This window comes from Sorex araneus, chromosome 6 (genome assembly GCF_027595985.1).
Source record: "Sorex araneus isolate mSorAra2 chromosome 6, mSorAra2.pri, whole genome shotgun sequence".
NCBI classification, from domain to species: Eukaryota; Metazoa; Chordata; class Mammalia; order Eulipotyphla; family Soricidae; genus Sorex; species Sorex araneus.
The window spans coordinates 155515520-155587608 of NC_073307.1; the positions used below are offsets into that span (position 1 = coordinate 155515520).

At 39.9% G+C, this 72089-nt stretch overlaps 3 protein-coding genes, 1 non-coding gene and 2 pseudogenes across 4 annotated transcripts; 3 read left to right on the forward strand and 3 right to left on the reverse strand.

The window, feature by feature from the left end:
• Positions 1-4212: 4212 nt before the first annotated feature.
• LOC129406029 (glutaredoxin-3-like) lies at positions 4213-5931 on the forward strand (annotated as a pseudogene).
• A 9738-nt stretch (positions 5932-15669) lies between these two features.
• Positions 15670-16611, reverse strand: LOC101550544 (olfactory receptor 5B2-like). The gene has a single exon (XM_004620469.2). It carries the CDS (start codon positions 16606-16608, stop codon positions 15670-15672), a length of 939 nt encoding a protein of 312 aa, XP_004620526.2. The 5' UTR covers positions 16609-16611.
• Positions 16612-20934: 4323 nt separating this feature from the next.
• LOC129406319 (small nucleolar RNA SNORA68) lies at positions 20935-21067 on the reverse strand. Its single transcript, XR_008630928.1, has one exon. It is a non-coding gene; the product is annotated as a small nucleolar RNA SNORA68 (small nucleolar RNA).
• Positions 21068-32903: 11836 nt separating this feature from the next.
• Positions 32904-33851, forward strand: LOC101550806 (olfactory receptor 5B3-like). Its single transcript, XM_004620470.2, has one exon. The coding sequence runs from the start codon at positions 32907-32909 to the stop codon at positions 33849-33851; it is 945 nt and encodes a 314-aa protein (XP_004620527.2). The 5' UTR covers positions 32904-32906.
• A 10518-nt stretch (positions 33852-44369) lies between these two features.
• On the reverse strand, positions 44370-45317 carry LOC101551077 (olfactory receptor 5B2-like). Its single transcript, XM_004620471.2, has one exon. It carries the CDS (start codon positions 45312-45314, stop codon positions 44370-44372), a length of 945 nt encoding a protein of 314 aa, XP_004620528.2. The 5' UTR covers positions 45315-45317.
• Positions 45318-53178: 7861 nt separating this feature from the next.
• LOC101557305 (olfactory receptor 5B3-like) lies at positions 53179-54055 on the forward strand (annotated as a pseudogene).
• Positions 54056-72089: the final 18034 nt, after the last annotated feature.

The window sequence follows — 72089 nt, forward strand, 5'->3', positions numbered from 1 at the left end:
GTCAATTCAAAATACTGAGTTTGAATTTAGAATTACATCTGTGGGATAAAGCAAAAGTATTATATCAAGGCTTCTCTAAAATAGAGTTCCTGATGGTTCATGGTCTCTAAGAAATGAATGACAAACAATTAACATGAATAGAGCTCTGAATGTACTATCTGATTTTCTTGTATCTCTATAGGAATACTCAGATCATTAAGTTATCTCTTTGGCCCAAAATATGTGTTTTTAAAACTTTCCTTATTTGATATTTACAGAAACACTTATGTGAATTATTTGAGAGAGGTAATCACATTTTTCTTATTTTACAAATAAGTAAGGGATAGTGACTCTTGTAGTAACACCAGAGTGAAAACTGCTGTCAAAACAATAATAATAAATAATTATATATGCAATAGTAATATACATATAGCATTACTTTTGATCCTTTGTTGGCCGGTAAGCATTTTACATGGTAAAGCCACTTCAGAAAATAGTTTGAAATTTTCTTATTCAAATAAACACACATGCACCACATACCAAACACCCCTACTTGAATATATAATGAAAAAGGATGAAAATATGCACTCACGTTAAATTATTAAAATGAATTTACAGGGCCTGAGAGGCAGTACAGTGGTAGGGCATTTGTCTTGCACACAATCAACCTGGGTTTAATCCCTGGCATTCTATATGGTCACCTAAGCACTGCCAGGAGTGATTTCTGAGTCAACAGTCAGGAATAAGCCCTGAGCATGGCCAGGTGTGAGATCAAAAGAAAAAAAAAACTTCCATCAACTTTCTTTGTACTTAACAAACACTAAAACAAACACAAATGTTGCTCAACTATGGAGAAGGACATATCAACTCTAAAGTCCCATACGAGAGTCACTTCTCTGACTTAAATTGCTATTAGTTGCTTTTAGCTTTATGGTTTTACCTGATGGTATTTTTCTCACCATAGTTGAAGCCTAGAAGCAAATCCTTATGTTGGAATAAGTTCTTTATAAAAGAACAAGTGTTAATATTCAGATGACTAAGTCTGGTTGGCTCAGGCCTGTAGGCTCAGCGTGCAGACCTATCCCCCTAAAACGATATCAGATTGAGAACTACTGTGCTTTTGACTTTCATCGCACAGGGACTTGGAGAAAATTATAGCGACTTGAGCTCTCTGGGAATTTCCTAGTGAGCGCTTGTAAGAACTCATCTCACTTTCCCAGGAAAGTAGCAATTAAGTTGCCTTGGGGACCAATCTGACTACTCTATTATAAACACATAATTTGGTATTACTAACTGTTTTTTGCTTTTTAAAATTTCACAACAAATATAAAACTTAGATTGATAAATATCCATAATTTAGTATATTGTTATTAAGATGTCAAATTCATGATAAAATAAACATTATCAAGTTAAAAGCTCATTCAACCATTTTTTTGGGTAAATTCTCACACATGCTACTGGCAACCAATAAATTATTTTGACCAATAGTTTATGCCTTTGCGATAAAGGACTAGAACATGAACTCTTTAAAGTTGCAATTTTTCACTGGGCATGTGAATTCATTTATATTATTATCTACGTTAGAGTACCTTTTATATTATAGAGTAGTGTCCCTGTACAGAATTGAAGTTTCCACAGATGAGCAACATTTGTGCTTGTTTTTGTGTTTAGTAAATACAAATAAAAGAGGAAGCCAAGATGGTAGCCGTGTGGATGCAGGTACCAGGTGGAGTGGTGGATGGGTGGAGTGGTGGTGGCTCTTGGAACTCTGAACTCGGAACTGCAGGGCGTGATGGCACAGAAACTCTCCATAATTTCACGGGAATAAATCTCAGTGTTAATTCTTTCAAGAGGCACTTTTCCTGCCACCCAATGGAAAAGCTACTCCAGCCTTACCATCCCGATAAAATTACCAAATGCCCTGAACAAACACCATGACCTCTTAGTACCTGTATTGCAAACCATAATGTATCACTGTCACTGTCACTGTCACTGTCACTGTCATCCCACTGCTCATCGATTTGCTCGAGCGGGCACCAGTAATGTCTCTATGGTGAGACTTGTTACTTTTTTTGGCATATCAAATAGGCAACAGGTAGCTTGCCAGACTCTGCTGTGCAGGCAAGATACTCTCAGTAGCTTGCTAGTCTCTCCAAGAAGGATGGAGGAATCAAATCCGGGTGGACCGCATGCAAGGCAAACGCCCTACCCGCTGTGCTGTCACTTCAGCCATAAACCATAATGTACAAAAGGAAATGGAGAGAGAGAGAGAGAGCAAGAAGGAAAGCGCCTCCCATAGAGGGAGCCTGGGGCTGGGGGTGGGGGTTAGGGTATGGTGGTAGGGAAACAGGGAACACCAGTGGTGGGAAATATACACTGGTGAAGGGATGGGTCAAGCTGGACCATTGTATGACTGAAGCCCAATCATGACCAGCTTTGTAATAGTCTATCTCACGGATATCTAATTTTAAAAAAATTGTTTTAAGGAATGTGGAGTTCATATCCAATTCAATCAGCTTAATCAATGGCTGAATAAATAGCAGTACTCCAACATTTAAAGAGTAAATAAAAATAAATAATTAAAAAAGGCGCTTTTCAAGGCCAACTGGAACTGCGTGGCGCCCCCGGTTTCTGCCATGAGCAACTAGCTTGGATGGCTGAGCAGCTCCAGAAACTTGCACCCTGCGGGATGCCCACTTTGGGCCCAGAAGCCTCACCAAGACTAAAAACCCTCTGCCTCTGCTCCACGGTTCAGGGCACTTGCAGTGCCCCCAAGTACATCTCAGAAAGAGTGCCCCTTGCAGCATAACATGGAGGAAAATCTCCCTGAGGACCAGCTGGCTGGAGACCAGACCCAAGAACTGGGGTGTGTGCCCACTAGTCTGGTTCTGTTGAATCGTTGGCTGCTGCCTGCCCAGAGTGCCCCAAGCGGTACTCTGTAGCTGCCCTGGCCTCGGTCCTGGTCCCACTGCTGCCATCACTGCTTGGGCCCAGAAGGCATCACGCTGCCAGTGGGTCAACCTGTACCAGACAGGTGAGAGCATCAGCAGCCTGGTGGTGTCCTCTGGCTCCCAGACACCCCAAAATCACCACTATACCTCTGTCTGGACTCCAACTACTCAGGGGCAAAGTTTCCAAGAAATTAAACCACCTAAGTTTAGGTGTGTGCCCACAAACCACCTCCTGCTCTACCATAAAGCTCACTGAGTCAGCCTTTCTCCAAAGATTCATAAAACAAATCTTGAAAGAAATATAAAATATGCAGCACATCTTCTTGGATCTATGCATGGGTGAATAATCTGGGGCACATGGGGGTGGACAACAGGTTAGACCAGTGCCCACCCACCCAAACAGAGCCCCCCTCAGCACTTTGTCCCACTATCCAAAATCACTGCCACGTTCCTGGGTGGAACCCACCATCTAGAGACAGACCTCACAGAGAAATTAACCTGCTGAAAATGCAGCTATGTGGGTTTTGTGACTGAAATCCCCAGGCTTTCTTAGAGTTGGGATGGGCTACCTCCCCCCCACTTCCCTAAGCTCCCAGAAGCCCTAGAAGTCAAGCCCACAAACCAACTCCGGGCCACCATCTAAGCTCTTCCACTAACCTTGCTTCAGGGACCCATGAATAAATCTCAAAAGAAATCTAAAGCCACACATAATCTTGAACCCGCCCATGGCTGAATAATCATGGGCACATCAGAGCGGCTACCTCCCCCCACCTCCCTGTACTTCTGGAAGGCCCAGCAGTCACGTCCACACTCCAAAGCTGCCATCCAGTTGAAAAAGCTGTGCCTTCCCTATAAAAATACTGAACTTCCTGGGGCTGGAGAGATAGCACAGAGGGTAAGGCGTTTGCCTTGCACACGGCCGACCCGGGTTCGAATCCCAGCATCCCATATGGTCCTCTGAGCACCGCCAGGGGTAATTTCTGAGTGCATGAGCCAGGAATGACCCCTGTGCATTGCCGGATGTGACCCAAAAAGCAAAAAAAAAAAAAAAAAAAATACTGAACTTCCTGAACAGACACAATCACCTCTTGGCACCAGTATTGCAAACCATAATGCCTAAAAGGAGAAAGAGAGATAAAATAGAAAAAAGAAAAGAGAAAAAAGAAAAGCCTGCAGAGGGGGTACTTTAGGGGGATGGTGGGAGATAAACTGACATGAGTATGGGATTCAAATTAAAAGAAATTTTAAATTAAAAATAAATAAATAGGCCGGCGGTGGCATCATGGCGGTGGGGGCAGCAGAGGCGGCGGCTGTGCTGGAGGCCGGGACCGCGGGGCGCTTCAAGGAGCTGCTGAGCCTCAAGGCGGGGTCCCTCCTGGTTGTCCACTTCTGGGCACCATGGGCCCCGCAGTGCACCCAGATGAACGCCGTGATGGCCGAGCTGGCCAAGGAGCACACCCAGGTGTCCTTCGTTGAGGCTGGAGGCTGAAGCTGTACCTGAAGACTCTGAGAAATACGGGATTAGTTCTGTCCCCACCTTCCTGTTCTTTAAGAATTCGCAGAAAATCGACCAGCTGGATGGTGCCACGACCAGCTGCATGGTCCCCTTTTCCAGCTGCCTTCTGGAGTTTTGTCAGAAACCTTTTGTCACAGAAACCTAGCTGATCTTTGACCCGCAGATCTAAGGTGCTAGCCAGGCTTGACTTGACATTGTAGATTCCAGGCTCTGGCCCAGCCTAGTCTTTGGGATGTAAATTTCAGGTGCTGTCTAGTTTGTAATTGACAATGTAGATTTCTTGCTGCAGCCCAGCCTGGTCTTTGGGATGTAAATCCGAGTGCTTTCAGCCCAAAGAGGGCTTCGGTTTTGGTTTTGTATCTTCTTTCCGGGGGGCCTAGATTAAGGGCCTACAGATACAAGAGAATTATGTTGCCTCAATGTTCTTCCTGTAAGATCTTTTGGTGCCTTTGGTGACGTCAATGTATTGCGCCCTTTGGAAGGGCCATGATCAATAAAAGGGGTTCGGAGAGAAGGTGAGGGGCGGAAAGGGTATAGAGGAGGGAGAGTGTATAGAGGGAAGATTGGAATAAACTGCAAGTGAGACCAACCATCATGGCTCCGTTCCTTCCTTCGCCTGCCACATCTTCGCCATCAACCTCCCCGGGGTGGGGGAAGCGGCCGGAGGCTACCGAACTCGGGTGGCGGGAGAGACAGCTGCTGCCCTAGGCCCTGCTTGGCTCGGTGCGGTGACGCGTCCCCCTACCCTCGCCCACGCCTTTTCTTTTTATTTTTATACACCCCGGAGTTGGCGAAAAAGGTGGAGCGGCACGCGGCCAGCGGCTCCTTCCCGCCGGGCAGTGAGCAGCGCCCCCAGGAGGACCTGAGCCTGCGCCTGAAGAAGCTGACGCACGCGGCCCCCTGCATGCTGTTCATGAAGGGGACGCCCCAGGAGCCCCACTGTGGCTTCAGCAGGCAGATGGTGGAGATACTCAACAGGCACAACATCCAGTTCAGCAGCTTCGACATCTTCTCGGACGAGGAAGTGCGGCAGGGCCTGAAGGCCTCCTCCAACTGGCCCACCTACCCGCAGCTCTAAGTCTCGGGGGAGCTCGTCAGGGCGGGGTGGGGGGGGGGGCTGGACATCATCAAGGAACTGGAAGCGTCTTCGGAACTCGATACCATCTGCCCCAAAGTGCCCAAGTTGGAGGAGAGGCTCAAGGTGCTGACGAATAAGGCCGCCGTGATGCTCTTCATGAAGGGGAACAAGCAGGAGGCCAGATGTGGATTCAGCAGACAGATCCTGGAGATCCTCAACGGCGACTACGAGACCTTCGACATCCTGGAGGATGAGGAGGTGCGGCAGGGGCTGAAGGCATACTCCAACTTGCCCACGTACCCCCAGCTCTATGTCAAGGGGGAGCTCGTCGCGGGGGGCTGGACTTCGTGAAGGAGCTGACGGAGAACAGAGAGCTGCTGCCCGTCCTGAAGGGGGACGGCGCGTGAGGCCCCAGGGCCCGGCACAGGCCCCGGCACTGGAGAGGGAAGCGCCGCTCGCCGTCCACTCTGCCCGCCCCGGGCTGCTGCCCGCCCGTCTCGCCTCCCCACCCGCTCTAGGACGCAATAAACACCTGCAGCTCGCAAAAAAAAATAAAAAATAAATTAAAAATAAATAAATAAAAATAAATAAACAAATAAATAAATACAAATAAAGTTAATGTGACTTTTAATTTTATATATATAAACACATATGTATTCAAATTGGAGGGTTTGTAATATTATACACATATGTTTACTTGAACAAGAAAATTTTAACCTATTTTCTGAAGTGGCTTTGTAAACATTTAAAATGTTTACAGCTAATTAAGGGCAAAAAGCAGCACAACAAGAGATGTGATCAACATAACTAAGGTTTTTGGGGAAAGTTGAAAGGGAGGAATGCTGGGGTCTTTACAGGGAGGGAGGAGTGGTATTAGAATTATGTACATGGGAAACTATTATTAGCAGTATTGGCAATCACAACCCTCAATAAATTTTTAAGTTTAAAAAATATTAATTTGAATTCTAAATAAAAATATCTACCAGCAACAAGACTAAATTCTTTAATAATAATTCTTTAATAGAACTTGGTACATAAATTTCTTTATATTTTAATTTAATTTGATTTTATGATTATATTTACTCTTAAGCATCTCAAAGAGTTGGCTTTTGTTTTTTTTTGTTTGTTTGTTTTTTAGGATGGCATTGTTTTGTTTGTTTGATTTTTGATTTTGGTTTCTTTTTTTTTTTTTTTTTGGTTTGGGGACTTGGGGGCAAATCTTTTCTTTTCAAACTGCCACTTACCACCACACTTTGGTTCTCAAAATGTTTGTCCAGAAGATTATATTGCTCTATATTTTTATTTGCACTGTTTTTTGAGCACTAACTCCCCAGAAGACATATACTTTAGTGACATTAGGCAAGTAACACAATGACATTCTGTGCATCTAAGTTGCTTCGCTTAAAACTTCCCACTTACTTTTGTAATAAATAAGATAATAATAATATCATGTAATTCTTTTGTTTCTCTTTTTATTTTATTGAATCATTGTGAGATGGTTACAAGCTTTCATGTTTGGGTTACAATCTCACAATGATCAAACACCCACCCCTCCACCAGTGCACATTTCCCACCACCAATATACTGGGTATACCCCCTTTTCCCACCCTCCCCCTGCCTCATGGCAGACAATATTCCCCATACTCTCTCTCTACTTTGGGGCATTATGGCTTGCAACACAGACACTGAGAATTCATCATGTTTGTTCTATTATCTACTTTTGGCAATATCATGTAATTCTTACGGCTTCACTGATAAGATTAACAATTACCAAAAGTAAAAATTATTAAACAGTATGCAGCATTTATCTGATGTGCTTTATGGTTGACATTAATATTTATAGTTTTATAAATCAAGACATACAAATAGATGAATTATGACTATTGTGCTTGTACAATCTGTTTCCCCACATGTTCCAATCTCAGTAACACTAAGCAGAAACAATGCAATAGCTCTAGATGGTGGAATTCTGAAGAAGCTGATAATGCTGGTAGAAGAAACACTAGCCTTCAGTTGTTTCCTTTGTTGCAATAGTAGTTGAGGTTTAATGTTATTGTGGTGATAGCTATAAAAGCTGACCCTTCATCAAAGTCTGTCTTTAAGTCACAATTTTATAGAGTTTTTTATTTTGGAGGTGTCACCCCTGGCACAGCTTGGGGGCTAATCCCAGCTCGTTCAGGTGTTATTCACACAAGTACTCAGGGAACCATGTGGTGCCAGGGATTGAACCAGTATTGATTACCTAAAACAAGCACTTTAACCCTTATACTATTCCTCTGGATCCTTAAGTCACTCTCTAGAAACTGCATTCTATTCACCAATTCATTTAAATCCAGGAGAATATTAATCAATATAGAAAAAGCATTTGAGGAATATGTTCTCATTCTCTCATTCTGAATGAGAATGAATAATTCTCATTGAATGAATAATTCTCATTCTAAAATGTGCCCATCAGAATAGACATAGAGGGATGTGCTTCAACATAAGATCACAGATTCCAAATCCATAGTTACCTTTACCCTCAATAGTGAAAAATGTGAGATCTTCCTCTAAAGTATATAATAAGGCAAAAATGTCCACTCTTGCCATTACATTTCAGCATATTAGCCTGAAGACTTAAAGACTTCTTAAGTCTTTTTTTGGATGTGTTCATTCTTTTCCTCTTTGCCGCTACTGCAAAAGTCTTATGCTTATTCTTCCAATCTCACATAACTATTCTAGCTCTGTTAAGACATTTTCTCCTTCACTTCAGGGCACTTCAGTAATGAGTGAACACTCAATTCCTTTTTCTTACTCCTAAAAAAAATAATGTACACATTCTCTGAGTCTCACAGAGTGATATCAATTTCAATCAACCGCACAGCTCTTTTTCTTTGGATATTTATTGGATTACAATACTTTGCATTTTGAACTGTAAATGTTGGATATATTCTACATTTCTCTCCCTTCTCTCTCCCTTCTCTCCCAATAGCAGAGAGTCTCTTGTCCGCAGGCCTGGCTGTCTTCCCCGGGGGCCGTCGGAGGGGATGGGCTCCAGCTTCCCTCCCCACCCCGAGCAGAGCTCCTGGCGGCTGAAGACCACCAGAACCTAGCTACAGCCATGCTTGGAGGCCCCTCTCCACACGTTCGGACAGGCCTCACACATGAAGGTACCGGCAGAGGAACCCAGGTGTGTGTAATCCCATCAAGGGTCAGCACCCAGAGACTTAAAAGCAAGCTCCCAGCAGCTTGTGGGCTGTGATATCTTGTAACCTACTTCTCCCTCTGGGAGAAACTGGCAATCTTCTGAGAGTTTCCTGCCCACATGGGACAGCCTTGCAAGCTTCCCATGGTGTATTCATATGCAAAATCCAGTAACAAGCTGGATCCCATTCCCCTGACCCTGAAAGAGCCTCCAATGCAACATCATTGAGAGGGCCATGCCAAGAGAGATAAGATCTCAGGGAAAGGACAAATGGAGAGGTTACTGAGCCTGCTCGAGAAATCGACGATTAACGGGGATTTTGTGATTCGTGATTCTCTCCCTTCACCCTAGTTCAGTACTGTGTGAAATTGTGTTAAACTCCGCATAGTGCCATCTCCCATCACAAACTCCCTGGACCACAAGTTGCATAGAGCATTTTCTTAGAACAATTTAGTGAAAAACATCAAGAACTGTGGATGAATTCTCCATTCCTTTTTCCTAAGAGAGAATTCACAGGTGAAGGCTATCTCTGTGAAAGCTGACTATGCTTTGGCATTGATGTAGAAAAAATAAAATAGGCTTTTTTTCATGTTAAATGGGTGTTTTCATCTTTGTACAGTTTCTTAACTAGACTGGGGGGGGAGCTGTCATAAAGGGATTTGATGCATATGGTATTGCTAACTTCCAGTATTTGTGGGGTTTAAATACTTCATTTCTGTAATTCTGTCATCACACTGATGTCTATTTAACAAAATAGAATAAAAACATGATTATCTAATTAATTCAGAAAGTACTGGGAATAAGTTGACTTCAGTACATAGTTCTGCATACAAGAGCCTATAACCTACCACCCTGTGCTAACAATAAGAAAACACTAGGGCCAGAGCGATAGCACAGCGGGTAGGGCGTTTGCCTTGCACACGGCCGACCCGGGTTCGATCCCCGGCATCCCATATGGTCCCCCAAGCACCACCAGGAGTAATTCCTGAGTGCAGAGCCAGGAGTAACCCCTGAGCATCGCTGGGTGTGACCCAAAAAGCAAAAAAAAAAAAAAAAAAAAACACTAGACAAAAAATAAACAACAACAACAATTCTTCTGGGATTTAAGACAAAACAGAATACAAAACAAAATGAAGGCCCAAAAAGAAAGACAGATATGTGAATGGAGACACTTATTAGAAGAAATACAAAAGGAACAAACACCAGAATAGGAAATCGTAAACTACACTATTACAGGCTCAACCATCAGCTGAGTGTTAAGGACCTGGGGGTCCAGGGATAATGGGTTTTTCTCTGGATTTACCTCAAGAGCTTAGCCTGGATCTCAATGTATCACTGTTACTGTATCACTGTCATCCCATTGCTCTTCAATTTGCTTGAGTGGGCAACAGTAATGTCTCCATTATGAGATTTATTGTTACTGTTTTTGGCATGTCGAATACGCCACAGGGAGTTTTCCAGGCTCTGCCCTGTAGGAGGGATACTCTCAGTAGCTTGCCAGGCTCTCCAGGGGGACGGAGGAATTGAACCCTGGTCAGCTGTGTGCAAGGCAAAACGCCCTACCTGCTCTGTTATCTGTTATCGCTCCAGCCCCTCTCAATGTATATTACAGTGTTAGGGGCGGCAGATCTCTGCCTGGGGGAGGCTCGGAGAGATAAAAGAACAAAACCAAGACAACTCTTTCTGCAAATGCATGGGGTTTATTTAAGCCAATATAGCTATATTGGGACCTTCAATTGTGCCTCAATAGCGTGGCATAACTGAAGGCCCCGAACTCAAAAAGCTAGCTGTTTTTATACCCTTTTGGGGGAGAAATGAAAATCTCACATATCAAAGGGAATCACATCTATATATCAAAGGGGATCACACATAGGTCACTTGATTTGCATATCTAAACATTTGTTGACTGTTAACTATTTCCCTGCAAATGTTCCTAGGGCAGTTTGTTGGCCCATTTGGTGACAGAGTCCTGCCCAGCGGCAGGTCCTGAAGACATCTTTCAAAGCAGTCAAGTAGTTACAAAGGGCAACTTCAGCGGCTAACCCTTAACCTGCCCTTCAGTTCTTGACTCTTAACTTGCCCTCCTCTTCAACAGAAAAAAAAATACCCCCTGTAGGATAACATAGCCTCAGTAGTTTAGGTTTATTGGGTTACTCCCGTTACAGTGCTCCTATTCCTCTTTGTTTATTTGTAGCTTCTTTCTTGGTGTTCTGTTGACTTGTAAATAATGTTTTTCTCTTCTCCTTGAGTCCTTTGCATAGTTTATTCAGAGCAAGTCCTTTTTTTTTTTTTTAATTTATTTATTTTTAATTAGAGAATCACCGTGAGGGTACAGTTACAGATTTATACACTTTTGTGCTTATACTTCCCTCATACAAAGTTTGGGAACCCATCCCTTCACCAGTGCCCATTCTCCACCACCCGTAAACCCAGTGTCCCTCCCACCCTCCCCAAACCCATCTCCCCCCCACCCCACCCTGCCACTGTGGCAAGGCATTCCCTTCTGTTTTCTCTCTCTAATTAGCTGTTGTGGTTTGCAATAAAGGTGTTGAGTGGCCGCTGTGCTCAGTCTCTAGCCCTCATTCAGCCCGCAACTCCCTTCCCCCACATGGCCTTCAACTACAATGTAGTTGGTGATCGCTTCTCTGAGTTGACCTTTCCCCGGAACGTGAGGCCAGCCTCGAAGCCATGGAGTCAACCTCCTGGTACTTATTTCTACAGTTCTTGGGTGTTAGTCTCCCACTCTGTTATTCTATATACCATAGATGAGTGCAATCTTTCTATGTCTGTCTCTCTCTTTCTGACTCATTTCACTCAGCATGAAACTTTTCATGCCCATCCACTTGACTACAAAATTCTTGACCTCCTTTTTTCTAACAGCTGCATAGTATTCCATTGTATAGATGTACCAAAGTTTCCTCAACCAGTCATCCGTTCTGGGGCATTCGGGTTTTTTCCAGATTCTGGCTATTGTAAACAGTGCTGCGATGAACATACATGTGCAGATGTTGTTTCGATTGTACTTTTTTGCCTCTCTGGGATATATTCCCAGCAGTGGTATTGCTGGGTCAAATGGGAATTCAATATCTAATTTTTTGAGAGTCGTCCAAATTGTTTTCCAGAAGGGCTGAACCAGTCGGCATTCCCACCAGCAGTGAAGAAGGGTCCCTTTCTCCCCACATCCTCTCCAACAGCGGTCAGAGCAAGTCCTTTTTGTATGGACACAGGAAGACTTAACAAATGTTATGCTTTTGTAACCTGGGAGTCACTTGACTCTACATGATATTTTCCTCCAGGGCATCTGTTCTCTTGACCTAAGCCTCAGCCGCCCTTACTTCCTAGCACCCCCAAAGCACGGTCCCGACGTGGGACAGGAAGGACCCAGGGCAAGCGGTGAGTTGTGTGCTACCCTGGCATCGAGATGGGCCTGGCCAAAGTGCCTAATGCTTAACTATAAGTTAAGAGCTTGATCATGGACAAATACTGTCATGATCCAAACAGTGATACTAGATTTGGACCCTGCTAGGGTGAGGAATGATTAATCTGGCCTGAGTGCTGTGGTCTGAGCCTGTGGCAAGATGTTGCCAGGAGAGCTGCCTTGCAAGCCTCAATGTATCCCTTGCTATGTCCATACAAAAATAACTAGTATTAAGATGTTAATAAGTTCCTGGACTAAGGAAAAGAAAAAAAACCTTAAGAGTGAGGAAGGGCTTTGGAGTGCCCTGCCCTCAGGAAGGGCTTTCTTATGTTGATTTGGCTACCTGGCTGGTTGTAGCCTAGAGGGCAAGGTGGGAGAGACAAGTGGGAGGAGAGAGAGAAGCCAGAGAGAAGCAGCAGTTGAGCAGTAGATCCAGAGAGAGGCCGGAGCTGGGAGTGCGGGAGATGAGAAAGTTTGAAGATTGAATAAACGGTAACTAATCAGCAACCAGCTTGGTCCTCGTTCTTCCTTCGCCTGTCCTTGACCACCGGCCGTCCCGATCCAGTCCACACACTGCGGTTCCAGAGCACCGAACGCGGGTGGTGAGACAGAGCCGCCCGGAGAGCCCGCGAGTGCACGCGCCCCCTCGGCGTTCTTTAGTTTTTTACAACCCCCCTTGGTTTTTTGTCAGAAGAAGGTGGGGAGGAATCATTTGAAATATGCTATGGCACTTTATTCTTCTCAATAAAACATATTCATGAGAAGCTAGTTAACCAGAGCCCAATCTTTTGATGCTCAGAACTCACCTTCTGGTCATCGAAACCCTACAGATCTGGTGAGAGGTCATTGTCGTCCCGTTGTTCATTGATTTGCTCAAGCGGGCACCAGTAATGTCTCTCATTGAGAGACTTATTGTTACTATTTTTGGCATATCCAATACGCCATGGGTAGCTTTCCAGGCTCTGCAGTGCGGGCGAGATACTCTTGGTAGCTTGCTGGGCTTTCCGAGAGGGGCGGAGGAATCGAACACGGGTTGGCTGCATGAAAGGCGAATGCCCTACCGCTGTGCTATCGCTAATACTCAATTTGATTTAACCCAACTCCAGCCAACACCTACCAACCTTTCCCTCATGTGAGGGTATTAGTGGATGTAGCAATATTTGTGAAGCCCACAGTACAGGGGGATAAGCTCCAGGAAAGACAGAAATCTAATGAGGGGACTATACTCTGCTTCTACTCCTTTACATTCTGGAACAACTGACTATCCACCTGCGAAGAAAAAGTTATCTAGAGATAAACTTTACAGCACTCATAAAAATGCACTCAAAGTGGAACATAGACCTAAGTATAAAAATATAAAAATGTAAAATGCCTGGGAGAGAACATATAAAGATTCTAGATGGCCTTGGGAATGATGACTATAGATATAAAAATAAGGCCAATATTTATTTTTAAAAATCTGTAATGACTTCATCTTGAAATTTTACTCTTACTAAAGTAATGTCAATATTTGAGATCGCTCAAAGAACCAAGGGGATGCTTGTATGCCAAAAAGTAAGTTCAGCCTTTGGCATTGTATGGCTCCCCCTGAGCATAGCAAGGATGAAAGCGTGAGCACTTTCCTCTATGTTCCTAACCTCCAAAAATGAGAGAAAGAGAGAGAGAATGAGAAAAAATATACAAGGCACTAGTTGAAATCTACAAGAAGAAGATGCCCAATCCCATCAGAAAATGGGGTGATGAAATAAACAGAAACTTTCTCAAAGAAGATATCCGAATGGCCAAAAGACACATGAAAAAATGTTCTTCATCACGAATCATCAGGGAGATGCAGATCAAAACAACAATGAGATATCATCTCATACCACAGAGAGGGGCCCACATCCAAAAGAACAAAAGCAACTGGTGTTGGAGCGGATATAGGGAGAAAATGACTCTCCGTCACTGCTGGTGGGAATGTTGACTGGTTCAGCCCTTTGGAAAACAATTTTTTGATGATTCTCAAAAAATTTGAAATTGAGCTTCCATTTGACCCCGTTATACCACTCTTGGGAATATATTCTGGAGAGGCAAAAGAGTATAGTCGAAATGACATCTGCACTTGTATGTTCATTGCTGCACTGTTTACAATAACCAAAATCTGGAAAAAACCCAAGTGCCCAAGAACAGATGACTGGTTAAAGAAACTTTGGTACATCTACACAATGGAATATTATGCAGCTGTTAGAAAAGATGAAGTCATGAAATTTGCATACAAATGGATCAACATGGAAAGTATCATATTAAGTGAAATGAGTCAGAAAGAGAGGGAGAGACATAGAATGATTGCACTCATCTGTGGAATATAAAGTAACATAATAAGAGACTAACACCCAAGATGAGTGGAGATAAGGACTAGGAGGTTTACTCCATGGCTTGGAAGCTGGCCTCAAATGCTGGGGGAAAAGGTAGCTCAGATAGAGAAGGAAACACCAAGGGGATTTGGAGGACCAGCTTGGGTTGGGAGATGCAAACCGAATGTAAACTATAGATGGAACACAATGGTCACTCAATGCCACTAGTGCAAACTACAATACCCAAAAGGAAAGAGAGAGCAAAAGGGAATGCCCTGCCACAGAGGTGGGGTGGATGGGGGGGGTGAGCTGGGAAGGATACTGGGATCATTTAAGATACAATATTTCTGTATGTTTCAATAAAATAAACCATAGCACATCCTTTTGCTTAAAAGTATATGAATTTTTTTCTCCTATTTAAAATCTTCAGCAGTTAGTCAACAAAGGAAATTGTTACATTTAGGTACAAATTTATTTTGATATATTGGCTTCAAATTGATTTTAACTTTATTTTAACTTTATTTTGATATGTTGGCTTCAACTTTATTATTTTAAACTAACCATATTCCATTTTCCTTTGATAAATTTTCTGATTCAATGTGCTGCCTTTGTACATTAACTTATTTTTTTTTTACCATGCAGGTTTTCATGATCATGTGGTAAAGAAAGCAAAAGTGGGATAAACAAATAATCAAGTATTGTAAGTTTGCCAAGCAGGTTCTAAAATTTCTAGTGTTTCCCCTTAGCCATTTTCATATAGACATTTAATTTCTGAATATACTTTTCATTTAGAAGACAATAGATTTTTTAAGATAAAAGGAGCAATTAGAATGCAAATCTTAATACACTTCAGAAGTTTAAATACAGTGTTGGGCTAATGAAATGATGGTCTGGGAAAGACTGAAGGGAATCAAACCAGGTTTTGTGTATACTACCATATCAAAGGACTGGAGCGATAGCACAGCAGGTAGGGCATTTGCTTTGCACACGGCCGACCCGGGTTCTATTCCTCTACCCCTCTCAGAGAGCCTGGCAAGCTACCTAGAGTATCTCGCCCACACGGCAGAGTCTGGCAAGCTACCCATGGCGTATTTGATATGCCAAAAACAGTAACAAGTCTTACAATGGAGACGTTACTGGTGCCCGATTGAGCAAATCGATGAGCAACAGGATGACAGTGATACAGTGATATAGTCATGCCATATCAAAATCACAGTCCCATGGAAAACTTGGTCTTCTCAACCATCTTCTTGAAGGCACCTTTTACCTCTTTGTTTCTCAGACTGTAGACCACAGGGTTCAGCATGGGGATGACCATAGTATAAAACACAGAGGCGACTTTGTCTGTGTCCATGGAATGACTGGAGCTGGGCTGTAAGTACATGAAGATGACCGTCCCGTAGAAAATAGAGACAGCTGCAAGGTGGGAAGCACAGGTCGACAAAGCCTTTTGATGTCCCTGAGTCGAGTGCATCTTCAAGATGGTGACAAATATGAAAAAGTAGGAAACGAATATCACCAGAAGAGCAAAAAAGACATTAAAGGTTGACATAAAAACAAGAAGGATTTCACTGAGGTGTTTATCAGAGCAAGAGAGCGCCAAGACAGCTGGGACGTCACAGAAAAAGTGATGAATTACGTTAGATTTGCAGTAAGAGAGACTGAATATGTCCCCGACGTGGAAACATGAATTCAGGAAACCGCAAATGTAGGAGCCTATGGCCAGGCGTGCACACGCGCTTGTTGTCATGGTGGTGGTGTAATGCAGTGGTTTGCACACGGCCGCGTAGCGGTCATAGGCCATGGATGCCAAGAGGTAATTTTCTACAGTTGCAAAGGCTACAAAGAAGAACATCTGAGCAGCGCATGCGTTGTAGGAGATGAGCTTGTCTCCTACAAGCAATCCAGACATGACCTTGGTAGTGACAGCTGAGGAGTAACCGAAGTCGGCCAGGGAAAGGCTACTAAGGAAGAAGTACATAGGTGTGTGGAGACGAGAGTCCAAGAAAATCAACATGATCATGCCCAGATTTCCAACTGCAGTGAAGAGGTAAATGAAAACGAACATTATAAAGAGGGGGATCTGTAGTTCTGGGGCATCAGTTAGCCCTAGCAGGATGAACTGTGTCACTTCTGTCCTGTTGGCCATCAATGCTATTTAGGAATCATGAGATATCCTAAAGCAATGCAAACATAAAGGAAAATATGACAAAAGAGATATCATGGTGAAATTAAAGTGCATATAAACACTTGGCAATACTTTCTTTAACAATTTCTGCTTTATGATCATCCTTATCTAACAGTGATACACATAAACATGTATACTATGTTCAAATTTATTTTAATTTTAGTATTAAGTGCATTTAGGATTGGAAAATTGTATAACTTTGTGATATTCTATAATTACATCGGTTGTATGAAGAGGTTTCAAAACTTTTGTGTGATCTTAGCTATATCATTAACTGCATATTTAAATTTGCTAGTAATAATAAAGTTGAGATTTGAGGGAAAGGTTAGCTGCAATTTAATCTTGCTCATTCATTTCCCTTATTGTTGAGAGACTTATCATTTTGCAGATCTTTTGTCACCTTGGACTGGAGACCAGCTGATAGCAAGCAAGATGAAATTAGCAACTCTTCAATAGAGGATCAATTCTTACTTTTTTATTAGATTTATTCAGGAAGAAGCTAAATTTTTATAAGCATCACTAAACTCCCTATGAATAAAAGTTTTTGTACTCGAGCCTCAATTTATTTCTAGAAAGATGCCTGAAATATCCTTTTCTGTGCTCAAATAATTCATTGCATATATTTATATATTTCCTGCTGCTTCTGCATGAATAATACCTTGCACTCATACTTTAAACTGAATATAGTGACTTACCTTGCTCCTTGAAGAGAAGTGATAGTCAATCCTGAAGAATGAATGGTAAGTTAGAAATTGAGGTATTAAATATTTGCATAGATAATTGTAGAAAAGCTACACTTGAGGGAGTGGTCAAAATGTTCCAAATTCTCTTGGATAGGAAAAACCAAGAAAAACACAAAGGTTAGATGCCTGGACTTAAGTGCTAAAATCCACCATTAATTCTTACTATGCCCTTGGAAGAGTTGCTTACCTCTTCCTAATTTGCAAACTAAACATAGAAAGGTATTTGTCTCACATAATTTATATGTTTGTTTCCTAATTAGCCATGAAATTATTTTGAGAAACAATTTTAAAGTCTCTCCATATCATTTTTATCTGTGACTGCATTCCCTGGACATGGTTGCAGTCTCAGAGTATTTGCCCAGGTATGGAGGATGCTTGTTTCAGCATTTAAAAGACTACATGAGCGTTCAATCTTATATAAAGTCCTGCTAAAGTAGCGTCATTATAGAAGGTGGTAGATATTTCGTAAGCCAATGCAAGGGAACCAAGTATAAACTCCAGGGGTATGATTCTCTCAGGAGATGCCATTCCCCGGGAGATCATCCGCTGCAACTTATCCCACTTTCTAATATTGTTCCTTAATTTCCTATGGGGGTCATGTGACTATCACTGGGTTAGCATGAATATCTGAGCATTATTTTTATTTATAAATGTATAATTTACTAACAGCAAAACCCATACTTTTGTGAATTTAGCCACTTCTTTGTGTAATACAGGCAATTACTGACAAAGCTATAAACCACTGCCATCACATAAATAAAACCCACGGATTCTTTGCAGCCAACTCCTTCTCACACCTGTTGACCTACTACCCTTGGATATCACTTAATGAGTGCGTGTATATAATGTTTTTTCACAAGTGTCTCTAACTGGAATTATAGAATTTGTAGTCCTTGAGTGTTGCTTCTTTCACTTAGCATAATGCATTGAAGATCCAGCAACACTGGTGATGAGAGAGTCAAGTCTCTCAATAGTACTCTCAAAACCCACAGCTTTTTTTGGGTTTTGAGAGTACTATTCCATTTTCTAGATATTACAGATTGCTTGTCTATTCCTCAGTTCACGGGGCCATTGTGTGGGTTCCAATGTTTGGTGCCTACAAAAAGACTCTCGTTGATGGAGAGAGATATAAGCGTATGTGTGTGTGTGTGTGTGTGTGTATGTGTTTATGTGTGTATAAAATTTCCTATATAATATATATATATCCCATAGTAAATTTAAAGCAAGTAAGTCTTAAGTTCATTTTTAGAAACCGTAATTATTACTTTTCTCCCCTCCCACATTTTATGTGAAGTTTGTGAAGTTTCTTACTATTTCCAAGTGAGGTTTCCTTGCCTTTTCTAGAAAGCCATTGAATTTTATGCAAAACTGATTTTGTTGCCATGAAATGTTATTTATGGAAAGTTTTGTGTCACTCCTGCTACTTTGAGTATAGAGTATTATATAGCTTATAGAATATTCAGTATAGGATATAGAGTACATTTAAGTATAGAGTATTCTAAGGCTGTATAGAATCTTCTTGGTTGGAGGTCTTTTTCTTTGTCTTTTTTGTTCCCTTTTTACTTTATTTATTTATTTATTTATTGTTTTTTAATGAATCACCATGAGGTACAGTTACAGACTTACAAACTTCCGTGCTTACATTTCATATGTTTCAGTCATACAATGATTGAGTACCCATCCCTCCACTAGTGCCGTTCTCCACCAACAATGTTCCCAGTATCCTTCCCACTCCCCCTCTACTTCCTCCCCACCCACCCACCCCCGCCCATGGCAGGTGCATTCCCTTTTACTCTCTCTCTCTCCTTTAGGGTGTTGTGGTTCAATGCAAGTATTGAATGGCCATCATGTTTGGTCTATAGTCTACTTTTGGCACGCATCTTGGAGGTCTTTTTCATTCAACATCTTGGCTATATAATACCATTACCTTCTCACTTAAAGGGTTCGATTTGATGGCTCTGCTGTGAGACTTTTTTTAAAAAAACCTTTTTTATTGCATCACTGCGAAATAGATGATTACAAAACTCTTCATGATTGACTTCAGTCATACAATATTCCAACACCCATCCCTCCACCAGTGTACATTTTCAGCACCAGTGTCCCCAAGTCCCTCCCCTCATCCCCCACCTCACACCCACTGCCTGTCTCTATGGAAAGCACTTCCCCCCAGCCTCTCTCTCTTTCTCTCTAGCGTAGGAGTACTTCTAGTTATTCAGCCACTGATTAAGTTGATTTAATTGAGCATGACCTCTACTGCTGTGAGACTTATAGAGTTAGTATGTTATTCTTCATCAGATATTCTTTCTTTCTTCTTTCTTTCTTTCCTCTTTCTTCCTTCTCATTAACTAAGAACATAAGCTCTTGGTACAATACTAATAAATTGCCCTAATTTGGATAGTGATTATCTCCATGTCGGTGGTTACCATTACGAGGTCCCAGGATGAATTTGAAGAGTAGTAGGTGCACCTTTAATTTGCCTTTTCTCATACAAAGGATTACTTCAAATTCTCTGTGCCCTTCAGTATTTTTTATTATATACTATTTATTTCACATGAGAATTTTGAAACTTTCAATCTATCTTGCTTACTTCGCCCTCTGATTCATAGTTGAAAGAACTTCCTCTGAAACTCATTCTGGTTCATTTCATATTCACTCCATAACTGAATCAAATAGCTAAAGAACTGAAAGCCATGATCCAGGGGCTTAATTCTAGCCTGTAGCTCTGTTCTTAGTAAGCTCCATGTTTTTATTTTTTAATTATTAATTTGAATTTGTAGCCTTTGGCAGGATACCATTCTCTAGTAAACACTTTTCTCTGCACTCATCTTCCTGTGTTACTAGTTTCTAAGGGCATTTGTGTTTACAAATTTATGATATACATGATAAAAATAACCTATAACTTTTTTAAAGTATGTGCTACACTCTCTTAACTGTTCCCTGGTTATATACTCACAGATGTTAAAATGGTACCTGGGAATTGGCTATCATTTCACAAGTGATATGTCAATTACTACTCAATAAAAATTTAAAACTTGAAAAATAAAACAGAATTTTAATGTTTTCTACTTCCTAAAATTACATGTATAATATGAAGTAAATTCAAAAGTATAGAGGGTATATTTTGAAATGCATACTCTGAGTGACTTTGCCACCTTTTATAGATATCATTAAAGGGTGAGATTGTGGGGCTGGAGTGATAGCATAGCGGGTAGGGTGTTTGCCTTGCACACGGCCGACCCGGGTTCGAATCCCAGCATCCCATATGGTTTCCTGAGCACCGCCAGGAGTAATTCCTGAGTGTAGAACCAGGAGTAACCCCTGTGCATCGCCAGATGTGACCCAAAAAGCAAAAATAAATAAATAAATAAATAAATAAATAAATAAATAAATAAAGGGTGAGATTGTGGATCAAAGAATATTGAAGTAGAGTGAAGACAGCAATGGCCTCATGAGAAGCTTTATGTAATCTAAGGAAATTCCCTTTTGTCTGTTCAATATTTGTATTATTATTTTTTAAATTTTTTATAATATTTATTCACACCAGCCATGTAGAACCTCCAAATTCACCCTGAGGGGCACCACCCAGCCCCCAAAAGGCGACGAGATGCACTTGCTCTCGGCACCACTGTTTAAGCTGCGGCTACAAGAAGCAGCAGCTCTTGGGTTATTTGTATTATTTTTATGCTTATTTCATACATTTGGATAAAAAGATTTTTATTAAAACATTGTGTCATAAAGAAGTAATCAATAAATGATAGGCTATTGATTTATCATGTCTAAATTCTTTATTTTCCTTTCATACTGCATTTTATTGGCTGGAGCGATAGCAGGTAGGGCATTTGCCTTGCACGCAGTCGACCTGGGTTCGATTCCTCTGTCCCTCTGGAAGAGCTCAGCAAGCTACAAGAGTATCCCGCCTGCATGACAGAGCCTGGCTAGCTACCCGTGGTATATTAGATATGCCAAAAACAGTAACAACAAGCCTCACAATGGAAATGTTACTGGTGCCCGCTTGAGCAAATCGATGAACAATGGGATGACAGTGCTACAGTGCTACTACATTTATTGGCTGGAGAGATAATGGGTAGGGCATTTGCCTTGCACAAAGCCGACTTGGGTTCGATTCCTCCATTTCTCTCGAAGAGCCCAGCAAGCTACGAGAGTATCCCACCTGCACGGCAGAGCCTGGCAAGCTACCCATGGGGTGTTCAACATGCCAAAAACAGTAACAACGAGTCTCACAATGGAGATGTTACTGGTGCTCGCTCAAGCAAATCGATGAATAATGGGAGGACAGTGCTACAGTGCAGTGCAATTTTATTGAGGTAGCATAATTTACAAAACTATTAATGATGGTTTCATGTATGCTTTGTTCTAATATACAGTGACATCCAAAGTGCGTGCTTTCATCCATCAGTGCCCCAAAGGCCCCTCCCTTCTATCCCACCTTACCCCATAAACTCAATTCTGTGGATTCAGTTCTGCTGCCCTTGTCATTAGTTGCTCCACTACTGTGTCTTTATGTCTCACTATCAGAGAAAGCATCTCTCTGCATCTGTCCCTTTCCTTCTGACTGACTTCACTCTGCATGATACTCTCTTGTTCAATTAGTAGAGTGGTAAATTGCATGATTTCATTCTTTTTTAGAACTGCACGGTATTCTTTTATGCAGATTCATGACAACCTCTTGATTCATTCATTTAGATTTGGATGTTTAGGTTGTTTTCCATATATTGACTGTTATATAGGCCCTGAGATAAACATAAGTGTCTATATATCCTTTTGAATATAGAATATTTTGTGTTTTGGTTATAAATGCCAAAAAGTGGCATTGCTGTGTCACATAGGAGTCCTGTTCTTATTTTTTCAAGAAATCTCCATGTTGCTATAGAGATTGAAACAGTTCTCATGAGCAGCAGAATGAATGAGGGTTCTTTTATCACCACATCCCGGTCAACAGTTTTTTTCCAGATATCTTTAAATATGCCATTCTTACTGGTGTGAGATTATATCTTATTGTTATTTTGCTCTTCATTTTCCTAATAATAATAAGTTGTGATGAGCACTTCTCATATGCCTACTATCAATCTCTATATCTTCCTTGGGGAAGCATCTGCTTATATATCCTCATTTTGGGTGAAGTTATTGGAATTTTTTGGTTTTGAATTTTCTGAGTGCTTTATAAATCTTATATATTAGCCTTTTATATGATGTAGTATGTGCAAATATTTTCTCCCACTCAGTAACATGTCTTTTCATTTTAGCGTGACTTTCCTTAACCCTGCAAAAACTTTTTAACTTGATGTAGCTCTGTTTGTTATTTTTGCTTTGGCTTTCTTTGTTTTTCTGGTCAGGTCACTAAAGAACTCACTAAATGGTCAGTTCATCGTTTTCCAGAAAACTCTGCCTATGTTTTCTTCAATATATTTTATGGATTCCGGTCTAATATTTCAGTGTTTAATCGGCTTTGCGTTAGGAATTGTTGATATAAATTTACCTTGGAATGGGTCTGATTGAGACAGGAGAAAATAGAGAACAGAATCAAATTATTATTTGCTCAAGTATCATCTGTCTTTTGTTTTAACCCTTCCTCTTTAGTTACATAGCATGCTGTCTTGTTAAAGATCACTGAACTCCCGAAGAAAAAAATCATGTTTTATAATAGAGCTCTGTACTATTTAAGAAAAATGTTGGTAACATTCTTTTGGGAGCTTAGTAACTCAGCATCAGCTTTGCCATCGCCTTTTCATGTAAGTATCCTGAAAATGTATATGGAATATTTAAATTTTTTTGAAAAAGTGCTTAAAATCATAAATTAATATTCATCAGCCCAAAACTCTTTGAGGAAGAAAGTATAAAGAAGTTCTTTTCTAAGCACTAGCCAAAGATGTCCATCAAATTACAACTAACCTTGGGGCTGGAGCAATAGCAGAGCGAATATAGAGTGGACAGGGTGCTTTCCTTGCAAGTGTCAACCCAAGTTTGAGCCTCGGCACCCCATGTGGTCTTCCAAGTCCCACCAGGAGTGATCCTTCAGCGTAGAGTTAGGAGGAAGCCCTGATCACTGCAGGGTATGCTACACACACACACACACACACACACACACACACACACACACACACACACACACACACACACACAATCTACCACTTACCACTAACCCGAACTAGAGCGATAGAGCAGCAGGTAGGGCTTTTGCCTTGCATGCAGCCGACCTGGGTTCAATTCCTCCATCCCTCTTGGAGAGCCTGGCAAGCTACCAAGAGTATCCCTCCTGCATGACAGAGCCTGGCAAGCTACCCGTGGCGTATTCGATATGCCAAAAACAGTAACAACAAGTCTCACAATGGAGACATTACTGGTGCCCGCTCAAACAAATCAATGAACAATGGGATGACAGTGCTACAGTGCTACCACTAACCTTTGCTAAATGTTCTTTATTTAAGAGATTGACATATTATCACAAACACATGGACATAACTGCAGACTTGTGGCTGCAAATAGCAAATTAAAAATATTTGAAACAAGTTATTAAAAAATTATAAAAGCTGCATTCAATGTTATTTTGTATGTTGGAGGTTTTCCCGTGTCGATGGGTTGCAGACACAGAGACAACCCTTAGTTTGAAAGGATGTCAGCATATGTTTTAATTACTATGGATCAGAGTAGTAAACAAATTACCAGAAGGACTCAGTACATAGTCTCTCCCTTATAAACTATGTCAAATAATCCCTTTGGGATTTTAGAAAATAAAGAAAGGAAACTAGGGGGATTTGAAAGGCATGGATCTCCAGAGTATCAGTTTCCCGAAGATTAATGGCAGGTCCCTTAGTTCACCTTCTAAGGAAGAAGCAAGTAACTATGAAAGCGTTATCTGGTTGTTGGGTGAGCACAATATTTGTTGTCTCTCGACAAATGTTCTACTAGATTAGGTATTGTTTGTTCATCTATTCAATTAACTTTTCTCCAGTGAAGTTAAATAGTTTTATTTAGAAAATATTAGAAAGAAGAGAGGGAACAGAGAGCCCCATGAAACAAAACAAAGGAATTGTACACCCCAATTTAGGATTCAGACAACTCCAAAATAAAATGTGTCTCATTTATTTATTAATTTTTTGGTGCATTTTAGTGTTCAGTTCTGAGTATGAACAAATTTACATAATCATGTGTTCTTGACACCATCAAAATTATTTATTTATTTTAATTGTGGAATTTATTTATTTATGATTTTTATACATTTTATTTTCATAAAGTAGTTCTCAATGGTTCATTACAGATAATATTCAAACACTCACCCAACCAGTAAGCATCTTCCCACCATAATAAGAGAATACAAGCAAGAATGTTAAAACCAAGCACATGTGTGCTGCTTTAGGTACATCGGTGGGTTAGAGTATAAGAGCTCCAGGAAAAACTGCGTCAGCTCTCTTCTGGGAGCTTTCTCTTATAGTCACTGGATCTTGACTGCTGATGAGATTACATGGCACCAGGGGCAGTTTGTGGGTTTGACTGCCAAGCTACCTGATGGGGGGATCTGGGTGGAGGAGGCCCAGTCCCAATCCAAGCAGGCTTGGAAAACTCAGCCACGGGTTCCTGCATACCTGAGTTCCTCTGTCGGTTCCTTCATGGGTGAAGCTCAGCCGAGTGTGTGGAGAGGGGCCTTGAGCATGGCTGTGACTGGGTTCTGGAGGTTTTCAGCTGCTGGGGCTCTGCTTGGGGCAGGGAGGGAAACTCAACCTTTCCTCTCCTAGTGGGCCCCGGTGAAGACAGCCTGGTGCGGAGGCGGGAGATTCTGTGTCGCTTTCTTCTGGGAGCTTTGTTTTATAGTCTCTAGATCTTGGAGGTTGGTGAGATTACATGGCACCAGGGGCAGTTTGTGGGGGTGACTGCCAATCTCCTGGAAAATGAGGAATCTGGGTGGAGGAGACCCAGTCCCAATTCGAGCAGGCTTGGAGATCTCAGCCATGGGTCCCGCTTACTGGCTTCCTCTGTCAGTTCCTTCATGCATGAGGCTTGTCCGAGCGTGTGGAAAGTCGCCTTGAGAATGGCTGTGGCTGGTTCTGGAGGTTTTCGGCTGCTGGAGAGAGAAAGTCAGCTGAGGCAGGAGATTCTGCCCATCAAAAAATTTTTAAATGTCACTTATCCCTCAGTTGCCCCATGTTCTTTATAGTGAAACACAACTGCCACTCTAAGGCCTTAGAAATACATTTTATCACTATGAAAGTCTTAGTAATAAAAATCTTATTAGTAAAATCATATAATATTTACTCTTATAAATCTAATTTATTTCATTTAACATAATTCACATATGAATCTCATCCATTTACAGCATATATCATTAGTTTTCACCTCTGTATTCTTAAGTCACTGACTCTGTCATTGTCATCCCGTTGTTCATCGATTTGCTCGTCTGGGCGCCAGTAACATCTCCATTGGTCATAGCCCTGAGATTTTTTTTTTTTTTTTTTGCTTTTTAGGTCACACCCAGCGATGCTCAGGGGTTACTCCTGGCTTTGCACTCAGGAATTACTCCTGGCGGTGCTTGAGGGACCATATGGGATGCCCGGGATCTAACCCGGGTCGGCCGCGTGCAAGGCAAATGCCCTACCCGCTGTGCCATCACTCCGGCCCCCAGCCCTGAGATTTAAGCAGCCTCTCTTTACTCGTCCTTCCCAACTGTGACTCATTGGAGGCTCTTTCAGGGTCAGGGGAATGAGATCCTTCATTGTTTTGGTTCCACGCAGGAAGAAACCGACAGAGGAAGCCAAGAATGCGGGAACCATGGCTGAGATCTCTAAGCCTGCTTGGATTGGGACTGGGCCTACTCCTATTTTTGGTATATCGAATATGCTACGGGGAGCTTGTCAGGTTCTCTGAGAGAGAGAACTGGATAATAAGAGGTCATGCAGCCAAGTCTCTGGATCTTGGCCATTGATGGGATTACACGGAGCTGGGGGCAGTTTGTGGGTGACTAGTTACTGAAAAATGGGAGGATCTGGGAGGAGGAGGCCCAGTCCCAATCCGAGTAGGCTTGGAAATCTTAGCCCCGGGTCCCACACACCTGGGTTTCTCTGCCAGTTCGTTCATGCATGAGGCTCATCTGAAAGAGTGGAGAGGGGCCTTGAGCATGGGCACCACGAGGCATCCAGTGTGGTAACACAACCCATCCCGGAGAAGCCAGTGGGAGCCCCAAGGAGAGTTCTCTTTTCTTTGTGAAGGACAGGGTGCCCTGGAATGGGTTCGCCCCAAGAGAGGCCTTGAAAAGCATTGAGGTAAAAAAAATTCTTAAGTAATATTCCATAATGTCAAAATGTGATTATTTTAAAATAAGATAGCTCTATATATAGTTGATTATGGTGAAGGGACCAGAGACAGAATACAGCAGGCAGGGAGAGCATTTGCCTTGCCTTGGTTCAATCCCTGGCACCACACATGGTAAGGGATGATCCCTGAGCACAGAGGCAAGAGTAAGCCCTGAGCACTCTCAAAAATGATGGAGTTATATTTGTAGGACAGGCCTTAAATTTAATTACTTAATGTTCCTATGAAGGACATTAAGGGACAAAATTTGGGGCCAGAGAGATAGAGCAGAAAGTAGAGCAATTACCATGCACGCAGCCCACCAGGATTCAATCTTGAGCATCCCATACAATCCCCAGTGCACGACCAGGAATAAATTTCTTAATAGAAGTAATAATTTCTGACAAGGAGCAGAGCCAGGAGTAATCCCTGAGCATTGTCAGATGTAGACCAAAAACCAAAAAAAGGAAGATGAAGAAGAAAATTTGGACATATATAGGCAGAAAGGAAGACTGTAATATGATAATAGAGACTAAAAGAATTTAACAGAAGTCAAAAAATGTGCAAAATTATGGGGACAATAGCATAAAATTAACATTGAAAATATTTCTTTCACACAATCCCAAGAAATCAAAAGAATCAAAATGTTAAGACCTTTATCTCAGATGTCTAACCCCAAGAAATATGTGACAATTTATTTTGTTGAAAATCCACCAAGGTTTTTGCTACCTTTCTTATGGTAATTCTAGGAAATTAATGCAGGTAACGCTAAGAATGTACCACAATGTACCCCTAACACATATAAATATGTACAGTATTGCATACTAATAACTAAAAAAAAAACCTGAAAATTTAAAAGTTCTCAGATGTTCTATTGCTAAAAGAAAGAATCCAAACTCGAATGGCTACCATACACTGGGATTCTATCAACATAACATTCAGGGAAAGCAGAACTATATGGATAAAAACAATTAGGTGATTGTCAGAGGTAGTGGGTAGAAAAAGCAGTTAGGGTTCTTTTTCAGATGACAGAATTTCCAGTCAGATGATTAGGAAAGTGGTTAGTTAGCCACATAAATTCAACTGAAATCATAAATATACACTAAATACTTTGCAGATTATTATTTGTAAATTATATTTTGATTATAAAATAAAAATAAAAAGGGGCCAAAGAGTTAGTACAACAGCAGGGCTAGAGTGATAGCACAGCGGGTAGGGCATTTGCCTTGCATGCGGCTGACCTGGGTTCGATTCCTAGCATCCCATATGGTCCCCCAAGCACCACCAGGAGTAATTCCTGAGTGCATGAGCCAGGAGTAACCCCTGTGACCCAAAAACAAACAAACAAAAAATGAGTTAGTACAGCAGGTAAAGCATTTGTCTTGCACGCAACTAACCTGGGTTCTATACATGGCACCAAATGTAGTCCCTCAGATACCTCCAGGAGTAAAAGACAAGCATAGATGAGCGGGGCACAAAACCAAAATCTAAAATAGGGTGGAAAAGAAAAAGAAATAACAAGCAACATAAAAACATGTGCACCCTCAACATAGCTAGCCAATTCCCCAGGCAATTTAATTGCTTCCTCTCAAAGAACTTGGATGTCCCCATGAGACATACCCAGGGACTTCTGTAACATCCAATTCCCATGTGTTTACTTCTCTTAATATGATGTCATTTGAGAGGGAATACACTGTGTGCTGAGACCCTCTGGTCATAAATTATTCATCTGACAACTAATTGCCATTATTTGATGAATGATCTTCCCCTGACCCCCACTCACCCGAACCAAAAAACTAGGGTTGGTGCAGGACCTACAGTCATAGCCATGGAAAACACCTCAAAATGAAGATGATAGTGCTTGCTGCAAATTACAAACCCTGGTAAGGTATTTTTTAGACATTCCCTTAGTTTTTATTTACAGGCATAATTTTGTGAATTATGTGGGAGATGCCATTTTATTCTTAATTTTACAAAGAAGGAGAAGACAGGTGACCTCAGTCAAAAGCGTAGGAGAATTACTAGAGAATTCAGGACTTACGTCCAGATTTCTAACTGAATATATTGGGTTCCTTTTTATATTTTTCTCTTGCCTTAACAGACCTTGGAATCTTTGAGCAGTATCTGATAGTGAATATTTCAAAGATCATATATGCAATATTTGTGGCTGAGTGCTTCCAGAATGACTGTTTTGAATTGACTAATCCTTTATTTTTAACTGCATGAAGGTAAGTTTCTACATTCCATGTATATTTTTAGTGAGGAGTTTAATTCATGCAAAATCCAGGAGGTCGTGGTTCCTAGTACGAGTTATTTGAGCACAGAAATTAATATCTTGAACATTACTTCCTAGAACAGTGAGTTCAAACAGAAAGATAAATGTCAAAACTTTCATTAATAGACTGTTTAGTGACATGTATAGAAAGGAGTCATGATGTTTTCCTTTAAACAAAAATGACTAGGAAACGTTCTTATTAAATAAATTTAATTTCCATTATGTTTGCTATAATCAGTACTCTCTTTGGAGGGTAAAGTAACAATAGAAGAGAGAAGAATACTCTTTCTTTAAACTATAAAGTTGTAATAATCTCATACTCTGTAGTAATCTTTTCTCCATAATCTCATCCTTATCACTACTAGCATATTAACAAAATGCTGCTGGTGAGGTGACTAAAGTTACAAGCTCTTATTCACAACTGGATTTGAATCTTGGATATCAATCTTCTTCATACTAGGTTTGCTTTGAAGACACAGCTTCTCATAGTCTAAGTCCAGAATAGTAACTTAAAACCCCAGCTACCTGCGATTGAACTATCTGATATTAGTGATGCATCAAAAGGTCTTTAGGAGATTTTAAAAAAAAAACAGGATGCATCAAAAGGCCATTTTTGGGAATATAAAAATAGCATCACTGTATCACTGTATCACTGTCATCCCGTTGCTCATCAATTTGCTTGAATGGGCACCAGTAACATATCCATTATGAGACTTGCTGTTACTGGTTTTGGCATACCAGATATGCCATGGGAGCTTACCAGGCTCTGCCATGCGGGCCAGATAAACTCGGTAGCTTGCCGGGCTCTCTGAGAGGGGTGGAGGTATCGAACCCAGGTTGGCTGCAAGTAGGAAATAAATACTTAAGAACAGCAGAAGCAAAGATTAGTAAGAATTTTTTTGAGTAAGATGCTATTTTTTCAATGTAAATTTATAAAAAGTATTTTGCAGTATTGTTAATTTTTGTGATTTTTATGTGCAGTTGCCACACTTTGCCACACCAAAGTGCCCAAGATCCCCCACTATTGTCTTTATGTTACTTTTAAACCAGCTTCCTTTCTTTCTTTTTTTTTTATATTTGTTTATTTTATTGGATCACCCTATGGAAAGTTACAAAGCTTTCAGGCTTATGTCTCAGTTATACAATGCTCGAACACCCGTCCCTTCACCAGTGCACATACTCCACCACCAAAAACCCCAGTATTCCTCCCAACCCCCACCCTCCCACCCCCGCCTGCGTAGCTGATAAATTTTACTTCGCTTTCTCTTTACCTTGATTACATATCATATTTCAACACAAAACTCACTATTGTTGTTTGAGTTTCCCCCAAAAAAAACAGATCTGCTGGAAAGGAAGCATTTGATAACTAGTTTTCCATTACTGAGAATGAAGAGATATGAACCGCTACAGCGGCCACACGGTTTGAGATTTCTGTATTTTAGTATTTTAGTAACTAAGTCCAGGGAGATTTATGTTAGAAATTGCATAATTTCCCTTCCTGGGGCAGCATGGGGCTATGGCCTAGTTCACAGTCTAGAGACATCTCTGCGAGCAGCTGCTGGTACCAAAAGTAGTCTAGCTGGCCTCCGGATCGTGGTCGATCAGCCACAGAGCGGCCACACAAATGTGTGGTCACCCAGGTCGCATCTCGGCAGAGAGAGCACCGGTATCGTCCTGTCCCAAGATCACGCATGCGTCCAACTTCCTTTCTTTCTTTTATTTTATTTTATTTTTTACTTTTTTATTAATGAATCACCGTGAGGGTACAGATACAGATTTACACATTTTCGTGTTTGTGTTTCAGTCATGCACAGCTTGCATACCCATCCCTCCACCAGTGCCCGTTCTCCACTGGTGATCCCAGCATCCCTCTCACTCCCCATCCCATTCCCCCACCTCTGTGGCAGGGCATTCCCTTCTGTTCTCTCTCTCTCTCTCTCTCTCTCTCTCTCTCTCTCTCTCTCTCTCTCCTTTTGGGTGTTGTGGTTTGTGATGGAGGTATTGGGTGGCCATTGTGTTCAATCCATAGTTCTTCCTTTCTTTCTAAACCCTTCCTTCTTTGTTTCAGAAATCTAAATTTTTAGACTTCTAACATCATCAGCACATATGAAAAATGAACCTACAACCATATCAAGTGTAACTTCATAGCTGTTGAATCCATGCCCCTTTTTGTTATAAATAGAATTTTGAAGGTGTAGATGATCAGGAAAGATCCTTCATTTCAATGATGTATCACTTTATGGATGGCTTCTGCGTTGTTCTGTTGTCAAGTAGCACTGTAGCACTGCCATCCCGTTGTTGATCGATTTGCTCTAGCGAGTACCAGTAATGTCTCCATTGTGAGACTTGTTGTTACTGTTTTTGGCATATTGAATATGCCACGGGTAGCTTGCCAGGCTCTGCTGTGAGGGCGGGATTTTTCTTTTCTATGTCCTTTTAAATTTTAATTTATTTTTGGTTTGAGGGCTACATCTGGCAATGCACAGGGCTTACTCCTGTCTCTACACTCTGGAATCACTCTTAGCAGTGCTCAGGGGACCACATGGGATGCCGGGGATTGAAGCTGTGTGGGAAGCATGCACAAGGCACACACCCTCCTTACTTTACCCTATCTCTGGCCCCTCCATGTCATGTTGCAATTTATTTTGTTTTATTTTTCATTTAGGAAGAAGGAGTTGAGCTATACCTCTGGGTGCTCAGGGTTTACTCCTAGTTCAGTGCTCAGAGTTATTCTTATGCAGTACAGAGATTAAAACCCCAGGCTCTTATGAAGTACAGGGATAAAATCCAGATTTCTCATGCAGAGTATGCTCCAACTTACTGAGCCATCTAGCCCTGTAACTTTATTTTAAATGACAGTGTTTTTTCTTTCTTTTTTTTTTCTTTTTGGGTCACACCCGGCAATGCACAGGGGTCATTCCTGGCTCATGCACTCAGGAATTGCCCCTGGCGGTGCTCAGGGGACCATATGGGATGCTGGGATTCGAACCCGGGTCGGCCGCGTGCAAGGCAAACGCCCTACCCGCTGTGCTATCGCTCCAGCCCCAGACAGTGTTTTTTCTTAGCAAAAGATTTTTTTTCACAGCCAGGAAGACAATATACTAGCTATTTTCCTCATTATAAGCTGCTAAAAATTTTCTTCCTAAAGCATCTTCCTGTACTATTATTTATTCCTGAATAATATTAAATGTTAAAGCTATTTTCATCAAAAGGGATTTAGAGTTGTTTTTCTTGTTATGCCTTAAATTTATGAATGATTTTTATACTTTTTGTTTGTTTGGGAGCCACACCTGGCAATGCTCAGAGGTTCCTTCTGGCTCTGCCTTCACAAATTATTCTTGGTGGTGCTCAGGGGAATAAACGGATGTTGGGGTTCAAATCCAGGTTGGCCACATGAAAAACAAGTGCCTTACCCCCTGTATTATCTCTCTGAACCCCTACCTGTCCATCAAAACAAGTCTTTTGTTTTGTTTTTGGGCTATATTTGGTGATGCTCAGGGCGTCTCCCGGCTCTGTGACCCTGCCAAGGGTCACTCCTGGCAGGGCTCTGAGAAATACATATAGTGCTGGGGATCAAACCCAGGTTGTCCACATGCAAGGCAAGAGCCCTACCCAGTGTACAATGACTCCAGCTCTGAAAGGAGTATTTTGCTTCTCATGATGACAGAACGTGGTTTTTAGTTGTATATTTTCCTTTTTGGGCCACTCTGGAGTGTTCAGGGAACCATTCAGAGACGAGATCAAACCTAAGATTCCCACATCCAAGTGTGTGCTCTCTGAATCATCTCCCCAGCCCATGGGTTTTAAATATGAATAACATTGAAATAAGATGCACTGTTCTCATACTCTCTGTCAATTCCACTCAAGTCACTTTTTACTTATTAACCTGTTCATTTATTTCTCATTGCTTCAGGACATCTTGTGATTCCCACCTGACGTATATGGAGAATAACACAGAAGTGACAGCATTCATCCTGCTAGGACTCTCTGATACCCCCGAACTCCAGGTTCCCCTATTTATCATATTCACTCTCATTTATCTCATCAGTATGGTAGGAAACCTGGGAATGATCGCTTTGATTCTCATTGACTCTCATCTTCACACTCCCATGTACTTTTTCCTCAGTAACCTGTCTCTGGCGGACTTTTGTTATTCCACAGCCATCACTCCTAAGGTCATGTCTGGATTGCTTAGAGGCAACAAGCTCATCTCCTACAATGCATGTGCTGCACAGATGTACTTTTTTGTAGCATTTGCCACTGGGGAAAATTATCTCTTGGCATCAATGGCCTATGACCACTATGCAGCAGTGTGCAAACCACTGCATTACACCACCACCATGATGCCAGGTGTGTGCGCATCTCTGGCCCTCAGCTCCCACTTCTGTGGTTTCCTAAATGCCTCGATCCACATCAGGGACACATTCAGTATCTCTTTCTGTAAGTCCAATCTAGTCCATCACTTTTTCTGTGATGTTCCAGCTGTCATGATTCTCTCTTGCTCCGATAGACATGTTAGTGAGATGGTTCTTGTTTTTGTGGCAAGTTTCAACATCTTTTTTGCTGTATTTGTTATCTTGATTTCTTATCTCTTCATATATATCACCATCCTGAAGATGCACTCAGCTAAGGGATACCAGAAGGCTTTATCCACCTGTGCTTCTCATCTCATTACAGTCTCCATTTTCTATGGAACTGTCATTTTCATGTATGTACAGCCCAGTTCTAGCCATTCCATGGACACAGACAAAATTGCATCCGTGTTCTACACCATAGTCATTCCCATGCTGAACCCCCTGGTCTATAGCTTAAGAAACAAGGAGGTCAAAAGTGCATTTAAGAGGGTAGTTGAAAAGGCAAAATTATCATTAGGCTTCACTTCTTAAATTTTATGACCTAAACTGACCTAGTTTCAGTATACTCAGATCTTCAAAATGCAGTGACACATTTTAAGAACTACTTGCTGCTAAATTTCTTCTTCAAAAAAGTATATTGTCTAGAAAAAGGAAAACAGTATATCCAAATATGTAGATTTTCAGAGACTGATCAAGGGTAATAAGAATTATGAAAATTGTGGCATCCTGTTTTTAATAAATCTTATTATATTTTATTTAATCACAGGTTCATATTTGCTTGGCTGTATAGCAATGATAGCATATATGTAAAATAGCTCACATATTCGTAAATGGAAACATATAAAAATGCTCTTATACTTGTGGACAAATACAAATATGATAGAGGAAAATTTTTAAGGAGATGGCTAAACTGTGACTAATTTCTAATTTTAAAAATTTGTATGTTATGTGTATGTCTGCCACTTTTTATTTAAGATGTTTCAAAGTCAAAAATGAAAAGAAATGTAAATGGGTATTTTAAATAAAGAAGTATGTTTTCTTTTTGGCAATTCCTTTCAGAGTTAAGTGTTCATAACATTTTAAATTTATATGACCCAAAATGATCTTCAGAGTTAGTTTTTCCTCTCTCCAATAAATTATCTATGAGAAATCATATGTTCACAGAGTAATTATGTAGAGCAGAATGACTAGAGTACAAGGAAAGATTAATAAAAATAAGAATATATCCCTTTTTTCTGTATATATAACAATCTTCTCTTACATTTTATAAAAAGTACAATAAACAATAAGAAAGCTTTCCCTCAGGAAGTTCAAAACAGTCTAATGACACTCATTTATTAATTTTTTTCATTTTAGAGAAGCAATCTCATGTCTTATCTCTTTTCTATTCACTCCATTTCATTTATAATGAGTTCCTTGCTATTCTGCCAACTCCAATATGCTTTCTACTCGCTGTTGTCAATGCTCAGAAAGCTTCATCTCTTCTTTCAAGCCTCTGTAGCCACATCATAGCCATCCCACCGTCTGATGAACACTGTTCACTTCAGTGTTCACTGTTAACCCTGTGTTCTGAGCACAGCTCTCAAGGGGAATGACTTCATCATTTTGTTAACAAAAATGCATTTAATCCTCAACATGTAAATTCTAAACTGTCTGACTGACTCATACCAATTACTCAATAAGCATTTGTTAAGTGAATCAATAAATGAATGAAGTTTTGGGTCCAGAACATGCTGTCACTGTCACTGTCATTCCTTTGCTCATCGATTTGCTCGAGCGGGCACCAGTAACGTCTCCATTGTGAGACTTGTTACTGTTTTGGGCATATTGAAAACACTAAGGGAAGCTTGCCAGGCTCTGAGTGCAGGCAAGATTCTCTCTGTAGCTTGCCAGGCTCCCCAAGAGGGATGGAGGAATCGAACTCGAGTTAGCCACGTACAAGGCAAACACAGTACCGCTTTGCTATTGCTCCAGCAATCCAGAATGTAATGCAGTTGAAATCACTTATAATGATAATTTATTTCACAAAGAAAACAACTCTAGAAAATCTCCTGAAATGTGGCTCTTTGTCTTTTCTCACTCACTATTACATATTCCAGTTTTCGGGGGGAGAGGAGGAGCAGCCATTTTTTTTTTTATTAAATTACTGTGCGTTTTGGTTATATAATGTTCCAACACCCGTCTCTTCACCAGTTTACATTTCCCACCACCAATGTCCAGGGTAATTTTTTTTCTTTTTTGGGTCACACCTGGCGATGCACAGGGGTCACTCCTGGCTCTGCACTCAGGAATTACCCCTGGCCGTGCTCAGGGGACCATATGGGATGCTGGGATTTGAACCCGGGTCGGCCGCGTGCAAGGCAAACGCCCTACCCGCTGTGCTATCTCTCCAGCCCCTGTCCAGGGTAATTTTTAAGCCATATTATCACCTGAATTGAATCAGAGCCTCCCTATATTTTCATATTAGAAACTTATTAATAAAAATTTGAATTAGTAAATCAACAAAGTCAAAATATGAGACAGCAAATCAGAAGTTTCCTACCTGACTAAATCTGTAAAATTCCTCCATAAGTCATGTTTTTTCATTCTGCAATGACACTACACAGACAGGCCCTGCATACTACTCTTCCAGTCATTTTCCCTATTCCTAGCACAGATTTGTCTTGTTTAGGGCCTCACCTGGCAGTGCTCAGGGCTTATTTGGGGCTCTGCAGTCAGAAATCACTCCTGGAAGGGACCATAGGCCAAGGATCAAACCCAGGTAGGCCATGTGCCAGGCAATCACCCTACCCACTATACTATCACTCCAACCCCTTTTTGTGTATGATTTTTAAAAAATTTTAGAGGAGACTTACTCATTGATTGATCTAAATATTTCTACTGCCAGAGGGTTCAGGCTGTGCTCAGGGCAGACACGCAGCTGCCATGGGTGCTCCCTTCCCACAGCCCCACACATATACCTTGTCACTCTGTATAAGTAAGGGGCCTGTCACTGTCATCACTGTCATCTTATTGCTCATCGGTTTACTCGAGTGGGCACCAGTAATGTCTCCATTCATCCCAGCCCTGAGATTTTAGCAGCCTCTCCTAACTCGTCTTTCCCAACGATCAGAGGCTCTTTCAGGGTCAGGGGAATGAGACCTGTTATTGTTACTGTTTTTGGCGAATCAAATATGCCACGGGGACCTTGCCAGGCCCTACCATGAGGGCAGGGTACTCTCGGTAGCTTGCCAGGTTCTTTGAGAGGCATACATACATATATATGTATACATATATATGTATATAGATATATTTCCCTCTATAATTTTATGGAAAATGGGTAGAGAATGTCTCATGATGTGTCCAAGAATATGTTCACTCATGCCTGAGTATCAGTCAGAGTGTGTGGAAAGCGGCCTGGAGCGTGGCAGTGGTTGGGTAGAAGAGGTCAGCTGCCAGGGCTGGGTCCCTTGGGGCGGGAGGGCTCTCACCCACCCGCACTCTGGGGTGCCCCAAGTGGAAACAGCCTCTGGCGTGGAGTCCGGTGTCATAGTTATGGGAGCCTCAATTTATGCTCCCTTCCGGGAGAAGCAACTGTGAGTTCTGGTTGCCGATGAGGAGATTATCTGGTGCCAGCAGGAGGTGGCTTATGGGTATGACCCCTGGGTTGCCGAAGACTGGGAAAGCAGGCAGAGGATCTCTGCTCCCAGGTCCCGTTAAGTCCAGAGTCCAAGATCACAAAGTTCCGAGTTACCTGGGTTCCGTGGGACTTTGCTCATACTTGAGGCTTGGCCTGAGCATGTGGAAAGCGTCCTTGAACATGGTGGTGGTTGGGTAGTGGAGGTCGGCCATCATAATATAATATATTATGATATGCTAAGAGCTGCCAGGGTGACATCAGTTGGTGTGTGGAGGCCTCCAGGGCTACACAGAGCAATGTTCAGGTGCATCACTGGTGCAGAGAATCGGGTCCACTGCTCCCAGCACCCGACGGCAAATTCTTTATTCATTCATCTGGCTTTGGAGATTTGGGTTGATTCTGTATCCTGACTGTTGTACTCAGCACTGTAATGAACATAGACGTGCATATATCTTTTTGAAATAATGATTTCGTGGTTTTGGGAGAAACATCAAGAAAGAGGTTTACAGGATCTTAAAGAAGCTCTATTCTTAGTTCTTTTAAGAAGTCTCCATACTGTTTTCTGAAGAGATTGGGCCAGATGACGTTTCCACCAACAATGAGAGAGGTTTGCATTTCCAACCTCTATACTAGTTGTTTCCAAGTCTTTGTTTTGATATACGTTTTGCTTCATTGTTTGTTTTTTATTTACATTTTGCTGATTACCGGTGATAATGAACATTTTTTTCATATCCCTATCAGCAGACATATGTTCTCTTCAGGAAAGTGTCTGTTTATTTTCTCACCTCATTGTATGTGTGTGTGTGTGTGTGTGTGTGTGTGTGCGCGTGCGCGCGTGCTCGCACATGTTTGGGGTCACGTTGACTGTGCTTAGAGCTGACTCTTAGCTCTGTGCTCTGGGTTCACTGCTGATGGGAGTCAAGGTTCTGATTCAGGGGCAGCGCATTCCTGGGATTAACCCTATTTGATCATGATATACGATCCTTTGGTAAATTACTGGATTCAGCTTGCTAAGGTTTTGTTGAGGATCTTTGCAATAGTGTTTACTGAAGATACTGGCCTGAAATACTTTTTAGTAATATCTCTGCCTTCTGAAAAATTATTGGGGTAACAACTTCATAGAAGTTGTTAGTGAGCAGTTCTGGTGGGTTTTTTTTTTTTTTTGACAGCTTGGAAGGCCTTGGGGAAGACAGGTAAGAGTTTCCTTTGAAGTCCAGGTAGGAAACACTAATGAACCCGTTTGTCCCTGAGATTTTGTTCCTGGGAAGATTTTTAATTACTGATTCCATTTTTTTTACTCTTTATTGGTTTTTTCCTATTTTCTGCTTCATTCTGAGTCAATCTTGAGACATTGTATGATTCAAGAACTATGTCCATTTCTTTTAAATTCTCTAGCTTTGTAGCATAACATTGTTCACAGGAGGGCCCCAGAGTGATAGTACAGTGGGTTGGTTGTATTCCTTGCATGCAATCAACCTAGGTTCAGTCCCTGACATTCCATATGGTGTCCCATGAATCTCTAGGAATAATTCCGATTACAAAGCCAAGAATAACCCCTTAGCATCACTAGGTATGGTCCCAAAAGGAGCAAAAAAATTGTTCATAGTAAGTACTTATTATTTTTATATCTGGGATATATTTTGTGATTTTACCCATCACATATCTGACCCAATTTATTTGATTTTCCTCTATTTCTTCTAAGTTTAGTTAAGGATCTATCAATTATGTTTACTGATAAAAATAAGCACTTGGTTTTCATTTATCCTCTGAATTTTTTTGGTATCATTGATTTGTGCTCTATTATTATTTATTTCCTTTTACTTTGGCATTCTGTTATAGTTCTTATTTTTTCATGCTGTAAATTTAGATTGTTTATTTGGGCTTTTTCTCATTTCCTGCTGTAAGCTGTATTGTTCTGAACTATTGTCATAGTAATTTTGATGTGTTCTATGAGTTCTGAGAGTTTGTATTTTCAGTCTCATTCATTTGAAGAATCGTATTTCTTTTTTATTTCCTCTTTGACCCATTTCTTTTTTTTCCTCTCTTTTAAAAAAAGTATGCTGTTCAATCTCCAGATGTTAGAGTTTTTCCCGGATTTCCATTTAAAGTTAATGTATACCTTTATGGCATTTGGCCTGAAAAAATATTGATGTGTTTTCTATTTTTGTGACCTTATGGACTCTGGAATGTGCCCCAGCATGTGGTCTCTCCTGCGGAATGTTGCATGTGCAATGAAAAATAATGCAAATTTAGCATTCACTAGGTTTAGGGTCCTGTATGAGTCTAATAACTCAGGTTCTTCTAATTCCTTAAGTATCTATTTCCTTACTGATATTTTGACTTTCCTGTTCAATAATGAAAGTGAAGTTTAATAGTTTTGCATGACTATTGGGTTGCTACTAATTTATAACTTCATGACTATTTGCCATTACAGCTAAACATTACTACCCCTTCATTCATGCATGTCCATTGATGAGAAATAATTCGTTTTAATCTAGTGATGCTTCAACAAGTATATAAAGCCTATGCCTCTCTCTTTAATCTCTGGTTTCTTTTCTTTTGGGGACACACCCAGTTGTGCTCAGACTTTTCTCATGGCTCTATGCTCAGGCATCACTCCTGGAAGTGCTTGAGGGACCATATGCGATGCCAAGGGTTGAATCTAGTTTTGCTGCTTGCAAAACCAGTACTTTACCTTACCCATTATAGCTGCTTCTAGTCCCCATACCTATCTGTTAATACTTTTTCAGCTTGAGTACTATTGGTCTGATACCAATATAGCCATCCATGCTGATTTTAATCTACCATTAGTTTTCATAATTGTTTTTCATCCTTTTACTCCAAGCCTGTATTTATCATGTGACTTCAAGAGTATTTCCTATAAGCACAGAGGCTGGATTTTTATCTATCAATTCTGTGCCTTTTGATAAAAAAAAAAGTTCAGTACACTGACAATTAGTGGTTATTGATGTGAAGAAGTTTGCTGCCATTGTTCAGTGAGGATTAGGTTATTTCACATTTGTTTTATGAAATACAACATTGAATGTTACTTGTGAATCTTGCTTGGAAAAAGTAAATGCCTCACCTGTTAGAAGGATTTTATTCATCTCCTTTTAATACTATATTGAATGTTTGTGTCAAATTTTGTCAAGATCTTTAATTTCTGCATGCATGGATATGGTCATATCCTTCTAGACTTTCCTTTTATTAGCTTTGTATCATAGTTCTTAATTTACATATGCTAAATATCCCTTACCTCCCTTATAAATGTGATTGTATCCATGAATAAATTCTCTTCAGTCTTGATATATTATCCTCTTAATGTATTGTTAAAACAGTTTATTAAGATTTTTTTGCAGATATTTGCATCTATATTCATTATAAATGTTGGCTTGAAATTTTTCTTTTTATGTGATGTTTCTATTTGCCTTTTATACCTGGTAATACTGTCCTCATAGAAACATTTTGAGTTAATTCGCATTTTTCCAATATTTTTGAAATATCTTCAGAATAATAGGAATAGGTCATCTTTAAAGACATAGCAGAACTCACTAGTTAGCAAGATCTGGGCTTTTGTTGGGAGTAAAATGTAATTTTCTTGCATTAGTCTCTTACTTTTCCTAGAATTTCCTTCCAATTAGTCTGATCAGGTTTTCTTTCTCTTCTGATTTATACTGTGTAATTTAATTGTAATATTCTGAAAATTCATCAATTTCTTCCCAATTTGTTGGCCTAAAGTTGTGCTCTTAAAATTCTTATATTTATGTGGTATCTAACCTCTCCACTTTTATTTCTGTCATTATTTATTAGGGTTTTATCTTTTTTCTTCATAGATATAGCTAAGAATTTGTCAAATTTGTTATTCTTTCAAATATCCAGCTCTTAATTACATTGATCTTTTATATTGTCTTTTGATTTTTATTTGTATAATTTACTCCCTAATTTTTCCTTTCTTCCTTCTACTGATTTTTTGTTTAATCTGTTATTTTTTTCTCTAGTTCTTTAGATGTGGGGTTAAATTGTTTATTTGACCCTTTTCTTGTTTCCTGCTATTCTATGCATTTCTATGCTGCTCATCTGTATTTGTCTAAATTTCCCATAGCACTGTTCTTATACATCCATATGTCTCACAGTCACTCATGTCTTCATTCTTGTTTATTTCCAGGAACTCTTTAAGTTCTTCTTTGATGTCTTCATTGACTGAATTGTTTTTCAGTAACATCCTGTTTGATCTCCTGTTTGAGCTTTTCTCAGCTTTATTTTTATAGATAATTTCTACTTTTTGAGCATCGTGATTTGAAAGAAACTTGACATAAGTTTCTGAGTGAAATGTTAATGTCTCTCAGGACTATTATGCTGCTGTTGATATATTCCTTCAGGCATGCTAGTAATTGCTAGTAATTGCTTCATATATTTTGATACATGTCATTGGATTTATATTTATAATCTGTTACCTTGTCTTTTATGCATTTATGCTTCAATAATTATGTTATGGCCCGTCTGTCTTATTTCCTTTTTTATTTGAAATTTATTTTTCTGATGCAAATACGGTCAGCCCCACATTTCTATGTTACAATTTGCTTACATAGTTGTTTTCCAACCTTTCATTTGGAGACTGTGTTCATCATTAAGCTTCAGGTGTCTATCATAAGAAGCAGAAGGTGGATTTTGCTTCCTCCTCCATCCCTCCACTCTAAGATACTTATTAGTCATCAAGTCATTGACATTTAGTAAAGTTATACAAGTTAAAAATTCTCCCATTTAATACATGGGGTGTGAAGTTTGCTTTAATCATCCTTTTATTTACTTCCTATGTACTTTGATATCTGCCTATAATGTTAATACTGAATTTAATTTTCCTCCTCTTGTTTCTTCTAAAGATTTTTGCCTTGAGATCACCAGAGAGTTCATCTAGTGTTCTAAACTTTTGTTCCACATGAAATTTAGAGCAAGTACATCTTCATTTCATTCTAAGAGGCTCCATTAGTACCTCTTCCTCTCTAACCAGACTTAATACTTAAAAAAAATATTTTACTACTTCCAAGTGATATTTGCTTGCCTTTTATGAAGACCACTTAATTTTTATTGCAGAGTTTTTATGGCCATGGTTTTCTTTAACAGTTATTATCTGAAAAGCTTTGCATTACTCTTTCAATTGTGAATAACAACCTAGCTGGATGGAGTATTCTTTTTTTATTATTATTAGTCACCTTGAAATTCCAAAGTCGTTCATGATTGGGTTTCAGGCATACATTGTTTCAACACCAATCTCTTCACCAGTGCCCACATCCTCCATCAACTTCCCCCTCCCCTCCCCCCATTTGCCTCTCATCCACAAGTTTTAAAAATATATATTCTTGCACTGTGATTCACTGTGCTGCTGTCGATTGTGTTTCATACAAAAAACTTTATCACCTTTAGGCCCACTTCCTTCTCCTTGTTGATCTTCCTTCCACCATAGCCTGAGGATTTCTTTATTCAGCATGTTGGCTATGCTATGCCCTTTGGCCTACCTGGTTTCCTTTGATAGATCGGCTGTGAGATGGATGCAGGTGCCCATGTGTGTGAGTCTTTGCTTTTATCTTCCTGAATTCTATCTCCAACTTCCCATTTTAATGTCAATGTACCTTTGCATTTGTTGGGTACATTTTGTTGGATCTCTTTCAACTTCTTAGATCAAAGTATATGTCTCTTTCCTCAGTTTGTGGAAATTGCTAGTTATTAATTTCTTCAACCAATAATTCTCCCCTTTACTCTTTTCTCTCCTTTTGGAACCAATATGATACAGAAATTATTCCACTTGAGACTGTTTTATACATTTCCTCATTTTAAATTATTCTTTTTGTAGTTTTTTGTGGTCTTTTTCACTTCCTCCTTGAGCTCACTGAGTCTCAATTTCTAACAGTCTGCTATATTGATTTGCTGGATCAACCACTGATTCTGTTGGATATTTCTTATACTTTCTCTGTCACTGTTGAAGCTCTATTCCCCCGATTTCCTTAATTCAGTGAACATTCCTACACGTGTTGCTTTATACTCTTATCAAGGAGCTTATAAAGCTCTGATGTGCTTAGGGTTCTTCCCAGTTTGGATCTATATCAAGCAGTGAAAGTGTTCTGCATTTATATTGTGTTTAGTGTTACATGTGGGTGAAGAATAAGATTCTGAGTTTGTTTAGACCTGAGTAGCAATATGGGATTAACGCTCAACAATTCCAGGGGCGAGGTTGGGGGGGGGAGGTGTGGACTTTGACTCTAAATTTCTGTTGTTTTATTTTGAATATTCATGGTCATGAGTATTCTGCATCAGTTACAGCACCAAAGCATACCAGAACTAGTCTGTGACTCATGTTTCACAGTTGCTGCTATTTTCCAGTGGATGTGTTGTCAATAGTCAGCACACCTAGGCAGTTACCAAAGATTATCAGTCACAGGTGAAACTACAGCACTACCCAAATCTGCATAGCTACCAGAATATTTGCATTTGCTAGCACCTGATAGCCACTGTAATGTCGCACAAAATGAACCAGGTGCCAATAAAATGCATATTTTCATTTGCAATTGCACTTACGTCTCTTCAATTGAGACTCTTAGATTGGAGGGGCTGACAAGTACAGTAAATAGGGAACTTGCCTTACTTGCAGTCAACCCAGGTTTGCATGCTGCCAACATCCATACCTGGCATCCCATATTGTCCACCGAATACTCCCAGGAGTAGTGCCTGAGTGCAGAGCTAGCAGTAACTCCTAAGCATCACTGGGTGTCATCCCCCAAAGACTCTTAGAACAAATATTTAACTAAGGATATAATGATTAGTCAAAAGTTCATTTTAATAGCCTAACATTCATTTTTAATTATTTCATCAGAAGCCATGAACTGCTCATTGGCAAATTTACCCCTGCCATGTGTGTTTGTACACTGATCCCAACATAGAACACATATATGTCCTCCTGTGTGTGGGTTCTGTTGTCTCTATAATATACATGTACATTTGCACTGATGAGTCTTAGAGAAAATGTGGATGAAGTGAAAAGATAAAATGCCACTAATATAGTTATTTTATTTGAAGTACATTTGATATTTAGTTTTAAATAAATAGCATAATAATTTAATATTTGTATACATGAAGAAATTATCATTACGATAAATCTGTTTATCACATTTTCCCCAAAACTTTTAATTTTGCAATATAGTATATTGTTTATAGTCCTCATTAGAGAGGTTTTTGACAAGCAGAAATTAAAATATCTTATGCTTTCCTTGATCCATGCTGGTTCAAACATTAAATTTCTGTATGCATTTTACTTCTACAAAACAAAAGGGTTCTGGTGTGCTACGAATATGATTTTGGGAATTATGTGCTCTGTGGGGGGGTATAAAATATGAAAGAAATGACCAAAATGAAACCAGATTACTGAACACCAAGCAAGACTAAAATTCCAGCCCTACTGTTGGTTTTGCCTTTCCCAAAACTTTCTTGAATGCATTCTTGACCTCTTTATTCCTCAAACTGTAAACTATAGGATTCAGCATGGGTATTATCATAGTATAGAACACAGATGCTGTTTTGCCTGTGTCCATGGAATGGCTGGAGCCAGGCTGCAAGTACATGAAGATGACGGTTCCATAGAAAATGGAGACCGCAGAAAGGTGAGAGACACAGGTAGACAAGGCCTTGTGGTGCCCCTTAACAGAGTGCATCTTCAAGATCGTGATAAATATGAACACATAGGAAATAAATATAATACAAAGAGCAAAAAACACATTGAAGCTTGACATATAAACAAGAACCAATTCACGGATGTGTTTATCGGAGCAAGAGAGGATCATGACAGCTGGAACGTCACAGAAGAAATGATGGACCACATGGGACATGCAGAAAGAAAGACTAAACGTGTCACCTATTTGAACAGAAGCATTCAACAAACCACAAACATAGGAGCCAATGACCAGACGTGCACACACACTTGTTGTCATGGTGGTGGTGTAATGTAAGGGTTTACAGACGGCCTCGTAGCGATCGTAGGCCATTGATGCCAAAAGATAATTTTCCACAGTGGCAAGGGCTGCAAAAAAGAACATTTGAGTGGCACAGGCATGGTAGGAGATGACTTTGTCTCCGAGAAGAAACCCAGCCATGACTTTGGGTGTGACAGATGAGGAGTAACCAAAATCCACCAAAGACAGGTTAAGGAGGAAAAAGTACATGGGAGTGTGCAGACGGGAGTCAGCCAGGATTAACACAGTCATTCCTAAATTCCCCAAGACACTGATGAGGTAAATGAGAGTAAACAGGAGAAAAAGGGGAATCTGAAGTTCTGGGGTATTGGTTAGACCCACCAGGATGAAATTTGTCACCTCTGAACTGTTCTCCATGGGATTAATCAATTTTCTGTTGTAAGGAGAAAGAGAGAGAGAGATTTAGAAATCATAAAAAAGATGATGTGGTATATAAATATAGAAGTATTCTCTTTCATTTGTTTCTTGACAGCAATATTTTACTCTGAATGACTCTGTTCAAAAGTAAACTTCTGAAGACAAAACTTACTAGATAGCATCGTAGGTATGGTCCTGTAAGCAGTTTAGGCATGAAGCCATAAATTCTATCCCTGGCATCACCCCATGTTAATCTCCCAGTAGCACTGTCAGTGTTAAAATTTATCCTCATAAAACATAGTGTACAATCTTTTTTCAGCACCCATAGAACAATGTCTAGGATAGACCACATGCTGAGGACCAAATAGCACTGTAGCACTGTTGTCCCATTGTTCATTGATTTGTTCGAGCAGGCACCAGTAACATCTCCATTGTGAGACTTGTTGTTACTGCTTTTGTCATATCGAATACGCCATGGGTAGCTTTTCAGTATCCCGTGTTAGCGGGATACTTTCGGTAGCTTGTCGGGCTCTCCAAGAGGGACAGAGGAATTAAACTCCGGTCGGCAGAGTACAAGGCAAATGCCCTACCTGCTGTGCTATCACTCCAGTCCTATAAAATAATGAAAATGAAAATAGATGAGACATATTTTTAGACTTTAAAGTTATGAGCAAGAAACTTGCTACCAGCAATACAAAAGAGAGTATGGGGGAGATTGTCTGCCTTAGAGGCAAGGGGAGGGGTGGGATGGTGGGGGGATACTGGGGACCATGGTGGTAGAAAATGTGCACTGGTGATTGATCATTGTATAACTGGCACTCAAACAGGAAAGCTTTGTAACTGTATCTCACGGTGATTAAAAAATAATAATAGATAATAATAAAATAAAACTAACATTCTGAATTTAAAAAAGTAATGTGGAGTCCATGCCCAATTCAATCAGCTTAATCAATGGCTGAATAAATAGCAGTACTTCTACATCCAAAAACCTTGCTATCAAAAGAAATCCAGGGAGCAGAGACGTAGTACAGGGATTTAGGCACTTGTCTTGCATGTAGCCAGCCCTGGTTCTTCCCCTGACACCACCTATGCTCCCCCAAACACTGCCAACATGTATGAGCATAGAGCTAGCATCAGCCCCTGAGCACAACCACAGGTGGCCCAAACCAACCCTCCCCAAAGTTACAATTAAAAATAAATTAAAGAACCAGAGAGATAGTACAGCACGCAGGGTACTTGCCTTGTACACAGCTGGTGTGGCTCTATCCCAGGCACCCATACAGTACTTTGGTCCAGACAGGAGTGATCTCTGAGTGCAGAGGCAGGAGTCAGCCCTGAGCATAGCTGGATGTGGCCCAGAAACCAAAATAATAATAATAATAATTAATTAATTAATTAAAATAAAGACAGAGAAAGTTATAAAGTTTGAAAGCTTTTTTTTTCCCTAGGGAGTGGGTTTTTGGGGTCACACCTGGCAATACTCAGGAGTTACTCTTAGCTCTGCACTCAGGTATTACTCCTGGCGATGCTCAGGGGATCATACGGGATGCCAGAGGTTGAACCAGGTCAGCTGTCTGCAAGGCAAATGTCCTATCACTCCAGCCCCAAAGTCTGAAAGCTGAAAATATGCTGATAATTAACCTTTGGGCTGGGTCAACAAATTAGTATATAAGTGTAGGTACTTGCTTTGCATATGCAAGATCCAATCCTCAGCACTGTCTAAGGTCTCCATTATCATTCAGTAGACTAGAGTTCAGAGTTACCTCAGCATTGTCAATAAAAGGAAATTCAAGGCACTCAAATTGGAATAGAACTATTATTACAAAGTAGCTTGATAACCTACATTAAAAATCCTAGACACCATGAAAAATCTTTTCAAAATACACACAGTGAACTATAATGAAAAACAATCTCATTTAAAATTGTATCAGTACTCAGGAGTCAAATTTGATCAAAGAGGCCAAAAACTAGTGCTTTAAAAACGATAACCTGCTATTAATATAAGTAGAATATATAAAAATAGAAAATTACCTTTGTCCATATGTTGAAAACATTAATGTTCCTAAAATGACCATCCTACCCAAAATACTGAACATAATGAATATAAATCCTATCAAAATCCCAAAGCCATTCTTCATGGACATAGAAGATAATTAATACTAACATTTCTACAAAACTACAAAATCTCTCTTAGCTATCAAAGCAATCCTTAGATATAAGAATATCCAAGCCATCTTGTTCCCTGCCTATAAACTAAATTATAAAGGAATAGCAATCAACATTGTGGAATTGGCATAAAAGCAGATATTCAGAAAAATTCAATAAAACTGAAAGCTCAAAAAATAATCTCACGTAAGGAAGAGTGAATGCAAGACAAAGAAGTGAAGAACATAAATAGAGAAAAATATCTTCAATGAGTGGTATTGGGAAAACTGGAAAGTTACACAAAAGAATGAAATAGGAGCACTTTTTTCACACCATGCTTGCCAGGTTCTGCCGTGCGGGCAGTATACTTTCGGCAGCTTGCTGGGCGCTCCGAGAGGGTCGGAGGAATTGAAACCGGGTCAGCCGCATGCAAGGCAAATGCCCTACCCACTGTGCTATCGCTCCAGTCCAAAAAGCTGTATTAATTAAATAAAATAGTGGCGAATTGTAAAATTAAAAAGAAGAAGAAGAAGGCTCATTCTCTAAGGGTGATGATGTAAACTTGTCAGCCCCAAATGGTATGCATAGCTCATTCTTTGGTGTATATCCAACAATACAAAAGCATTAGTTCAAAAGGACAATTAAATACTAGTTGCTTATTGCTCCTCACTATAAAGTAGCCCAAATCTTCAAACAACCCAAGTGCCCAAAGACAAATAAGCAAATAAATTATGGATTGGAGCTGAGAGATGGTACAGAAGGTAGAACACTTCCCTTGCACACAGCTGACTCTGATTAAATTCCCAGCACGCCTCATCTGGGTTGATCCCTGAGCACAGAGATAAGAGTAATTCCCAAGAATCTCTGAGTGTGTCCCCAAAACATACACACACACATACACACACATGCACATATACATTTATGTATATATTTTTCTAAGATCACATATTTTGTCTCCAGAAATATTCCTAATTCCCTCAACAAACCTAGAAAAGATGAAGTATTTGTATCCTGTCCATGAATGACTCTGTCACCATGCATAGATGCCAAGGAAAGGGTGAGATGGAACAGTAAAGAATCTAAAAGTGGGGTGAAGCCAGCAAAGGCTGCATAAGGACCCCTCTGTCAGCTAACGAAGCATGGCGAGTCAGTAAGCAAGACCAAATTACCATCTACTCAATCAGAACATATTCTACCTTTTGTTAGTTTTGTTTCTGCCCTTCCTCTGAGGAATAGCAGGCTGTTTCATAGTATCACTGAATTCCCCAGTAAAGAAAGTCATTTTGGGGGGGTATGGAGGAGCCACACAGGTGCTCAGGCGTTATTCCTGGCTTTTTGCTAAGGAGTGATGCCTGGTGGTGTTGGGGGTTCAATTCAGAGTCAGCCACATGCAAGGCCACTTACTATTTCTCCAGCTCCAAGAGAAACATTTTGCAATACTTACACTCAAACTGTTTCAGAAAAAAATATTGACGTTCTATTGTGAGCTCAAATCACTCAGTGTTAGCTTTGCTACTGCTTTATTTCCCTAAGATCTTTCACACTGAAACTGTATTTGGAATATTGAAGCTTACCTCTCCCTTAAAAAAAAGGATGTTGAAAATCTTGAGTTAGTATCCATTGGCCTGCAACTCTTCCAGGAAGAATACGAAAACCCTGCCAAGGAATCTTTGTCCAACACTACTCAAAAGCTGTCCTTCAAATTGCAATTAACCTCATGCCACACATTTTTCACTTCTGAGATTAACATAGTATCATTAACATAAGGACAGAATCACAGATTTGTGGGTGTGAGTAGCAAATGAACGATAGATTTTGAAATAGCACATGAAAGAAAAAATCACTTATGTTGCATTCAACATATTTTGTGTCTTCGAGGTTTATTCTCTCAGTGATTGCAGAAACAATCCTCACTTTGGAGGGAAGTCAAAATATATTCTAATTATTCTCAGTCAGATGAGTAGATAAATTAGCAGAGGGGCTCAAAACACTGTCTCCCCCTTCTATAATGATGTCAAACAAAGAGCCATATTGGGATTTTAAAAGATAATGAAAGGGAAGCAGAAGGGAACTTGAAAGACCTTGAATCTCAGAGGAACAAGTCCCCTGTGAGAGGAAGGGCAGGTCCTGATTTTCCATCATATTAAAGATGAAGCAATTTAACTATGAAGGTCTAAGTAATTTAGGTGAGCACGCGTGTATTTACGTTATTTGCAATCTTTCTGCAAACTTTATACTGGATTTTTGTTTCATTTACATTTAAAAAGTTTTTATCAAAGAGCCATGATTTACAAAGTTACTGATAGTTGAGTTTTAGGCCCACAATAATTCACACAATGAAAAACTATGCAGCTGCAAGGAATGATGAAATGATGCCATTTGCTGCAAAAATAATGTATCTCAAGTACCTTATCCTAAGAGAAAGAATCCAGACTCTTAGACTACCATACACTGAGATTCCCTTTTAGAACATGAAAAAAAAAGGCAAAACATTATGGACAAAAAAAAAAAAATAGGTAGTTTTCAGAGACAGTGAGTGGGAAAGGGGATTTATCACAAAGCAGCTAAGTGTGGTTTTTATTTTTCAGATGATAAAACTCTTCTATAATATGATTTGGAAAATAACTACTTAAATATACACATTCAATGGAAATCAGAAATGTACACTAGAAACTTTGGATGTTATTTTTCTGTGCATTAAAATTTGACTATAACATGGAAAAGAAAGTGATGTAGAATCTCCTGCCCCCACGCCAGGCTGTCTTCACTGGGGCCCCCTCGGAAGCGGGTGGGTTGAGTTTCCCTCCCCGCCACAAGCAGAGCCCTGGCAGCTGAAAACCTCTAGAACCCAGCCACAGCCATGCTCAAGGCCACTCTCCACATGCTTGGCCGAGCCTCACCCATGAAGGAACCGACAGAGGAACACAGGTATGTAGGACCTGTGGCTGAGATCGCCAACCCTGCTCAGATCAGGACTGGACCTCCTCCACCCAGATCCCCAGTTTTCCAGTAGCTTGGCAGTCACACCCACAACCCCCCATCTTCCCCCTCCGCCATGTAATCTCATCAATGGCCAAGATTCAGAGACTATAAAACAAAGCTCCCAGAAGAGAGCAATGTAATTTTTTCTGAAGCGCGCACCCATATTCGTAGCTGTGCAACCTCTTTATATTTATTTATTTATTTATTTATTTATTTATTTATTTATTTATTTATTTATTTATTTTTCTGCATGGCAGATACTGGCAAGCTCCCCGTGACATGTCTGACATGCCAAAAACAGTAACAACAACGTGCTCTTCGTGTTCCTGGAGTGAGCAGACACCATTGGACTACATTGGCACTCGACAGAGACAAATGAAGACGTTACTGGTGCCTGGTCAAGCAAATCGATAAACAACGGGATGACAGTGATGACTGTGACAGTGATGGACAAGAAATGACAGGCAATACAAAAAGCATGTGCATCTTTAACATAGTCAGCAAGGGCCCACAGGAAATCGAATTGTTTTTCCCCTGAGAGCGTGGAATGAGAACTACAGATGCACCCATGAGACATTCCCAGAGAACTATAACACATGAGTCCCATGTGATAACCTCTCTCTATAGGACATCATTTTACAGGGACTAGAGAGTGGATGCTGTGTCCCGTTATTCATTATTTACTCAATTGAAGGCAAATTGTTAGCCTATACATGACCTCCTGCCCTCTCTAGTCTCTGAGAATTTGCCTAGAATCTGCCTCAAAACAAACATGATGTTAGTTAACATTTAAATAGAAGTCCCTCAGCATGGTGTTTTATTAAACTTCCCTTTATTTATCACTCACAGACACAATTTTTTGAATTCTATGAAAAAATAATTTTATTCTTTATTTTATAAGAAGAGAACATAAAGAGCATAGAAAGAATTAATGGTGAAGTCAGGACATGGACCCACATTTCAATTCCATCTTGTTTATTTTCTTCTACCTTTACTTGCCTAGAGATCTTGGAATCTTTTGACTGGTACCTGATAAAGAACACTTTTACCATGTAAATACAATCTTTGTGGCTAGCTGTTTCAACTTCTGACTACCATTTACAGTTTATTGTTCTTTCTTCTACTGCACAAAGGTAAGTTTCTGCATTCTAGATACATTTTTAGTAGGAATTGTAACAAATGTAAAATCTGTGAAACAACTGTAGATAGTATGAATTATTTTAACACAGAAGTTGGTATCTTGAATATTATTTTCTAAAGTGGTGACTTCCAAATGAGATATAAATGTCAAAACTTTGCCAATAGAGAGTTTAGTGATATGTATAGAACGTAATCATGATGCCTTCCTTAAAAAAATAAAAAATCATTTATTTAATAAGTTTTTTATCTTATTTACGGTGTGCTTACCTCTGGTAGCTAAAAAAAAAACAGAAGAGAGACAGATTCTAGTTCTTTAAACTATAGAGATGTAATAATAGAATTATGAAGTACTATAGTCCGCTGTAATCCATTTCCCATAATTTCACCCTTATTTTCACCTTAATTTCACCTAGCATATTTTGGGGGTTATTTTTGGGGGGGTCACGCCTGGCAATGCACAGGGGTTACTCCTGGCTTTGCACTCAGGAATTACTCTGGCGGTGCTCAGGGGACCATATCGGATGCTGGGAATGGAACCCAGGTTGGCAACATGCAAGGCAAATGCCCTACTCGCTCTACTATAGCTCCAGCCCCACTAGCATATTTTTAAATTCTGCTGCTGATATGACAAAAAGTAAAGGCTCTTGTTCACAACTGGAATTGAGTGTTAGATCTGATATATCTCATGCTAGCTTTGCATCTATAGAAGTTTTGAAAACATGGCTTCTCACATTCTAAATTCGAAATAGAAATTTACAACGTTTGATATCTGTCACTGAAATATCTTATGACAGTGATTGCATCAAAAAGTTATTTAAGAAAGGATGCTTTCCGACTCATACTTAATTGTTAATTTTAAAAAATAAATAAAGCAGATAAATAATTCTTGTGGTTAATTAGAAAAGACACCCATGCTGGAAGATGATGGGAAGAACAATAAATCTAGAGGGGATAAAATGTCTTGGTGAACCAAGGATATGAACAAAGGAAATAAAACAGATTACAAGACCAAATCTCATCCACACCTGAATCTGAACTCCTCACCTATATGCAATATAAAAGTGCAAGCATTTACTAGGCTCACTTAATTGATTTGAGATATACCTGTTCATTACCATTTTGGGTGCATTCAAATATAAAAACCCTTATCAACTATACACATGATATATGTGCAGTTTATTATTTGTCAGTCATGCTTTTAAGTTTGAAAATTTATTTAAATCAAAGCTATAAACAGATGATATATCAACTTGATCAAGAAACTACTTTTGTACATCTCAATTTATAAATTTTAAAAATTTAGAAAGTAGGAGATTCTTTAACAAAGATTCTTCATTTCAATATTATGTTGCTCTATAGACAATGTGCCTTAAATTTTGTTGTCAAATCAATACTTTAGGTCTGAATAACATTTAAACAAGAACCATTGTTATACTTTATGCTGAATTAATAATTATTATTAAACAAGTATTATGTTATACTTAATTAATGATCTCTATAAATATGTTTTGTTTCAATTCTACTTCATTGTTGTTTTGTTTACTTATCACTCTATTCTTTTATTTCTCATTGCTGAAGGATATGTTTTGATTCACTCATGACTATTATGGAGAACAACACAAAAGTGACAGAATTCATCCTTCTAGGACTCACTAATGTCCCAGAACTTCAGGTTCTATTTATCATATTCACTTTCATCTATCTCATCAGTATAGTTGGAAACCTGGAAATGATCGCGTTGATTCTCATTGACTGTCATCTTCACTCAGTTAGTAAGCTTTTTTTGGTGGATCTTTGTTATTCTGCCACTATCACTCACAAGGTCATGTCTGAATTGCTTATAGGAGACAAACTTATCTCCTAGAATGCACGTACTACTCAGATGTACTTTTTTGCAGTATTTGCCACTGGGAGAATTATCTCTTGGCATCAGTGTCCTATGATCGCTATTCTGAAACAGCATGCAAGCCCACTGCATTACATCACCACCATGACACCGGGTGTATCTGTATCTCTGGCCATAGGTCCCCACATCTGTGGTTTCCTAAATGCCTCTATCCACATCAGGGACACATTCAGTCTCTCTTTCTGTAAGCCCAATTTGGTCCACCATTTTATCTGTGACATTCCAGCTGTCATAACTCTTTCCTGCTCTGGTAGACATATTAGTGATATGGTTCTAGACAAATTTCAGCATCTTTTATGCTATCTTTCTTATCTTGATTTCCTATCTATAGATATATATCACCACCCTGAATATGCACTTAGCTAAGAGATACCAGAAGGTTTTATCCACCCATGCTTCTCATCTCATTACAGTCTACATTTTCTATGGGACTGTCGTCTTCATGTGTGTACAGCCCAGCTCTAACCATGCCATGAAAACAGACAAAATAACATCTGTGTTCTACACCATAGTTATCCCGATGCTACAATATGCAGTGACTTACATTTTAAGACCTACTTGCTGCTAAATTATTATTGTAATAACATTTCTTCCTAAAAATGTAATCACCTAATAAAGGAAAATAGTATGCCCAGTTTTGTGATATTTGAATATGAATGATCAAGGGGGTAGTCTTAAAATCACAGTCCTTTTATAATGTATTTCATTAGTGATATTTTATTAAGTCACATTTATTTTCCCTACAACATGGCAGTTTCCACAATAATATGTAAAACATGAATGGAAGTACACTAACACTAAAAATAATATGAACTTATGCCTGATGTTACTTCTTTGGTTAATGTTTCAAAGCCAACAATAGAAAAAATGTAACATATATTTTCAATAAGATATATAATTTGTTGTTGGCAGTTATATTCAGAATTATCTATACATCATACTTTTAAGAAATTGGTATTTCTACCTTTGTAAAATATTTTCTAGAAATAATACGGCACAGGACAATTTCTAAAAGCAAGAAGAGTAGATTATGAGAAAGGCTCAATCAACAAGAAGTGAATGTTTGCTCTATACAGTGACCTTTTACATTTTGTAAAACATGATAGACTGAATAATTATAAGATGTACAGTTTTCTCTCTGAAAATTAAAAAAATGTGCATTGACATTCATATATGAATCCTTTAGTTTTGGATGAAGCTATCACGATTTGCTCTTCTCCTATTCACTTTACTTCATTCGTAATGAGCTCGAGCATGTGGGGAGTGGCCTGAAGCATGGTGGTGGTTGGGCTGTGGAGGTTGGCTGTTGGGGCTTGGTCCCTTGGAAGCGCTCTCACCCACCTCCCTCTGGGGCGCCCCGAGTGAAAACAGCCTGGCACGGAGTCTGGTGACATGGATATGAGGGTCTCATTTTATGCTCCCTTCTGGGAGAAGCAGCCCTGTGATCTGGAGGGTTGCCAAGGTTATTTTTATTTCTGTTTCCTCATTTTTACTGATGTACCAAGGTAGCCATCCTTTAGCTACTTGAACCCAGGGAATGTGAAGACTATCTCCGGTACCTAAGACAACAGGTGCTTGTAGGTAGTGCACATAGCATAGCAGAGTGGAAACCACCCATGTGGGTCATAGATTCATAGTCATATGACGAAGTCCTTTGGGGAGAACAATGATTATATAGGGACAGAAATGAATATATTATGTGCACGTCATAAGACAGAAAGAGGAAGTGAACTCTATGGTTACATGAGCTACATGGGACTGAGTGTAATGGGAAGAGGTGGAACAATGAGCTTTACAGACATGACAGGCCTTAGCTCTCACTATCTCAAGCCTCTGGACACAAGCAATTGCAAGGCCATCAGCCATACTACTCTTCGGGAAATGCAGGTTCACCTGGCAGTAGTTTACCCTCATCAACATTGGGTCTCAGGGCCTTTCCCACACAAGCCCAGCACCTACACGATCGGGGAGCTATGCCAGGAAGAACTCCAACATATCATGATTTACAATATTGTTAAAGGTAGTTTGAATTTTCATTTTTTTTCCTTTTTGGATCACACCTGGCAGTGCACAGGGGTTACTCCTGGCTCATGCACTCAGGAATTGCTTCGGGGACCATATAGGATGCTGGGAATCAAACCCTGGTCGGCCACATGCAAGGCAAATGCCCTACCAGCTGTGCTATCACTCCAGCCCCTGTTGCATATTTCCAACTCCACATCCACCACCAGAACGCTAATGGTCCCATGCGCCACTCTCTTCTCCACACTCCCCATCCAGGCACTTACTGTACTTATTGTTGCTGATGCTCAGAAAGCTCCAACATTTCTTTCACGGCCCTGTTACCGTCATCACAGTCATCTCATCATCTCACCCTCTGATGAACACTGGTAACTCCTTTCTTTAATCCTCAAAGTTCTGAGCACTCTCAATTATTTTATTCATTCATTTATTTATCTTGCTACCTAGATTAGATACTACCCAAGAGTAGTGACTTCATCTTTTTTACTATCAACTTCAGTCCTAATACATAAGTTATTTCCAGGTTCATAAAAATTTCTCAATGAACTCTTATTTAATGAAGCAATGATTTTAACAAATAATACACTTTGATCACTGATGTTAAATTCATTACACAAAATAAACAATTAGATAACATTTCCTGATGTGGTTGTTTCTGTGTTTTCTCAGTATTTTCATTTTTCACTTTGGGGGCAAATTATAATTATTTCTTGAAACCACAGTATTACCTGGATAATATACCAAGTCATGACAATTTTTTTACTAAGTATTTTCTCGCTAAGTAGAAAATGAAATAACTATTAAAATTATTAAATTATAAAAAGTCAAATAGACTGCAAGAAGTTTCCTACCTGATTAAATTGGTAAAATTCCGTTATAAGCAACAATTCTACATTTGATCCCAATGTTGATCCCAATGTTATACAGACAGATTCCGTATACCACTTACCTACTTGTTTTCTCCTTCTCCTAACATTTTCATTTATTTTTCAAAACTAAAACATTAATATGTAAGCTAACTAAAATTAAACTGATTAATTTAATTTAATAAGAGTCTCTTGCCCGCATGCCTGGCTGTCTTCCCCGGGGCCCCTCGGAGGGGATGGGCTCCAGCTTCCCTCCCCACCCCGAGCAGAGCTCCCGGCAGCCAAAGACCACCGAAACCTAGCTACAGCCATGCTCAAGGCCCTTCTCCACACGTTCGGACAGGCCTCATGCATGAAGGTACCGGCAGAGGAACCCAGGTGTGTGTAATCCCATCAACAGCCAACATCCAGAGAGAGACTTAAAAGCAAGTTTCTGCACTGCCAACCAGATGTCTTCTAGCCTACTTCTCCCTCTGGGAGAAACTGTCAATCTTCTGAGAGTTTCCTGCCCACATGGGACAGCCTTGCAAGCTCCCCATGGTGTATTCATATGCTAAATCCAGTAACAAGCTGGATCCCATTCCTCTGACCCTGAAAGAGCCCCGAGTGCAACATCATTGGGAGGGCTGAGTCGAGATAGACTTCTAAGATCTCAGGGAAAGGATGAAATGAGAGGTTACTGAGCCCGCCCGAGAAATTGGTGATTAACGGGATTTCGTGATCGTGATCGTGAACTAAAATTAAAATAATATTCATATCACTCTCTTAAAACTAATGTAATTTTGCTCCTAAGGCTGCAATCCAAGACACAACATAATATATATTTCTGTAATATTTCTTTGCTTTTCATTATCATAATAGCTTTGATTAATCTAATCAGGTATTTGTAAAATGTCTTTCAATTTACATTTGACTAATTTGTTTGGCAGGAGGGTCAAGCTGGTTATACAAGGTTGTGATTTTTTAAGAAAGAATAAATTAGCTTCTCATCATATCCGAACATAGAATACATATTGTCAACATATCTTGGTTCTTGTGATATTAATCTAATCACTGATTACCTAAAGATGATTTTGTCACAAATGTTTTTGTCAGCATAATGGTAGTTCCTCCTCATCCCTGCATACTTTCTAAATAAATCACTAAGTTCAGTCCACACTCAAAGTGAAAGGAACTGCACTAGTAATTGTCTAAATAGAATGTTTCTATTAAAAAAATCATTTCATGGGCTGCAGAGATAATCCAAAGGACTAGAGTGCATGCATTTTACCACATGATTCCCTGGTACCATAGAGGCCCCCAAGAACCACCAGCAGTGACCCCCAAGTCCTGAACCCCTGAATACCACAGGGTAGAGTACCAAAACAAAAACAGCAACAGAGCAAAATGAAGAACAAATGACTTATTCATTTCAATCAGAATTAATTCATATATATTTGTTTAATAATTTGGGCTATAATTTAGAATTAAATTTTTAATTTATAATTTTATTTTACTGTTCAGATTGTTCCCATATTTGACTTTTTTTTAATTCTTTTATTAATTCACCATGTGGAAAGTTACAAAGCGTTCAGGTTAAAGTCTCAGTTATACAATGCTCAAACACCCATCCCTTCACCAGTGCACAACCATCTTTGACTCTTGGGAACACATTGAAGTTTTCTTCTATTTCCTTTTGAGATACCTGTAGCACTGTAGCACTGTTATCCCATTGTTCATCTATTTGCTTGAGCAGGCACCAGTAATATCTCCATATTGTAACACTTGTTGTTACTGATTTTGATATATCAAATACGCCACGAGTATCTTGCCAGGCTCTGCCATGCGGGCGATACCAGTCAAGTATAATGTTTCTGCACTGCCAACCAGAAAACTGTGAAAAATGATACAATGTTTTAATTCTCACTTTTGATAGTTACAAAACAAATCATTGATTAACTATACAGATTTCTAAGCTCTGTAATCAAAACTATGTACTGAATAGAATTTTCATCTTCTCTAAGCCTTTCCTAAAAGAATCATTAATTTTCTTATTCCTTAGACTAGAGATGGACTGGAGAGATAGCCCAGCAGGTAGGGTGTTTTCCTTGCATGCAGCCGACCCGGGTTCGATTCCTTTGTCCCTCTTGGAGAGCCCAGCAAGCTACCAAGAGTATCCCGCCCACACGGCAGAGCCTGGCAAGCTACCCGTGGGGTATTGGATATGCCAAAAACAGTAACAAGTCTCACAATGGAGATGTTACTGGTGCCTGCTCGAGCAAATCGATGAACAACAGGACAACAGTGCTACAGTGCTACAGATTAGAGATGACAGGACTCAACATGGGGTCTGTGAGTGAAAAGAACAGCTGGCATTTGCCCACTCTCCATAGAACAGAACTGAGTTGCAAGTGCATAAAAATTACAGTATCATAGAATTTGGTTACAGTAGTGAGATGAGAAACACAGGTTTTTTTTTATTATTATTTTTGGATCACACTTAGAGATGCACAGGGATTACTCCTGGCTCTGCACCTAGGAATTACTCCTGGCGGTGCTCGGGGGAAATCGAACCCGGGTTGGCTGAGTGCAAGACAAACGCCCTACCCAATGTGTATCACTCCAGCCCCATATGTCTTTTTTTCAGTCCCTCTGCTAAACACATCCTCAGGATAGTAAGAAGCATGAATGTGTAAGAAGTCAAGATTGCACTCAGGGCAAAGAAGCATTTGAAAATTGCTAAAATACATTCTTGTTTATATAGATACCAGAGGGGCTGGAGTGATAGATAGCACAGCGGTAGGGCATTTGCCTTGCAAGCAGCTGACCTGGGTTCGATTCCTCCGCCCCTCTCAGAGAGCCTGGTAAGCTACTGAGAGTATCTTGCCCGCACAGCAGAGCCTGGCAAGCTACCCATGGCGTATTTGATATGCCAAAAACAGTAACAACAAGTCTCACAATGGAGACCTTACTGGTGCCCGCTGGAGCAAATCAATGAGCAACGGAATGACAGTGACAGTGATAAATACCAGAGGAAGAATTGGGGATATCTCAGATAAAGTGCTGGATCCCATTGGAATGGCTGCAAGAGAGAGGGAAAGTGAATCCAATGCATATGGAAGATGTAGCAGCCAGTGGCCATTTAAACACACATGTTGGTGGTCACAGCGGTAGTGTAAAGTAGGGGTTTCACACTCTGCTAAATGGCGATCATAAACCACGACAGCAAGTAGGAAACAGCCCCTGCTGGGCAAACACTATAAATAACATCTGAGCAGCACAACCCCTGTAGAAAATATCTCTGTCCCCTGTGAAAAACCGAGAGAAGTAAATTGAGTCCACCAGAGAACGATGACTAATGAAACAGAATACATGAGACATGGGAGTCCAACAGAATAAATATGATCATGCCAAGTAAGTGATGAGATATATGAGATTGAATGTTACGAAGAGGGGAACTTGCAGTTCTGGATTGTCAGTTAGGGCCCAATCTACACTCATTCACCTCCATGCTGTTCTCCAGGAATGTCTAGTTTTCCTGGCACAGTAGCACTGTAGCACTGTCAACCCGTTGTTCATTGATTTGCTCAAGCGGGCGCCAGTAACGTCTCTATTATGAGACTTCTTCTTACTGCTTTTGGCATACCGAATACGCCACGGGTAGCTTGCCAGGCTCTGCCATGCAGGCGGGATACTCTCGGTAGCTTGCCGGTTTTTCTGAGAGGGACGGAGGAATCAAACCCGGGTTGGCCACATGCAAGGCAAATGCCCTATCCGCTGTGCTATTGCTCCAGTCCAGTTTTCCTGGCACCTTTATTTATTTACTTTTTGGCTTTTTGAATCATAGCCGGTGGTGCTTAGAGTTATTCCTGGCTCTGCACTTAAAAATTACTCCTGACAGTGCTTGTAGGACCATATGGGATGCTGGTGATCAAACCAGGGTCAGTGGCTTGCAAAGCAAACTGTACAAAATGTCCACTGTACTATCTCTCTGACCCTCACCCAATATCTTTTATGGATTTACAAAAAGAGACCTTCCTTTTTCCACTTCATCTTTTTGACTCCTTTATTGTCGTGCAGATATTTGTGGATTTTTTTCTTTCTTGTTCTCAGCTATGTTTCATTGTGTGTGTGTGTTTTTTTATTTCAATCCCACGCAATTTCGATTGCCATAACTTTTAAGAATGAAAATGTTCCATTGGTGACCACATGGACTAATTGAGAAGGCAGTTTGCTAGGTAAAATTGTCTAAGAAAACATGGTATGATTTCATTCACAAGTAAGGGATAGAGAAAAATAGAGCAAAATAAAAGCAAACTCTGAGAAAATAGAATGGTAGCTCACAGAGTGAAAGGGCATGTAAATCAGGTAAAGAAAGTAAAGAAATTGTTGCCTATCTTATCTAGATGTAGCTTTACAGACAGTAATTTTTTTCCAATTTTTTTTCACTTTTTATTGAATCACTGTGCGATATATCCTTACAAAGTTGTCCATAATTGGATTTCAGTCATACAATATTCCAATACCCACCCCTCCACCAGTGTACATTTTCCAACACCAGTGTTCCCAGGTTCCGTCCCATCACCCCCCACCTCTACTACCCACGGCGTGCCTCTATGGAAGACGCTTTCCTTCTCTCTCTTTCTCTCTCCCTCTCTCTCTCTCTCTCTCACACACACACACACACAGAGTAATTTTTAATAAAACACTAAACATTAAGTAAGATCTCCAATGATAACTATTAGATACTTTGAGAAGAATTTTAGAGAAGCAGAATTTGTGCAAATTTTGTTGATATTTTCATAAGAATATATTCGTACCAAACATACTTTACATTATGTTCAATATATTGATACAATGGCTTCTTAAATTCCACTGAGAATATATCTGGTGAAATATATTTAGATCACAATAAGAATAAACGTATACTTATTACAATAAAGTCAAAGAGAAGAGCACATGAAATCACTTTCTGTGGAATCAAAAAAATTGTTATAGGGGCTGGAGTGATAGCACAGCGGGTAGGGCGTTTGCCTTGCACGCGGCCGACCCGGGTTCGAATCCCAGCATCCCATATGGTCCCCTGAGCACGGCCAGGGGTGATTCCTGAGTGCATGAGCCAGGAGTGACCCCTGTGCATCGCCGGGCGTGACCCAAAAAAAAAAAAAAAGCAAAAAAAAAAAAAAAATTGTTATAATTATCAAATCTTTGACAAATGTGCCCCATGTGAATTTTTCTGGGATAAACTAAGCTTTGAAAATTAATTTCAACAAATTATAAAAAAATTTACAATGGAAGATCATGCTCAATTAATAAAAAGTGAAATCAAGTGAAACTAATAAAAAGTGAACTCAGGATAAGATTGTTCTTTAATTTAGATTAAATATTTAAAAACTGCTTTTATTAGGAACAAATTCTAAATTGTAATGCTCTGAAGGTAGTTTTCTAAGTAAAATGCATATATATCTATAAATATCCTTCTATAAAAGAATGAAAAGTAAAGATGCATTGTAAGTGAAAAAAAATAAGGGTTCCATGAAGTTTTGTTTCTGCAGAGAGAGTGTGGGTGGGGTAGAGGTAAGCATGTATGGTAGATGAGAATGCAAATCATACTTTTGATGTGGGTCATTTATCTAAAACATTAATATTTTTAAGAGCTCCTGAAACATCTTTACAAAGTTAGATGTGACACTATGCCTTGATAATACATAGCCAAGTACATTTCAAATCTGCTCAATAAATAGCTCACCCACTAATTCAATCATTCATTTATTCATATACCTATTCAGTCATTGTCAAAAAATATTTGTTGAGTGCTCCTTATTTTATTTTCTAAGTGTTCTCTGATGCACCAAGATTTTAAGTGATCAGGAAAAAAAATCACTATTTTTCTAGTTAATGAAGATGTCAGGTCTGAATTCTAGCTTAGTACCATAAAGTCATGATGTATTAAAATTTGGAACATTCAACTGAAAAAAATGATGAAAAGAGGTCCTCTGTATTTCTCTATTTAGAATATCTTCTAAGAACAATGTAATCGGGCCTGAACTAGAAATTTACCTGGCTCTTCAAGGAAGGTGACCCAATTTTATGTGAAATCTTCTAGTCCTACTCAAGTTAAAGTGTTCTGTACCATTTTTTCTTGTCTGTCATAATATTGAAATTCCCTTGGTTTAAGGAGGTATAGTAAAATGTAATTGTTGGACAGAAAAAAAATTCTCTAATCACTCATGAAGTGTTGTTGCTGTGAGAGAATGTCACACTTTGGAATGGGCTAAAAAAAAAGAATCATCATAGGCACTTGCCCCTCATTTTTTTTTTTTTTTTTTTTTTTTTTGCTTTTTGGGTCACACCCAGCGATGCTCAGGGGTTACTCCTGGCTTTGCACTCAGGAATTACTCCTGGTGATGCTTGGGGGACCATATGGGATGCTGGGGATCTAACCCGGGTCGGCCACGTGCAAGGCAAACGCCCTACCTGCTGTGCTATCGCTCCGGCCCCGCCCCTCATTTTTCACTTAAGGATATATCCTTGGCCATTGCTGCAGGCTCACAGAAATTAGCCAGCAGTGCAAAGTCTTAGTAAAATGGGCTACAGTTTACATTTGGAGCCTTTGACATATAGACTGTCACTGTCACTATCACTGTCACTGTCATCCCCTTGCTCATCGATTTGCTCGAGCGGGCACCAGTAATGTCTCCATTATGAGACTTGTTGTTACTCTTTTTGGCATACCGAATACACCACAGGTAGCTTTCCAGTCTCTGCCATGTGGGCGAGATTCTCTCAGTAGCTTGCCAGGCTCTCCAAGAGGGGCGGAGGAAGATACATAGACTAATCCCTTAGGCACATATATATATAATCCCATGACACATATAAAAATAATGTCAAGTAGAGCCATTTTGGGATGTTAAAAGCCAATGATAGAATCACAAACATTTGTACATGCATGATATTCTCAGGTGACCAGATACCCAAGAGAGCAACTTCTCTTTCACTCCAGTGACCTTGAGATGAGGCAGAATTCCTTTGGAGACCTTTCTTAGTTTGAAAAGGTACAGATGTAATTATATAGAACAGTCATTATATGTAATAATATATAATGTGATTATAAATAAAACAAATATAACTGCCTTACTTAGAATTGTTTCTTCATGATAGCCAAACATTTTTTTGTGGGGGGCGGGGAGGCAGAAGAACACACCTGGCAGTGCTTATGGATTACTCCTGCTTTTGTGCTCAGGGATCATTCCTGGAAGGTCTTGGAGGACTACATGAGATGTCAGGAATCAAACCCGGGTCAGCTGTAAGCAAGACATGTGACTTACAAGCACCAGTCCCCAAATAACCAAGCTTCTGGATCTTCAAAACAGATTATTCAAGGACTTGTCTGATTCATTAGACAGAATCATGAGTGAGGTCATGGAAATCTAGTTTTCAAGTTGACCATAGTATATATTCAAAATTTATATCAAGAAGTTCACTAGGGGCTGGAGCGATAGCACAGTGGGGAGGGCATTTGCCTTGCATGCGGCCGACCCAGGTTCGATTCCCAGCATCCCATATGATCCCCCAAGCACCGCCAGGAGTAATTCCTGAGTGAAGAGCCAGGAGTAACCCCTGTGCACCGCCGGGTGTGATCCAAAAAAAAAAAAAAAGAAAAAATAAATAAAATTCTTTAAAAAAAAAAGAAGAAGTTCACTAGACTGACTATCCTTCGTCACATGCACAGTTTTTGTTATTGATATACAGGCAGCAGGGGAAACAATCATTAGCTCTACCTGAATCAAGAATATCTCCAAATGCAGAAAGGGGGTCTGTTTCCAGAAAAAAAGCAAGGCTCTCATTTCACATTGGCTAGAGCAGTGTCGACCACCTCTGCTGGGAGAGCAAGTATATGACAGAGGAAGGCAAATGTCTTTTATTTAACATAGTAGAAATAAAATTTTGCAGAATCTATGCAAATGTTAAGTGCTGCCTGAACAATGAAAATTTCAATATGGTCTAAAAAATACTATAAAAATCCATCTTGATTTAGGCTCTAAATCTGTAAGTGCTTCAGGCTCTTTCTTTTGCTGATGTGATTCTCCTAGGATTCAGCATTTTCCTTCTGTTCACTGGTGAATATACTCCCCACTGCTTCAGACATTAGGCAAACTCAATTTACCTTTTTCACATTTGTGACCACTGGGCACCATGTTAAAATAAGCTCAGAAGATTTTTTTTTTAATTCCCATGACAGGCTGTAACCCAGGCTGACTGAGTAACAGTTTTTGGAATAACGAGTGAGCTACAATTTCCAGGCATCAGCACTTTTAAAGCTCTCCTGGTGTTTTAATGTGCTGCTGTGAAACCTACTTCAAATCAAACAGATTCCATCATGTCTCTTAACACCACCTTGATAAATCTGAGTGAACTGCTGAATGAAAACTGACTCAGTAATTTCATATTTGCCCCCATCTGTGCCTACATATAAAACAAAGCAAAACGCGGGGCCCGGAGAAGCTCAAAGGGCCTAGGGCGTGCATGCAGGATGCCTGGGTTAAATCCCTGGAACTACATGTGATCCCCCAAATACCGCCAGGAATACCCCAATACCAAACCAGGACTAGCTCCAGAGTATCACTGGTGGTGGCTCCAAAAGCAAAAACAAAAACAAAACACAGAAGACTATCTGCTGATAGTTTCAAAACCCCACACTAGCTTTCAATATAGAGACCTTTGTCCCTTTGTCCACTAATCATAAGACAAACCAATTCTAAAGGCTTCAAAATGGGGGTATGGTGCCGCCAGCATGTCAACCTGTACTTGTGGGGTGAGTGCATCAGCAGCCTGATGGTGCCTTCAGACTTGCAGACACCCCAAAATTGCTGCTGTGCCTTTGGCCAGACCCCAACAACTTGGAGCCAAGTTTACCAAGAAATTAAATGGCCAAAAGTTAGGTATGTGGGAGACATACCCACAAACCACCTCTGGCTCAGCTATAAAAACTCATTTATTGGCCTTATTTCAGAGACCCATAAATCTCAAAAGAGATCAAAAGACACAATTAGGGCCTGTAGTGCAGAGGTAGGCAGGAACCATGATTGAGATCTCTAAGCCCACTTGGTTCAGGACTGAGCCTCCTCCCCCCGGGTCCCCAGTTTTCCAGTAGCTTGGCAGTCACACTCACAAACTGCCCCCAGCACCATGTAATCTCATCAATGGCCAAGACTCAGGGACTATAAACTAAAACTCCCAAAAAAGAGCACTGCAGAATGTCCTGACCCCGAGCCAGGCTGTCTTCACTGGGGTGACCCGGGGGGGGGGGGCGGGTGTGAGCTCTCCCCACCCCAAGGGACCCAGGTCCACAGCCAAAAACCTCCACAACCCAACCACTTCCATACTTAAGGCCACTCCCCACATGCTTGGCCAAGCATCATGCATGAGTGAAGTCCTACGGAACCCAGGTAATGCAGAACTTTGTGACCTTGGACTCTGGGCTCAAAGGTACCAGGAGCGGAGATCCTCTGCCCACTCCCCCCCGCCATTTCTGGCAACCCAGGGGTCACACCTGTAAGCCACCTCCTACCTGGTACCAAATTATCTCCTCATGGGCCACCGTACAGATCATACAGCCACTTCTCTCAAAAGGGAGTATAATATGAGGCCTCCATAACCATACCACCAGACTCCAAGCCAGGCTGTTTCACACGGGGTGCCCCAGAGTTGGGGGGGGGCAGGTGAGAGCCTTCTCTGCCTCAAGGGACCCAGCTCCAGCAGCCAAAAACCTCCACAGCTCAACCACTGCCAAGCTCAAGGCTGCTCCCCACGTGCTTGGGCCAAGCCTCATATATGAGTAAACATATTCGTGGACACATCATAAAACACTCCCTACCCGTTCTCCATAATTACCACACCACATTTAATGGGTTTCAAATAGTAGGCAACAAATCATGTCACTGTCATCCCGTTGCTCATCAATTTGTTCGAGCGGACACCGGTAACGTCTCTCACTGAGAGACTTATTGTTACTGTTTTTGGCATATCCAATATGCATGGCATGGGTAGCTTGCCAGGCTCTGCCATGCGGGCGTGATACTCTCGGTAGCTTGCCGGGCTCTCCGAGAAGGGAGGAGGAATCGAACTCAGGTTGGCCACGTGAAAGGCGAACGCCAACCGCTGTGCTAACAAATCATAGAGGGAAATATATATACATATATACATATTTTCAGATATATGTATATATGCATATATACATATTTTCAGATATATGTATATATACCAAAGCTCACATCACCTAAACTTTAACAACCTGTTAGTGATATCCTATAGAATGTCTTAATGGCTCTTGCCAAAATAGAACAATCTTCACACTATTTCCTATATGAAAACTTTTTGGTAAGCATGTTCAGCAGTTCTTCATAGCAGACAATATGAAGTATATTGCTATCTTTGTTGTGTTTTGGGACAGGGATTGGGGTTTGAGATGGAAACATCCGGAATTTGATGGTGGGAAGGTGTAATGGTGGTGGGATTGGTGTTTGAATATTGAATGTAATCAAACATTGTGAACTAATTTATAAAGTTAAAAATGTTTTAAATGTAATATAGAGTTCATGCACAATTCAATCAGCTTAATCAATGACTGAATAAACAGCAGTTCTCCTACATTATTAAATAAATAAATAAAGACTTCAAAACAAGTGATCCCACTTTAAACAACTTTCCTTCTTGACACTAAAAATCTACCATTCTCTGCTGCTGATAAAACGCCCTTGATTATGGAACCTCCAGATTGCATATTTGAATCATAATCTTTATTATCAATATTTCTTTATGTAAACATTATGTTTACATAATGGCTGCACACTTTAATTCCTCATTGATAAAGTGGAGACACAACAGTGCCTACTTTATATAATCGCATTGAGAAGCACATACGTTCATATTTATAAGCACTTAAAATAGATCCTGGTACACAGCAATTTCCCACCAAACACTAAAAAACCCAAAACAAAACACAATGCCACACAGTATTTATAGCCTCCATTCATTTTTGTTTTCTTTCTTTTGGGACTACGGAGGGGAGAAGCCACCCCAGTTGTGCTCAGGCCTTTCTCCTCGCTCTTTGTTCAGGAACTACTCCTGATGGACCTGGCGGATCATATGTAGAGCTGAGGATTGAACTCGAGTCTTCTGTGTAAAAATCCAGCACCTACTGTCTCTCGAGCCCTCTGCTAATTTCTCAAGGTACCTAAAATCTCCCAAAGAACTCTTTATCCCTTAAAGATTCCTTAAGTCACATGAGTTCATTCCAAAACCCTACTATATTGTTGTAAGAGTGAGGTATGCATTGCTGGCAAACTGAGAAATAAGAAAAAAATATGTAGAGGATGCTTAAGGGCTGGAGCAATAGCACAGTGGTAGGGCGTTTGCCTTGCACACAGCCGACCCGAGTTGGATTCCTCCGCCCCTCTCGGAGAGCCCAGCAAGCTACTGAGAGTATCTCTTCCGCACGGCAGAGCCTGGCAAGCTACCCGTGGCATATTCGATATGCTAAAAACAGTAATAGCAAGTCTCATGATGGAGACATTACTGGTGCCCGCTCAAGCAAATTGATGAGCAGTGACAGGATGCTTAAATTAACAGAGCAACTTTATAAATGATTCACCTAAACATATTTGTTCTTCTGGCCATGTGAGTTATAGACAAAGCAGCTCAATTTTCAGACTTTGCAAGAAAATTTCAAAAACATTTCTATGTAGAAACTATAACATGAATACTAAGAACTGATAGAATGACATTTTTCAGTATCACTTTTACCTGAAATTCTCTGACGTCTTATAATTCCCCAGTCTGTGACACTTAATGGATAACTGTATAATACACAGTTCAAGAACTCCTCTGGATATATTCCAGGATATTCCAACAGAGTCACAGGTGAAAATCACGTAAGTGGAGGAACATAAGACTAGAAGGGGCCAACCAACAGGTCAAAGAAGACACAGGGAGAAAAACAAGGTCAGAAGGGGACCACACCCACACCCACTGTCCACAGCTGCAGCCATGCTGACCCACACACACAAACCTGCTCTACAAATTCACAATCTCTGAGGAGACACTCAAGCCAAGCAGCTGAAATTCATGGATATACCATACCCTCCAGCTGAGAATTCCAGAGTACTCTTAGAAGGGGGACAGACTGAGTCCCCGCCCTACAGAAGCCCAAGTAGCCACACCCTTGACCATTGCTGCAGTCACACCAATGGCTGCAACTCCACTATCTGACTAATACTCTCTGCAGAGACACCAAACCACAAAAATTCAGGTACTCCCTGTGTCCAGGCTGAGATCTTTGGGGTCTTTTCGATTCATTGGCCTAGACCATAGATCCTAAGGTGTCTCGACCACGCTGCCACATATGCAGCCATGTGACACCTCCAAATTCATTACTGAAATTCTGGTAGGAGCACATCAAGTTGCATGGGAAAGGAGCATAGAAGCCAAATAAATAAAACAGTAACACTGAAAGATCAAGTAGCAACAACCAGCTTAATAAGTCCTTAGACAAGGATTTAACAACTCTATGGTGAGATATAACAAATTTTACATATTTTCTTTTACTGAAGAATTTTTTATAATTTCTTTATCAATTTAGTTGCCTTATAAAGCTATATAAAATAAATGACTGTGTGCCTGCTAAGGGGGCAGACTTGAAGGGTGGTTTGGTAAATGGGGATATTAGCAGAGGAAAGGTCACTTCAGTTGTGGGATTGGTTTTCAAATACCAAAAGCCTGTAACTGTATTATGAAGAATGTTGTAAACCACTGTGTTTAAATACAGTATCTTCAATGCATTTTTCAAAAAGGAGGGAACTATAGTCAGAAAAAATAGAGAAAGTTTGAGAAACAAATGGCATGAGTGCAAATCGTGATGTATCCAACTATCCTGAACATAAAGTTATTCAAAAAAATCCTGAATCCTAAAGTTATTCAAAAAATTCCAAATATCAGTCATTTCACAAACAAAATGGGGATAGTAATAGAACTTATTGATGAAGTTGCTGTGATAACTGGTTTAAGGCATGTCAAACACTAACAGCTGTCAATATTGCTCCTATGGTTATCACCCTCACAGTTCAGACAAAAGAACCAAAGAAGTTTCCTCAGTCAGAGGAATGCAGTGAACAGCACACAGGGGCCAGAAGAGTTAAAATGTATTTATGGGGTGTGTGGCATGTGACATTATCAAGAGTACAACAGTTGTGATAATGGTGACGAAAGATAGTAATGTCTCAGGGCAGAAACGGTAAATGTGCCAGAGAAATTATCTCAACAAAATTGTTTCAGGGATTTTATCTGGCCTGTGTTCCTGATTTCCACCTTCCTTTGTTTTCTGATGATATTGTTAGTCTTACTATCTAGTTTCCTCCTTGGTCTTGTAAGTAGACCATTATTTCAATACATCTTTTTCTGTGTAATTTAGCTGGAGTTTATTTCTATTGTGTCCATTCAAGATCACATTTCCCCCACTGAGTACCCACATGTCCCTATATGACAGACAGGAATGGCATTGGTGGACATCTTTTGCTTAAGGTCTAGAGTTATATTTAACTTCCAGTAGGACCATGGTGAGATTTCTTTACATAACATGCCAAAATAAACAACAGATTCTATATTTTATGTAATGGAAAACATACAAACGTGTCTGAACCTACTTATTACTTATTATCTTACCTACTTATTAACCACTTTTGTTTTGTCAACTATGATCAACAGAGGAATTCTAACACTCAAGTGACGAAGAAAAAAAATTGAGCATCTCATTCATCTGTGTTATATAAATAAACAAAGCAAAGGTACAGGCAATATCAATTGAAAATAAGCTGCAAGAACCAGAACAATGAACTGAGAATACCAGGTTCAGGCAGGGAGGTCTCCAGGGACAATGAAATAGACTGGAAATATTTTCACTGTCCTAGAACTCCCTGAACTCTGATTTGTTCACACTTCCTTATTCATTGAAAACATGGATCTTTTTTTTACTATCTCCAGGGTTTTGTCTTTTTTCATAAGTCAACTAAAGGACTTTTCATATAGATTTTTTAATTTAATAATATGCATTTAAGCTCTCTATCCCTCCCCCATCTTTTCAAAACTTGATTGTTACTTTCTCTTTAGTGGTTAAAAATAAATCTATTTCTGAATTACTAAAGTTCATCTGTCCTTTCACATTCTAACAATAAACCAATAAGGAACAGATCAGTTTTTTCAAACTTGGCATTTAGGAAGAAAGTCTTATAAAGGTCTTGTGCTATTGTGTTGGCAGAGTTTTCAACTCCTTTGGGTTGAAATACCAAGTGGCTTAATTGCTAAAATGCATGTATGCATGTTCAGAGTATATTTAGCTTTATAAGAAATTGCCAAACTGCTGTCCAAAGTTGCTGTACTTTTTTGCATTCCCATCAACAACGAATGAGTTTCTACTACACTCCATCCTCGCCAACATTTGGTTTGGTCAGAGTTCTGATTTTCAACCATTATACTATGTGAATAGTGTCACTTCATCATTTTATTAATTTGTACTATCTTGATAATGAAAAATGTAGAGAATGTCTTGGTTATAATTATTAATTTTATTGCAATACTTAAAAACTCTAAGAAGAAGAGGAAAGACAGGTTCCATGGCATCCCATCTAGGTGGACAAACAGGTCCCTGAGCTTAAGATTCTACAGTGAAGGGGCCAGTGTGACAGTACAGCAGCAAAGCAGCCAACAAGGGTTCAAACCCCTATATCCCATCTGGTCTCCAGGAGTAACTCCTGAGTGCAGAGCCAGGAGTAACCCCATTCCCCAAAAATAGATTCTGTAGTGAGTTTACTGCTCTGCTTTTGCCAACTTAAAATGATTACTACATTTAACAAGACTGCATTCTTCTTCTTGCATGGAGCTTTTCAAATTATATAATCAACCCTAATACTTGACCTGTAAATTTCTCCAAGTAGGTTTTGGCATTTTATGCTAGCTTTGGGAGTTCATACAAAAGGAAAACTTCCTTCTCACAAAACTGTTTGTTTGCTATAATTTTTAAGCTGTTCCTGATGAATATGTCCTATACACTTAAATATCTCAGCACTATCATAGAAGGACTTCTTAACACATCACCCCAAACCAAAGGAATTCCAAATGTAAGTTCCCAGATATCATAAAGAAAAAGTGTGGTACTCCACTCTTCTTACATGAGTCCATAGATTGGTATATTTGGATATGTGTGTGTTCTAAACATGTTTGAACTCATGTAATTTATAAGAAAGAATATTAAATAAAAACAAATCTGTGAAAGAACCTAAATAATTTTCCTTAGACTCAACAAATAGGGGTGGTTTTGTTTTTTGGATACTTTTATTACCACATTTCTGAATGATTTCGGGAATGCTATTTTAAGAGCTAGGATATTTTATTGATAGACTGGTAAGTGCCTTTCAGATCAACCTCTCATTTGGACCTGAAAGGTGACTTCCAGGTTGGCAGGAAGACTTTATATATGAAGAAGAGGTGCATAAAACATGTTTCTGCATAAGCATCTGAAGACAAAGAGTAAAACCTCGCTTTGAAATTTAATGTTATTATTTTTTTATTTCAGTTAAAGTATTTTTACTTTTTGCTACCCTCTTATGCTCTGTTATGCTTCCTTTATTAATTTTAAAACATGCTGGCTGTAGATAACATATCAATAAATGCAAAATTAAACAA

Bases quoted from the DNA above. Each gene is read 5' to 3' on its own strand.
- LOC101550544 (XM_004620469.2), bottom strand. From the start codon at position 16,608: ATGGCCAACAGGACAGAAGTGACACAGTTCATCCTGCTAGGGCTAACT.
- LOC101550806 (XM_004620470.2), top strand. From the start codon at position 32,907: ATGGAGAATAACACAGAAGTGACAGCATTCATCCTGCTAGGACTCTCT.
- LOC101551077 (XM_004620471.2), bottom strand. From the start codon at position 45,314: ATGGAGAACAGTTCAGAGGTGACAAATTTCATCCTGGTGGGTCTAACC.